The sequence below is a fragment of the Talpa occidentalis genome, unplaced genomic scaffold (genome assembly GCF_014898055.3).
Source record: "Talpa occidentalis isolate TD23 unplaced genomic scaffold, MPIMG_talOcc4v2.1 talOcc4.2, whole genome shotgun sequence".
Taxonomy (NCBI): Eukaryota; Metazoa; Chordata; class Mammalia; order Eulipotyphla; family Talpidae; genus Talpa; species Talpa occidentalis.
The window spans coordinates 52,027,966-52,099,201 of NW_023602073.1; the positions used below are offsets into that span (position 1 = coordinate 52,027,966).

At 46.1% G+C, this 71,236-nt stretch overlaps 1 protein-coding gene across 1 annotated transcript; it reads left to right on the forward strand.

Annotated features, from left to right (window-relative positions):
• Positions 1–8,144: 8,144 nt before the first annotated feature.
• LOC119251378 (butyrophilin-like protein 1) lies at positions 8,145–49,708 on the forward strand. Its single transcript, XM_037518689.2, has 7 exons — positions 8,145–8,508; positions 11,315–11,596; positions 11,717–11,917; positions 48,693–48,742; positions 48,788–48,974; positions 49,099–49,299; positions 49,674–49,708. Exons 1-7 carry the CDS (start codon positions 8,145–8,147, stop codon positions 49,706–49,708), a joined length of 1,320 nt encoding a protein of 439 aa, XP_037374586.2.
• The last annotated feature ends 21,528 nt before the right edge of the window (positions 49,709–71,236 follow it).

A 71,236-nucleotide genomic window follows, 5' to 3' on the forward strand; every position in this document is an offset into this window, starting at 1 on the left:
AGAATTGCACTAAACATTTAAACATTTTCTGTTTAAAAAAATGTATGGCAGGGCCTCTCTAGTGGCACAAGGGGTTAAGTCTCAGTACTATCAAGTTATCAGCAGCCACTGCAGTACTATCCCCAGCCAGAGAGCACCCACATGGTGCAGTAGACCTCTCCTGTCTTGCCCTCTGCTCCCCTCAGCAGTGTATTTCGGTTAGTCTGCTTGTCCTGCTCCCCACTCCGTCTCTGGTGAATCCTCTCACCCTTTGTACCTCTGGCCTGTACCCCAGTTCTGGTATGCATAAATAAATAAAATATATCTTTAAAAAAATGTACGGCAGATTTTAATTTATGCCTTTGAAAATTTTGGTAATATGTGCCTTTCCCCCCAAGACTTCTCTGGGTTATTATTCTTGATTTATGTTCCTGGGCTGTGTTTATTTATTTGTTTGTTTGGTATTTTTTATTTATTTATACTATCACTGGGTACAGTCAGAAGCACAGGAGGGTGAAAGAATTCACCAGAGCCAGAGCAGGGAGCAGAGCAGGCAGAAGGACAGAGGTGCACTGCTGAGGGGAGCAACGGGCAGCAGGAGAGATCTGGGCCTCATATGGGACCCTCCTCCGGTGGCTGGGGAGCAGCCAGGGATCGAACTGGCACTGCAGAGGCTGTAGGCAGCTTTGTAATCAGCACTCAACCGCTGCGCCACCGGGGAGGCCTGGGCTGTGTTTAAAGGCAGAGAGGTGAAATTACTTCTCCTCTCCTGTGGGCATAATCTCTCTACCTGCAGGGTTGGGGGAGGAGCCCAGGCCCTTCCAGCCTCTTGTGTTCTTTTCTTCTGGTCTTGTCTCAGTGTCATCATCTTTATCCCCCCATGGGGCTGCCTCACCCAGAGCCCCCAGAAGCACCTTGACAACCTCCCCTGGAGGCACAAGTGGGTCCTGCTCCAGCTGGCTCTCATCTCCCCTCTGCAGTTGTGGACTCTGCCCCCAAGTGCACATCTCGGGGCCAGAGGAAGCATGGGTGGTGTGCATGGCCTTGGACTGGTTTCCAGAGCCCCGGGTGCAGTGGAGGGACCCCCATAGGGAGCAGTTCCTGGAGTTCTCCAAGGTCTAGGCCCAGGATACTGAAGGGCTGTTCAGCGTGGAGGCTGCTCTGGTGATGAGAGACAGCTCTGTGGGGAGTGTGACCTGCTCCATCCTCAACCTGGTCCTGGGCCAGGAGAAGGCCATGGCCATTGTCATCCCAGGTAAGCTCTGCTCCCCACTCCCACCCCCTGCAGGGTCAGAGGGAGGGCCCAGCACACCTGGGGATGCTAGGCTGTGCTGTCCTGGGCTGTGTCGTGTTGGGGTCTGTGTGGTGTTTCTGTCTGCAGAGCCCTTCTTCCCTCGGCCCTCTCCCTGGAAGTCGGCTTTCCTGGTGAGCCTGCCCTTGCTGCTGCTCCTGCTTCTTGGGGCTGCCTGCTACACCCGGAGAGAACATTCCAGAAAAATGCAGGAGCTGTGGGAACAGAGCAATCTGTGCTGGGCTAAGGAGGAGGAGAGATAGACAAAGGAGGAAGCCCTAAAGGACACAGGTAAGGCAGCATAGGGGCTAGGCTGGTGAGTGTGGCAGTGGGTGCTGAGAGGGACAAGCTGAGCACAGAACCAGAGCCCACGGCTACTTTGTAGTGAGATCAGAGCAGGTCGCTGAGGAAACCAGAGAGGACAGCGGAGGTTGGAGGCTGAGATGGAACTTCTGGGACACAGAGAGGTTAATTTTTTGGGTTCTCTAGGCAGTGCCGCAGGCTGCGCTACACATGCTGTCTCTTGACAGGGTCCGGGCATTGGGGTAGACTCCGGAGAAGAGGGGAGTTCCTGTGCTCCCCAGAAGAGGGAGGTTGTACTTCCCAGAAGAGGGGAGTTTTTGGCACTTCCCAAGAAGATCTGAACTAGAGAGTCTTCATGGCAACGCCTACTAATGCTCTCCTCTTTGTTTTTGGTTAATACAAACATAAATTAGTTATAAATTGGCCTGTGAAAACCTAATTCGGACCCAGGTGACAATTGGCTTATTGTTCTTATGCATGAACTATCACAAAAGAAGTAAAAATTGTTAAAGATATATAGTTAGGATAGAAATGTCCTGGCCCTGAGAACTATGGAGAACAAGCTGCCCTGAACCAGCTGTGCTTGGAAACCATAGCCTAACCTGGGGGGTACCTGTTTGTGGCAACAGTACATCTCCTGGTGTATGCGAAAGGCCAACAGTTCGCAGGTTGTGTGGAGGTTAGGTATTTCTAGTTAAAAGTTAGATTTCTGTAGAACTAGACAGTATTGATGAGTTACTTTAGATCACTTTGAAGTAATTGATAATAGGCTAGATGAATTGAGTGCTAGGGAATGGGTTGTTTTTAGTAATATAGCATAACAATGGACTTTCATGTCCATTCCAAAATCAGGAAGGCTTGACAGGATGATTGATTGTTACTGAACATTGTACTGTCTTAGACAATTGATTATGTTAGAAAAAGAGTTGTACCTAGGAGAGTAATTGTCCCTGTTAATTTTCTTAATCAGATTAAGGAAGTGTCCTTTTGTAGGATGAGATCAAGAGGGTCTTTGTATGTTCATGAGAAAATATGTATTGATTGTCTCTGTTCTGATTTGATGCTTATGCTGATGTAATCTCACCGCTCACCTTAAGGTATAAATAAAGACCTGATGAGACCCTCAGTAGGAGATACTTGCACAAAAGAAGGTATCTGTGTCTACCTCACCCCTACCTCGCTCCACTTCCCCTCAGCCCTCCGAAAAATTTCACCGACGCCATACTCTCTGAGATCCCTGACACGACTTCTAGCTGGAGCTGGTCTCCAGTAAGGCAGGTAGATTTCTTCCTAGGGAAAGTGTTTATGCTTTTCTTTCTTTCTTTTTTTTTTTTTTTCACTCTTTCAGATGAACACCAGGCAATTCTAGGTGAGCTCTGCTCTCCCTCATAGGAGACATTCTGCTTCTTAGCTCACCTCTGTCCTGTGTTGACTTTCAGACCAGAGGAAGGCAACTTACCTGGCTGGTGAGTGATGCTCCAGGTGTCTGGGGTCCCTGTATCCACTGTGCCCAGGGGTCCCTCCTATTGGCTGCCTAAGCACAGACATGTGGACCCTTCCCTGGGGTGGAAGTGGGAGCTGATGGGAGCAGCATCCTGCTCCATGGGCTCTCCCAGATCTGGGTGCTCCTTCCCACCCATTGTTTGAGGTACTGGGTAGACTGGTGACTCCTGGAGTCTCCTGCTTCTTGAGTCTCATCCAGCGCTGACCTTCCCATCAGGGTGCTGGCTTCCCAACCTTTAATACATCTATTTCTTGGTCAGCTACTGGAAGCAACAGCCATTATCCCTGGGATTTTATAGATGAGTTCAGGACTGTGTCCTCATCCTGTTCCCTCTCCCCATAACCCCACCCAATTGGGAGTCTGTTCTCTCTGTTCTAAAGATGCTGATCAGAACATTCAGGATGGGGTGACCCTGTATGGGAGTGGATGGGGGGACTTTCCATCTAGAGAGTTTTTTTAAAAAGGTTTATTTATTTTTGCAGACAAGAACTGGGGTACAGGCCGGAAGTGGGGGGGTGATGAGAGGAGTCAACAGAGACAGAGTGGGAGCAGAACAGGCAGATGGACTGAAAACACTGCTGAGGGGAGCAGCGGGCGAGACAGGAGAGGTCTGCTGCACCATACGGATGCTCCCTGAAAGGGGATAGAACTTGTGCTGCAGTGGCTGTGGATAGCTTCATAGTGCTGTGCTGTGCTTAACCCCTTGTGCCACCAGGGAGGCCCCTTCCAGAGAGTTTTTATCTCTAGAAATACTACATCTGAGAAGGATGGGCCAATTCTACTCTGAACTGGTGTGATGTCCATATGATGTCCTGCACCACCAGGGAGGCTAGAACTTACATTTTCTAGCAACATTCTTGAGGCAACCATCTAATGAGTTTGCCTCTGATATGAACCCTTCCCCAGTGCACCTCCAGTCTCCCCCACCCCCAGCAGGGTCTGCGCTGGGTCCTGCAAGGAAGGTTGGTGATGCTGGTGGAGGAAGATCTGAGCCTCGTGAGCCTGAGTCACACACCCTTTTCCTGACCAGGGGGTTTGTACATGTCCCAGCCACAGACCCTGAGACACAGAGAGGGGGTCATGGGGGACCTAGGGACCAGGTGTGGGAGGCTCCTCCTGAGACTCATATTGATTCTCCCGGGGACTTATTTGTATACAGTGAGGATCATATAGTCTTTTTTTTTTTTTTAAGATTTTTTTATTTATTTATACAAGCACTGGGTACAGTCAGAAGCACGGGAGGGTGAGAGAATTCACCAGAGCCAGAGTGGGGAACAGAGCAGGCAGAAGGACCGAAGTACACTGCTGAGGGGAGCAGCGGGCGGCAGGAGAGGTCTGCGTGCCATGCGGGACCCTCCTCTGTTGGCCGGGGAGCAGCCAGGGATCGAACTGGCACTGCAGAGGTGGCAGGCAGCTTTGTAACCCAGCGCTCAACTGCTGCGCCACGGGGGAGGCCCCGGGTGATTGTGTTTTTAAGAGAAAATTAGGAGGATCCCAGGGATCCCAGCCCTGGTCAGACATCCCTCAATGAGTGCAGAATTCTGCCTGTCTACTCTCTTGGGAACCACCTTCCCTGAGCCATGAGGCCCCTTGGCACCCAGCAGGGCTCCCGAGCAGCTAACAGCAGGTGCTAACTCTGTAAGAAGATTTGGGGAAGCACTGAAACTTCTTAAGTTCGAAAGGACGCCCTGGAAGCCCCACCATTTCAAAATAGGTATGTCAGTTTTGAAGACATGTTTCTTTTAAGAACACAAAGTGGGTAGCAGCAGATTGTAAGGAGGGGTTGAGAAGGAAATGGGGCTTGGGTGGGATGGGAGGTGGCACAGGAAATGGTGCAGCTCTAAGAGGACCCAGCACAACCTCACTGAAGCTTGTGCTTCACTTATTTTAATAATGTGTCTGTAACATCCTGGGGCAGGACCCTGTTCTAGAATTTTAGGTAGTGACTTCCAATATAATTCATGTAATTCTCATTCCAACCTTTCTTGGGAGATGCTGATACTATTCCCATTTTCCTGTGGGGAAAGTGAGGCAGGAAGGTTAAGAGACTTGATGAAGATGGTCACACAGAGAGTGGCTGAGTCTAGAGTCAGCCCCAGAATCTGCCCTCCCAGGACCATGACCTACCTCCCCCCAACTCCAGCAGTATGTGATTTGAGGGTGTTTTCTCTGACCAGGTCTCATCTTCTCTTCTCTGCTGTTCTGTCTCACTGGGTCCCTCACGATGAGGCAGAAATCCCAACAGAGTCAAAGAAAAGAGGAAGAGGCCCTCAGTGGGGATCTGACATGGCTACTGCTGTGTTTGGGGCAGGACCTTGTCTTTGGCCCTGGCAGGTCAGGGCTGGGAGGGACTGACCTTCAGGTGAGCTGGAAAAGCAGACAGAAAAGGACAGGGGCCTGTGGGGGAACCCTTACCCCTTGGGGACAATGTCGTGTGTCCTGAGGCTTCTCAGGGACACCTGCTCACACTGAGGGGGACAGGACCACAAGCAGGCACAGGCCTGTCCTTCATGGGGCCAGGGTTTGGGTGTGATGATGGGGAGGGAGGGGAGTTTGCACCCCGGGCCCTGGTGCTGGGAGTGGAGGGGCCTGGTGCTCTGAGCAGAGCAAGTCTGGGGTTTGGGTTCCACACTGTATGAAGGGAAGGGATGATGTTTTTCTCCAATAAGCCTCATGGTCTCTAGCAGCACAGAGGCTCAGAGGCCCCAAGAGGAGCCATGTCTGTCCTCCTTGATCTCTGGGACTAAGGAGTCACTAGGAAGTGTCCTGCTCCTCCTAGTGGGGGTCCCTGGGCCCTGCTCCACACTGAGCCCAGACCTCCTGGCTGCCCTGCTCCTCTGTGTGGCCTCCTGGCTGCCTCCTGCCCTGACTCTCCCCAGCCCTAAGGAGATGTCACCCTGCTCCTGCCCCAGCTCTGTGCTCTGCCTCCTCCGCTCCATGCTGCTCCTCCTCCAGCTGCCTCCTGGGGGGGTCCCAAGGTGAGTGTGTCCCTCCCTGTCCTGAGTCTCCCTCAAGTGGGTGGGGCCCAGGGGCTCTGGGAGCTCCTTCTTCAGGAATTGTGTTTGCTCATTTGTCTTAGCATAATGTCTTCAAGTTCCATCCATGTTGTTTGAAATGGCATGATTTTACTTTTAAAAAAAAAAAATCTGTGGGTCATCCTGGTGGTGCAAGGGGTTAAGTCTCAGCATTATCAAGCTATCACCAGCCACTGCAGCAGGAGTTTGATCCCTGGCCTTGGAGCTGATCCACATCTCGTAGCAGACTCTCCTGTCTTGCCAGCTGCTCCCCTCAGCAATCTGTTTCTGTCAGGTTGCCTATTCTGCTCCCCACTCTGTCTCTGGTGAATCCCCTCAGCCCTTGCACCTCTGGCTTACACCCCAGCTCTTGTATGTATACACAAATTAAAATAAATCTTTTTAAAAAAATCTGAATACTATTTCATGATGTGTATGTGCATGTATATATGTAATACTACTCTTTCTTTGAATGAATCTCTGTTCCTGTCTCTCTTCAAATTGTGGAATATCCATTATGCTTATGTTGCCTTTCCTCATAGATTGGTTAGTTCTTCCAGTTTTTCTTCATTTTTCTCTTTTTTCTTCTATTTTGGTCCATTGTTCATTATTACCATCAGGTCACAGAATTGATTTTCCATTTGGTCAATTCTGCTCCAATAGCTTCTCCAGGAGAAGCCCCCATCTTTTTACAGTCCCCATCTCTGTGGTTTTAATTTAAGGCTTCTATTTATATTTTCTTTTCACTCATTTTATTTTCCAGGTCATTCATTTATTATTCTGAATTTTGTCTATTTGATTCACTTTTCAGTGTTTTCTCCATTTCTTTGACTTTTTTATTATGGCAATTTGAACTCTACTTGATAGTAAGATACAATCTGCCATATCTTTGTAGTTGCGTATTGAGGAGTTGGTCTCGTCTTATGATTTCATATTCCCTTGAGATCTCAAGATTCTGGGACTTATTTTGCTGCTTTGAATTTCCTATTTTTGAAAAAAAAAAAAACAAAACATCCGTAGTGGTCACTTAGAGAGTTGAACTACTTTTAACTTTCCATCAGGTGACCCTGTTCTGTGTTTAGATTTGTAACTTATGTAGGGCTAGAGACCTGATCCTTGAGATGCTCAGTCAGAGACTGTGGGGCCTGCAGTCATCTAGCCTCTGGTGTGGGTGCTCTGGCTGGGGCATGTGAGCTCATGTTGTGACACCCTGACACCCACTTCTCTCAATTTTGTCCTGAGACTCTGCCCTATGCACACTGTCCCTGAGCTTCAGGAGGGTGGGACCAGTACTGAGGGGGAGTGTGGATGCATCCAGCACTGTCTCCTTTTTCCCCACTGGGGACCTTGTTAACTGGGAGCTCCTAGTCAGAGCTGTGAGCCCCTCACTGTTAGCTCTTCCTGCCCAGGGTCACGTGCCTGGTTGAGTGACCACCACAGTGTGTGCTGCAGCCTCCCCCACCCTGATCACAGCCTCCAGGTGTCTTCTCTGCCTAACTCTTGTTCAGTGAAGCATGACTCTCCTCTGTGTCCCTTTTGGCGCTATCTGCCTGGTGACTGCTGTACGAGAGTGTCCAGTTTTGTCCCAAGCCTTGTGTTCTCTGGGTGTCCTGTCCACTCATTCACATTGATTATCTTTTGTGCAATGAAACGGATTTCCTCAGACACCTTCTTAGTCCCCCAAGAACTCTTTTGAAATGGACGTTCTTGGGTACATCCCAATCTGCTGCATCAGGCCTGGGGTAGGGTCCCTGCATTTTGCAATTACAAGCCCTCCTGGAAATTGTGATGCTGAAGTTGAGAACCATGGAGTTAGAGTTTTTTATGGAAGGTCCTGCTATCAGGTACACCAGTGAATGAGGGAGCATCTTTGACATTATTTCTGGACCACAGCTCATGGTTGGAAGATCGTTCCAAGATTCAGAATTGTCACTGTTAATCCTTCATGTCAGCTGTCTGCTCATCAGACACCTTTTCTCAGCCTGCCTGAGCCTTCCCCAGTAATGGTGTGTATTCCCTGATATGACTGTGTCTCTCACCCTTTCTAACTCCCATGTCTGTGTTCACAGAGAGGTTCCGTGTGCTTGGCACCCCAGACCCCATAGTGGCTGAGCTGGGCAAGGACGCCACACTGCCCTGCTCCCTGGACCCAGTCATGAGTGCAGAGAACATGGAGTTGAGGTGGTTCCGGTCATATTTCTGGGAGTCAGTGTTCACCTATGAAGACCAACAGAAGCGAGATGAGGAGCTGATGGCCCAGTACACAGGGTGGACCTCGCTGGTGGGGACATTCCTCAGCAAGGGGGTGGCCGCTGTGCGCATCCACAGGGTCCGGGCTTCTGACAACGGGCTGTACACCTGCTTCTTCAGCAACGGAGTCTTCCATGGGCAAGCCAGCTTGCAGCTGCAGGTGGCAGGTTGGTGACATGTTAAATATCTCAGAGTCCTGGAGTGCTGGAATTGGGGAGAAAATAAGGACAATGGTATTTAGTTTTTCATTTCATTTATGAGTAAGAAAAGGCTTATTAATTTGTGTTTTATGAAATGTAAATATACAGGGTACCTACCACACGTCTGGCTCTGTTCCAAACACTTGGATACAAAAGGCAATCTAATAAAGGTCTTCACTCTGTGAGTTTATATTTGTAGTGGGAGAGAGAGTAATCATAATGAATAATGAGGGAATAAATGACATTTTGAAGTGAGAAGGGATGAGGACAGGAAGCTAAATGGAGCAGGGAGATGGGTAAGCTGGGGTTGAGGGGAGGTTACAGTAATAAATAGTAGCTCAGGCTGGTGCGAGGGGAGCAAAGACTCCAGGGAAGTGGGAATACAGCTGAGTAGATATCTGATGTGTGGGTGTTTCTCCCCAGTTTTATTGACAGACAATTACTATGTATCATATGTAATGTGAGGCATACAGCATAATGACTAATTTATATATAGAGTCAATTGATGGCCACAATAGGTTAAATCACATCTGTCCGCTATCATAGGTTTAATAAAAAGAAAGAAAAAGAAGCAAAAAAGGGAAAACTTCCTCATTAAGAAAAAAATTCTTTGGAGTTTGTTCTTTAACAACTTCCCTACACATCACACAGCAATGTTGGCTACAGGCATGTTGTGCATTACATGGAAGAGAATTTCTATGTGGCAGCACAGCCTGTGTGAATGACCTGGGGGAGCATGTGTTTGGTGTGTGATCTGCTCACACGGAGTCCTCATGGCTGGTGGGAGAGAGTGAGGAACAGGGTGTTGTGAGGTGACAAGACTCTCATAAAAAGATGGTGTAAGTACATGGTGGAGAGATTGAGGGTGGCTGATGAATGCTCCCAAAGGTAATCATAAAAACCTCCATATGATGTAGATATTTGAGCTGGGATGTCATTTTATCTAACAGGTTCTATGAAGCCCCTCAGACCAGATGCAGAAAGGACGATGGAGTCCACAGAGCCTAGTGATTGTGGACAACAGCTGTTAGATTGGGTGTTGGGCCTTGAGGGCACAGGTTTAAAAGTGTGAGCACTGCAGAGAGAAGAGGCTGGGGTGGAGTCACAGATGAGGAGTCCTGGTGCAAATATTGTGGTGTTTGTATGTGGGACTGTTGGAGATTTTCAGCACAGCATTGCTTAGCATGATGGCTCTGGCAGCAGCGGGGAGGACAAGGGCAAGGACAGTATCTGGAGTTGTGGCTGCAGTTACGGGGTGGAGAGGGGGGCTGTTTCACACAGTGGTGGTGGGTGCATGGGAGGTGCCATCAGTGAGGTTTAGAAATAAACTTTTGAATGAGGAGAGTAATCCAATTGAATGAGGAGAATTGGGTCACAGAATTTAAAGTGGAAGAAAGGATTGCAGAGGCTTCCCAGGCTTTGTAGATTGTTCTTGTTATTTAATATCAGGAACATTGATAATGTGTATCAGTTGCCTGTCACCATAGTGCTGCTGTGTAACAAAGAACCACAGAAAAAATCTCTCAGTGGCCTGTAGTAATGGACTTGTATTCACATGGGCTGGTTAGGACTTCAGCTAACCTGATTGGACTTAACTACTCTCCACTGAACTTCCTCCTACATTTTTTGGTCAGATGAAAATGTCACCATGTGGACCTTGTCTGGCTTGTTACATGAGTGGTCAAGGGTTCTGGCTGAGGGAGGCCAGCTTCAGGGGAAAGGCTGGTGACAGGCCCTGCTCCCCCTGTGCTATGATGTCCTTCTATGGAGGTGGCAGAGGGAAGACCCATGGAGCCAGCACTTGAAACCTCTGCTGAGTCACATGAGTTGATCCTCTCATTAGACACATGAAGTCACATGACTGATCCCAGAGTCAGAGTGTGATTAAAATATACATGGCAGCGTGTTAGCCATTAAGAACATTTTTATTACTAATTTACCTCAGATGAGACAACAGCATGAGTTCAGATATAGAATTTAGGGTGTGAAGAACATGTGAGAAATCCTGGCAGATGTAACCCACAGGGATGGGGTTATCAGGGAGCAAGGGTGGAGGCTGGTGAGGTGATATCTGAAAGTGATGTATGAGGAAACACAGAAGCTGAGGGAGAAGAAGCCCTGGGAGAGGGTGTGAGATAAGACAGGGCTTTAAGGACTGGACCCTGGGACTGTGCTGCCTTCAAGGAGCAGGTTCAGGGAGAAAAGTCAGGAAAGGGGCTCAGCAGTGACCCAAGTTACACCACAACAAGCCACCCTCAGAGGGAAGTGACCAATTCAAGATGGAGGTGGTTTCAAGACAAGGTCAGGTGAGTCCTGACTGAAGGGAGACTGGGTGAGAGGACCTCGGAGACTGGGGTTGACAAATGGGAAACTTTTATTGAATCACCCAGAACAGAATGGACTAGAAGGAGAAGCTGCACTATGGAGGCTGAGATGTTGGTGAGAAATGAGAAAATACAGCTGTTTATGGATTATAAGGTGTACTCTTCTAACAAGAAAAGAATTCTACAAAGATTTGAACATGTTTATATAAATATAAAAATAATAGGTAGAAAGGGAGAGATGAATATGTCAGGTCATCTTCTTGCTCCCCCAAGGGTGGTCTCCCCCAGAATGCACCCCAGGAGCAGGAGCAGCAGAAAGGGCAAGATTGCCAGGAAAGCGGGCTTCCTGGCAATGCACCTTGACAGCCCACAGAATGCACCTTGACAGCTGCCCCTGGAGGTGTGCACAGGGGGGCCCTGCCCCACCTGGCTCTCATCTCCCTCTGCAGGTATGGGCTCTGTCCCCCAAGTGCACATCTCAGGGCCAGAGGAGGACAGGGTGTGTGTGGTGTGCACAGTCTCGGGCTGGTTCCCAGAGCCCCATGTGCAGTGGAGACACCCCCGTGGGGAGCAGTTCCTGGAGTTCTCCAAGGTCTACACCCAGGACACTGAGTGGCTGTTCAGTGTGGAGGCTGCTCTGGTGGTGAGAGACAGCTCTGCGGGGAGCGTGACCTGCTCCATCCTCAACCCTGTCCTGGGCCAGGAGAAGGCCATGGCCAATGTTATCCCAGGTCAGCACTGCTCCCCATGCCCTGCAGGGCCAGAGGGAGGGGCCGGCACCCCCAGGGGTGCTGGGCTGGGCTGTCCTGGGCTGTGTCGTGATGGGGTCTGTGTGGTGTTTCTGTCTGCAGAGTCCTTCTTTCCTGGGGCCTCTCCCTGGAAGCCAGCTTTCCTTGTGAGCCTGCCCTTGCTGCTGCTCCTGCTCCTGGGGGCTGCCTGCTGCACCCAGAAAGAATATTCCACACTGATGCAGGAGCTGCAGGAACAGAGGAATCTATATCAGGCTAAGGAGGAGGACCTACAGACAAAGGAGGGGTCCCTGAAAGACACAGGTAAGGCAGGACAGGGGCCAAGCTGGTGAGTGTGGCAATGGATGCTGAGAGGGACAAGCTGACACCAGAGCCAGAGCCCAGGGTCCCTCTGCAGGGAGATCAGAGCAGGTGCTGAGTCCCAGAGGGGACAGTAGAGTTGGAGGCTCATGTTGGTTTGAAGATGTAACTACCAGGACAGAGAGATATTCATTTTTGTGTTTTCTCTAGGCACGAATTTTGTTCTTAGCGACACTTTATGCTTATATTTTTAATTCTCTTTCAGATGAACTCCAGGCCATTCTAGGTAAGCTCTGTTCTCCCTCCTGAACTCTCTGTGTCCCCTTCATGGGAAACATTCTAGTTCTTAGCTCACCTGTGTCCTGTGTGGTCTTTCAGACCAGAGGAAGGCAGCTTACCTGGCTGGTGAGTGATGCTCCACGAGTCCTGTGTCCCTGTCCCCTGTGCCCAAGGGTCCCTCCCCTTGGTTGTCTCAGCACAGACATGTGGACCCTTCCCTGAGGTGGGAGTGGGAGCTAGTGGGAGGCAGGAACCTGCTCCATGGGCTCTCCAGATCTGGGTGCTGTTTTCCCCCCATTCTTGGGATCCTGGTGGGTGGTGACCCTTAGAGTCTCGTCCAACCTGGGCTCATTCCAGCCCTGACTTTCCCACCATGGTGCTGACTTTCTCATCCTCAATGCATCTCATTCTTGGTCAGCACCTAGAAGTAAAGAAGCTGCTTTGGGATTTTATAAGTAAATGGACTCTTGAAGTTTAGGAGTGTGACATCCTCCTGCCCTTTTTCCCCAAACAACACCAAGGAATAGTCTGTTCTCTCTGCTCCTGAAGATGCTGATCAGCAGTGCTGGGAGAGGATGGGGTGACCTTGCATGGGAGGGATTACGGGAATTTCCTTCTCCCAGAGAGTGTTTATCACTAGAAATACTGCATTGGAGGAAGATGGGCCATTTCTACTCTGGAGCTGGTGTGATGTCCATGTTGTGTTTTTATTTCATCTTCCCATTAATTTCCAAGGAAATACTGAATGTAATAATTATGGAATAATATGTACGTTAAAAAATATCTTCCCATCTACTGTTTTTGATCCTGTGTAGCAACAGTGAGTAGCAGGTAAAGCAGGAGCTTTGAAGGCTGTGGGGCCCAGAGCTGCTCAGTGACTTGCCAAAGCCCCACAGCAGCAGCAGGCAGGGCTGGGTCAGTCTGTCCTGCAGGCTCCTGACCCAAGCCAGGGATTTCCCACCACTCCCTGCTGTCTGCACAGGGCAGGAGGTCATGACCTCTCAGCCTCTCCCTTCCACCCCCAGTGAGTCTCACCTGCAGAACAGGGGGAGACCAGGGCCCCTGGATCACAAGAGCAGCCAGCTTTGCTGAGGTCTCACCTGTGTGTTCCCTTTCAGCCTGGAGGAAGGCCCAGCTGTATGCAGGTGAGTGGCCCTGAGGGGCCTGGGTCACCCTCCCAGCCTCCCCTCTGCCCCTTCTCTATCATGGACCCCCACCATTAAGGACCTGGGGTCCCTGGTCTTCCCTCACTCTGTAGCCTCCATCTGAGAACTGCAGGGCCCCTCTTGTGAGCACAGACCTGCCTCCACCTGCCCTGTCCTCCCTGCAAGTCATGTGGGGTCTCTGACCCCTAACCACTTGGTCCTTTCTTATGGGTGAGAACAGTGGGGATCAGTGTGAGGAAAGGCTGCAGCTGGGCAAGTGTGTGGGTTAGGATTTTATGATCTCTCGAAAATTCCAGACATCCTACTTCCTGCTTCAGAGTCAGGTCTTGCTAAGGGGTCCTGGGTTATGGATCCTTCTGGATCCCAAATCCCAGTCCTATTTTGGATCTAGTTTTTTTTTCCTGTTTCCTGTTGATTCTCTGTCTTCTCATGCCTGCCCTGATTCAGGGCCAAGCTGGATTTTTCTACTAATCCCTTGTGGGTGGTGAGGAATCAGTTGTTTAGAGCAGGTGTTTTGAGTCTGGGCCAGAGCTTCTGGGGTGTTTATGACTCTTAGGCAGGGTCCTGTGAAATGTCTGAAATAACATGTAAAATCCTGTGTGTGTGTATGTGTGAATGTGTTGTGTGTCTATGTGTGTGTGCATATTTTTTTGTGTCTTTGTAACAAGATTAACAATGTATGATTTTTTGCCATTGTCTTTTTAAGGAGAATTTTGTCTGACAGTCTCATGGTCTCTGTTAGGTAGGGTTGTTTTTTTTTTTTTTTTTTTTTCTTTTTAAGAGGTAACTATATAGACTGGAAAAGAACAAACATAAAATGGTTATAATCCATTTCCAATGAACAGGAGGGAAATTTGAAAGAAAAGTCTGGATGGAGATAGAGAAGGGAAGGAAGGAGAGGGGTGTGTGGGAGAAGAGCCTTCTAGAGGTTTTGGGCACAGTCACTAGTTTGAATCTGTGCTGTGCAGACACTGTGCAAGGCTTGGGAATGAAACACAGTGGGTCTTTGGAAGTACTTCAGATAAAGTCACACTTTAAAAACCATTATTGAGGCAATCATTTAATTGCGGTTTCTCTCACATGACACCCCCACCCTGTGTCCCCAGGGCAGGGTCTGCACAGGGTCCTGCAGGCACAGTCAGGGATGCTGGTGAAGTGATATCTGAGGCTCCTGAGCCTGAGTCAGATGCCCTTTCCCTGCTCAGGGTCTTGTTTCTGGTCCTGGACACAGAGCCTGAGTCACAGAGAGGGGGATTGTGGGGGAGGGGCATGGCCCAGGAGTGTAAGGACCCTCCTGAGAGTCTCCTTGGTTCTCCTGGAGACGCATTTCCACACAGTGAGGATCATAGATTTGTCTTTACTATCACTCCAGCCTCTGCTGAGTTCATGTCTCATACATTTTAACATAAACTTCCCTTTGGCATGCAAAAAGAATGATGTGTTTGAATGAAACACCATGAACACAGTAGAATCAGCATTTTGATACTGACAGAGTCACAGATGGATACATGTGTGATCTCATATTATTTGTAAAATTTAACAAATTTTTTTTACTTAAAGTTTTGCTACAGGGCCTCCCCGGTGGCGCAGCGGTTGAGTGCTGGGTTGCGAAGCTGCCCGCGGCCTCTGCGGCGCCGGTTCAATCCCTGGCTGCTCCCCGGCCACCAGAGGAGGGTCCCACATGGCGCGCAGACCTCTCCTGCCTCCCGCTGCTCCCCTCAGCAGTGCACTTTGGTCCTTCTGCCTGCTCTGCTCCCCGCTCTGGCTCTGGTGAATTCTCTCACCCTCCCGCGCTTCTGACTGTACCCAGTGCATGTATAAACAAAACAAACAAACAAACCAGCAAACAAATAAATAAAGCATGCCTCTATTAAAAAAAAATAATAAAATAAAATAAAGTTTTGCTACAAAAATTAACTGACTAGTGCAGTGCAGTGCACATACAGTCCTGGGCGCGCTGTGTCTCACATTAAATGCCACTTTGATTTTCTCTTTTTGTTCCTGCTGCTCCTGTTCTCCTCCACGCCCTCTTTTTCATTGTTGTATGAAGAAGTGTGGTGCAGAGCATTAGAGCTGGATGTCAACTCATGTCTCAGCAAAAACAAGTAAATTTAAAATCTCCATTTTTTACAAAGAGGTCACATATATGCCACCCAATCATTGCGTGTGATCTTGTTTCTTTTTTTTTTTTAAGATTTATTTATTTATTTATACATACAAGAGGTGGGTACAGGCCAGAGATGGGGGGGTTGAGAGGTCTCACCAGAGACAGAGTGGAGAATAGAACAAGGCAATTTGACTGAAATACACTGCTGAGGGGAGCAGTGGGCGAGACAGGAGAGTTCTGCTGTGCCATGTGGGTAGCTTCCTGGCCGGGGATTGAACTCGTGCTGTAGAGGCTGTGGATTGCTTTATAGTGCGGTGCTTAACCCCTTGTGCCACCAGGAGGCCCTGATCTTGTTTCTTATCCAATCTTTTTCTTAGAATCCTTTTCTCAGAAAAGGATCAGAAACGACCAGACAAGTCTGGGAGGAAAAGAGCAAAATCAAAATCAAGGTAAAAGCTGCCATTGTTACCTCCCCATGGGCCTCTCACCCACATCTGTGTCACCCAGCCCACGACCAAAAGGCAAGCGCAGTTTCTTCATGTGTCTCTATGCTCCATGTGCCTCCTCCAGGTCTCCTTCTGGCTCTCCATCCTGCTTCCTTCCTTTGCAGTTTCCTCTGCAGCTGCTTCTCCCTGCTCAAGTCCACCCTCCCTGGGGTGGGACAGGAAACCTGGAACCTCCTTTTTTCCTGGGGACCACCCTATTACACTCTGAGTAAGCTTGTGCGGGTGTGGCTGGTGTCACACATTTATACACTGTGTGCACAAGAAGATGTTGTTCCTTATTCCTATAAATGTGGATCCTGAGTTCTCTCCCCCACTCTCTCCACAAACAGTTGGGAAACTCAGGCCTCAGAGTCTTGCTGTATCTGACCTGAGTGTTGAGGAATGACCTGCTTCCTCCTTCCCAGGCAGGTATGGGGTGGGAGATGACATGGCCTTGGGACACTAGGGGGTGAAGGGGCCTGTGCTCCCCTTTCAGTCATTTCAGGGGCTCCCATGTGGCCACCGGTCTATGATCCTGTGTGGCACATGCTGAGGGGGACAGGGCACATCCCATCTGGTCATTAGAGCTTGTGGGTGACCCTATCTCTACAGCAGTCAGGGTCTGGGTCTGTCTCTGGTCAGCAAATTGATAAACCTTCTGGGTCCCTCCTCCTGTCCCACGTCCTTGTCCACCTCTCCTTACCCATCGTTCCCTCACTCCCTGCTCTACAGGCCCCTCTCTCTCCCTCTATCTCCCCCCAGAGCAGGTGACACTCATGGGACTTCATCCCATGGGGTCCTGGTACTCCCTACAGACCCTCCCCTGCCAGGGCCTGCTCAGGCTGCCTGGGCCCCCACATGGGGCATCAGAGCTCCAGCTGCTGCTGACACGTCCCCACACCCTGAGCAGCTTCACCCACACAGTTTATCATCTCACATGCCTGCAGGGCAGACATCTGTGACCTCCTCCTGGGACTAACACCAGGGCCTGACAACTCCTTCCTTCCAGGAGCCCCTTCCTCTCCCAGGATCTAGGGCCCCATGCATTGACTGGGGACCCCCATCCTCTGTCTACACAGCCTGCCATGGAGCCTCTTCATGGCCCTGCTGCCGTCACCATGTAACTATCTCTGAGCACAGGTGCGGGGTCACGGCTGTTAAGGCTTTTGTGATTGGTTTCCCCTGATGATCCACAGTAACATCTGTTTCCAGATCCCATCTCTGTCTCACCTGCAGGATTCTCTTTCCTCTGTCAAGTACACATGTTTAGAGGTTCAAGGGAAGAGGACATGGACACCTTTGAAGTCATTATTCTGCTTATACAGAGAGGTTTTTCTTTGAAGCTTCCATCTTTCTGGACTCCTCTTTTTTTTTTTTAATTATAAATTTTATTTTTATATTCCCCATACAATTGCAGCCCCCTTATTTTGACCCCAACCCCTCCCCTCCCCGCCCCCCACCCCCCATAGAGTGTCTCTGGTTCATAGTTTTTTGTTGATTTTGATTTTTAATTTCTTATAGTTATACATTTTCCTGGTGCCTTATTTATTTTATTTTATTTTTATTTTATTTTATTTTTTTATGCCCACTATGAAACTAGGAAAGTTCAATAGAATGCTTAATTGTTCCTGATTTTTTTATTATAATAAATTTTATTTTTATATTCCCCATACAATTGCAACCCCCTTATTTTTTTTTTTTTTAAGATTTATTTATTTATGTGTTTGTTTGTTTATACATACAAGCACAGGGTACAGTCAGAAGCTCGAGAGTGTGAGAGAATTCACCAGAGCCAGAGCAGGGAACGGAGCAGGCAGAAGGACCGAAGTACACTGCTGAGGGGAGCAGCAGGAGAGGACTGTGCGCCATGCGGGACCCTCCTCAGGTGACCAGGGAGCAGTGGGGGATTGAACCGGCGCCACATAGTCTGCGGGCAGCTTCGCAACCCAGCACTTAACCACTGCACCACTGGGGAGGCCCACAACCCCCTTATTTTGACCCCAATCCCTCCCCTCCCGCCCTCTACCCCTCATAGAGTGTCTCTGGTTCATAGTTGTTTGTTGATTTTGATTTTCACTTTCTTATAGTTAGTCATTTTCCTGGTCCCTTATTTAAGTTTTCTAGATTCCTGCTATGAGTGAAACCATCCGGTATTTTTCTTTTTCTTTCTGGCTTATTTCGCTGAGCATGATCCCTTCCAGCACCATCCATGTTGCTGCAAATTGCATGTGTTTATCTTTTTTGAATGCTGAGTAATATTCCATGCTATATATGTACCACATCTTCTTGATCCAGTCATCTGTTTGTCTGGGAAGGTCCTTATTCTTTCTTCATAGAGGAAGGAGAGCTTTGCGGGATAGAGTATTCTTGGTTGGCATCTGTTTTCTTGGAGTCTGTTGACTATGTCCCTCCACTCTCTCCTTGCCCGTAGTGTTTCTTCAGAGAAGTCTGATGTCAGCCTGATTGGTTGTCCTTTGTATGTTATCTGTTTCTTCCCTCTTGTCAGCTTCATTATTTTTTCCTTGTCCTGGATTCTTGGGAGATTTACTATTATGTGTCTTCCTGTATTTTTCCTTTCGTCATGGAAGTTTGGTGTTCTTCTTGCTTCTTGTATATCAATTTTCAGCTCCTTCTTCACGTTTGGGAAGTTCTCTTCAATTATCTCCTGGAATATTTTCTCTGTTCCTACATCTCTCTCCTCTCCTTCTGGGATTCCTATAACTCTTTTATTTCCTTTCCTCATGGAGTCAGATAGTTCCCGAAGTCTTTCTTTGGTCTTTTTCCTTCGTACTTCTCTTTCCTTTTCTGTTTTGGTTCTTTTTATTTCTGTGTCTTCAAGAGTACTTATTCGTTCTTCCATTTCATCTATTCTGCTTTCATTGCTTTCCCCAGCATTCTTTAGCTCTTCTGTTAATCCTTTGATCTCCTGCATTTCCTTCATTTCCCTCTTTAGGGACTCAATTTCATTCTTCTGATCGTTGATTATTTTTCCCTTATCATTGTTTTCCTTTATGAGTTCTGTCAGTTATTTAATCATGGCAATTTTAAATTCTCTTTCTGGAAGTTTCAGAAGTTCTTCCAAGTTACTGTTGTTGCATTCTGGGGGGTGGTTTTCTTTTTGTGTTGTGCTTTTTTCCTGAGGAGTTCCTAGGTTGCGTGTGGTTCTTCTACTCCTTACAGTTTTCTAATTTGCTGTATGCATTGGGACACTGTGTTGCTGGGACTGACTGGCATCTCGGGTGAACTTCTCCGCTCCCTTCTGGCTCCTCTGGGAGCCATCTGTTGGTTTCAAGCAGTCTTTAGTGAAGGGAGGTCCCTATTCTAAAATGCCGATGAGGGGACACACTCCCCTGCACGCCTGGTCAGCCCTGGCGGTGGGTTCCCGCACCCCCTCTGGGCTTGGACTGCAGGCCAGAAGGGGCTTGGTGTGGGCAAACTTCCCCGCTCACCTCTGGCTCCTGAGGGAGCCTTCTGTTGGTTTCAGGCAGTCTTTACTGAAGAAATGTCCCTGTTCTAAAATGGTGATGCGGGATGCACTCCCTGCGTGCCGGGTCTGCCCCGGCGGTGGGTCCCTGCTCCCCCTTTGGGCTTGGACTGCAGGCCAGAAGGGGCCTGGCGTGGGCTAACTTCCCAACTGGCTCCTCCGGGAGCCTTCTGCTGGTTTCATGCAGTCTTTACTGAAGAACGGTCCCTGTTCTATGGGGTGTTGGTGATTTTTTTCTGGTAGCTAGGTGGCGCCAGAGATCTCTCCTAGTGTCCTTGGGGAGCTGTTTTTTTCACCCAGTGGGACAGGGAACAGAGTGGGAGTGGTGGGGAAAGCCTCAACGGCTTTGGGGTGCTATGTCTGCCTTGTGCCCCACTGTCGTGGGGATTCTGGACTCCTCTTGAAGGAAACAGTTGTGTCAATCCAATATGTTTGTGTTCTTCTCGGTCTACAGGGATGTTTTTGTTTCCACCACACATGAAACTGTGGATAGTTGTCACTATTGTTTCATCTTCTTAGCTTGTGTCCGTGTTCCCTACTCTATATGTCTCTATCCTCCTAGATACCTCTTCACCCCCTCCTGAGTGGGCAGGGTTTTCTGCTGAGTGTCCTGAGTCTCCTCACTCATGACACAGTCACCCCCACGTGCAGCTCGGTCACGTTGTGTCCTTCTTTCTTTCTCTCTGTTTGTCTCTCTCCCCTTGTTTGACAAACAGATTTATTCACAATCAGAGGGGAAAGCTCTGCCCACCAGCCACCACATCGCCAGGCTTCCACAGGCCTTTGCTGCCCCAGGAGGCAGGAGCATCAGGCCGCGCACAGGCCCGGGCTGGTTGTAGCTCTAAGACCCGTGGCTTAGAGAGAAGCAGCACGTCCGGGTCTGTTAGTTCTTCACAAGCACACGCAGTCCTGGGCATTTCATCTACATAGAACCTGTTCAAGGAAACCTGGTTTCCAGGATGCGTGTATGGCCAGTGGCTGAAAAGTATAATTTGATGGTTGTATCTGGGTAAAGACCTTTCTTTTCAGTGGGTGATGTCTTTAATCATGGGAAATTTGCAGCTTAACAACTGTGTGTGTGTGTGCGCGCGCGCACGCGTGTGTATGAATCTGCAAGTTAAATGCATCGACTAAATGTTTGCAAATATTTTCCCCTGTGAACTCTGTATCACTGTCTTGTAGAAAACTAGGTGCAGACGGTGATGTGTCAGTATCTAGAGTCCCTCACGTGACATGTGCTGTCTCTTGCAGATTGGCGGAAGGAGCAGTTCTGGGCCTGTGAGTGACTCTGTTCTCTCTGGAGCTGCTCAGCTTCTGGCCTTTTCTTCTGTTTTCTGTATGGGCATAGACTCTGCACCCTGCATGGGGGTGGGGTTGTTGAAGCTGTGATGTCACACAGCTGGGCTGGGGGGGTGAGTGCTCATGGGTTTGAAGGGGCTCCTTAGTCCTTGGGATCCAGGCGGGTCCCCAGGGTTCCTGTGACATATTTGACCCCCAATAATCTTGTGGCTCTTTCTCTTGCTTGGGGGCTGTGGGCTGGGTTCACTGTTGCGAGCCAGCCGCAGCAGTCTGGGTGTCAGGGGTTCCTGAAGGATGGGAAGGCATCAGCGCTTTTGTAGAGAAAAGGGTAAGGGAAGGGGAAGGGGAATGAGGAGATGCAGACACTTGATCAGGGTGCTGACATCATCCTACTGAGGGTCTCAGCAGTCCTTAATTTATGCTAAGCAAATCGTGAGTGCACAAGCATAAGGTAGGAAGATAATAATCATCACATGTTCTTTTTCACTAGCAGCCAAGGGTCTGTTTGCCTTTCAGCAGAGGTGTAACATTTATTATTCTTTGTCTTAAAGAAGGCACAGTTGCTAAACAAATGTTTTCAAAATAGTTATTTACTTTAAACAGTCTAACAGTTATTTTATTACTAGCAAAAAGCCTATGTGTCTGCAACTAACATTTCTAAGTTTGCCATGGTGAAAGATTAACTATGGGCTGGAGGAAAACAAATGGCAGGAAATTACCTGGGGAAGGGAGACAAAGAGATTATTTCTAACTAACTTATAAAGTTTAGACTAACATATAACTAATTGATTAAAGTAAAAAACAGAAGGCTTTTATATAGAAATCATCATCTATAGTATATTGTTTTAATATTGATTTGATATTAAGGAACCAAAGGCCTGGAGGGCGTTAATGCCAGGCAAGCCACACGGACTCTTCCCTAGCCCCCAACTCTCAATTAAGGGAGGAAGTCTCCTAATCTAAACAAAGAGTTTTCTACCTATTCACTCCTCTACTTATCTAGTCAGTCTAATTTCAGTATTTAACTATAAGATCAAAGGGCAATTTCTTCTTCCATAAGGTTGCTGGTTGTTGTTTTAAGGAACTACAAATATGTTATCAGGGGCAAAAGCAGGAGATGGTTATAGCCTTTGATCCTCAAAAAAATGGTCATTATGTGACATATCAGTAGTTGGAATTGTTAGGGGGAAAAGGATGTCCCAAAGCAAATTCCATATAGGCTTTGTGGACTCCACCCCCACCCCAGGTCAAAGCCAAAGACACTGGGAACTCCAAATCCCATCACCACCAAAGGGAAGGTGGCTGGGACCTGAGGGTGGGGTTAAGCAGCCAGGTGGATACAAAAGGCAGACACGTGGGCTTTGGGGGCTCTCCATTTTTGGGCTCTCAGCCAGCTCGCAGCGTCCGGCCAGCTCTGAGAGTGACTTTGGGTTTCCAGGTCTTCGGATCGGGTAGGACGCATTAAAGACTTTATTTCCCTATTTTCTCCCTGAGTTGTACATTTTCCTTATTTCTTTTTCTCTTGTAAACAAACCTTTTATTAACCCTTTTGCGTGTGTCTGCAGTAGAGTATTCATAAGTCCCTTTAAAGCGCGCGGGTGAGGACCCACAGCCAGGAACCCATTTAATATCGGGGTTGCTCTATAACGTAACATTGACCATTTCCGAGTGTGTTATTTTTGCTGCCTTGATTACTAGCTCAACCATTCATAAATTGCTGTTGACTTATTCTTGAATGCATACTCTAACAGCTATCATACCAATTGTCACATCCTAGGGAATTAGCCCTAAACAAACTGGAAGAATTTAGCAGGAGTCAACTATGGCATCTCCTGGTTTATCAGGAATCTTCTTATACTTGGATCATGGCTCGCCTCTGCCATCCAACTGTTATTTTTAACTTTAAAGTAAAGGAATTTCTTTTTCCAATTAGCTCTTGCCTCAAGAGACCACATCTCTGTATCAAGGACTTGGCCTATAGATGTTTACAACCTATTGTTTCCAGAAGTTATTTCACTGGTTAATGTAAAGCCAAATGTTGAATTGCTGCCTTTTTGGCAGAGGACTACTAATTTTATGAAAAATGTAATATTTGTATCATGCAGTGCCATTTGCCATCAATTTGGTTATTCAGTGATTGATCAGTATTTGCAGTTTTACTTTTAAATGTGTATTTTAGCAATGGTAGAAAATAGCTATAAACAAATGAGGAGAATTTTGGAGTCAGCTAATGAGATTCCTGATTTTTCAGAAATCAGCCCCATGCCCGGACTTTTGTCAGACGACATGAGTAGCATGGCTCCCCATAGTTCACCAGGCTCCCATTTCAGGGAACATATCCCTCTCCCCATAAAGCTAAATATCTGGGGTGAGGAGGTGTGTGCCCTTGTTATGTCAGGCTGGCATATGCGTTCTCTCTCTGCAGGGTCTGTCACTCTGGATCCAGGTTCTTGCCATCGCAGAATTGTCCTCTCTCATGACAGGAAGAGTCTGACCTGTCATCCCGATGGAATAAAAACAGGATGCAGTGTTTTGGGTCTTGAGGGCATCACATCAGGGTGCTGTTACTGGGAAGTGTGGTTTAAGGATGCAGACAGAAGTGCGTGGGCACGGGGGTCTGGAGGGAAGATGAGAAAACTATAAAAAATGCTCCATCCCCACAGGAAGGGAAATGGGCTATTGGCCGGTATGGTAACGTTTTCCAAGCCTTTACTGCCCCTGGTACTCTGCTACCCCTTAGGCAGGTTGCCCACAGGGTGGGGGTTTTCCTGGACTACGATCACGGGGACATCTCCTTCTATGAGGTGACTGATGGCTCCCACATCTTCTCCTTTCCTCCTGAGTCCTTCTCTGGGACTCTCCTTCCATACTTCATCTGTTATGCAGGAGATGTGTACATGACCCTCTGCCCCCTGGAGGCTGGGCCCCAGAAGCGCTCTGTTCCCATGAACCATCCTCCTTCTCTGGGGGAGCCTGTGAGCCCCCCAGAGTGGATTCCCTCAAGCTCTGGTGTGGATGGGGCTCCCCCAGGGCCTGAAGCCCCCCTCCTCCCCTGTACCCCTGAGACCATGTCCCCATGAGGCCCCTCCCTGCCCAGCCCTGCCCTGGGCTCTTCTTGGGGCTGCAGGTTCCCTGTGGACAAACCTGTGAGTGATTCCTGGATGCTGGAGTCTCATCCTGGGTGCAGATTCCAGGGCTGCTCTGGGAGCAGTATCCAGGGCTGTGGCTGAGAGAACAGTCAGCTCAGGCCTTGTATTGAGACATAACTTTGAACCCATTTGGGGTAGGGTGATATTTTCCATGGGAAATTGTTTGTCATTTGGTAAAGAAAATATTTACTAGGGATTTTATGCTGTTAGGACAAGAAAGGGGAATGAACTCTGAATGATTCTCCTAAATTAATTGCAGTTTACTTTATCCAGCTTGACTTTGTTTGGAGGAAACTAGAGCCTTTTGGAGAGTCCCCAGATCTAACTTTTAGGGGTCTGGACTATCTGACCAGGATAATCTGCCTCCAAAATATTTGGGGAAATGGCAGATAATGGACTTTTAGAGGAGCCTAATATTCTTTTATCTGCTTACTACTCTGGAATGGATGAAATACCCTTAATTTTATCAAAGCTGATGAATTTCTATGACCAGTGATAAACTTGTGGTGTGTTAATTTGGTGACCTCAGGAGAAGGATCTGGTTCCTCTTTTGTGTCAACACCATTTGGAAAGGAGAGAACAGCTCCCTGAATTAATATGAGAATGAAGAAGAGACTCTCAGACTTGGGGTGACTTGGGGAGCTGTGGCCTGAGCTGCAGGGACCCCTGTGCTGACTCAGCATGTCCTGAGGCAAAGGGTCACAGGAACCAAAGCTGCCAGAGGAAGCAGGATCCTGAGCCCCAGACCTGCAGGGAGGAAGGCGTGATGCTCCCCTAGGAGACCCTGATGTGGTTCTGGTGGGAGGAGAAAAAGGAGAAGGGGGAGTGGGGAGGAGTCAGACATCATAATGGTATGTGACTATCAAAAGACTGTAAAATTTTTAACAATTTCTCTTGTTGTGTGTGTTAATTTGTCTTTATTATCCATTGTCCTCATTTATCATCTTCCCTTGTGCTTTTAGACAAGTTGATGTAGTTTATGTGTATAATATATTTTTGGGTGAAAGAATAGATAAAAGTATTGTATGGGGAGCCATGCTACTCGTGCCATCTGACAAAGGTCCGGGCATGGGGCAGATTCCTGAAAAGTCAGGAATCTCTTTAGCTGACTCTTGCTAGATTCTCCTCATTTGTTTATGGCTAGTTTCTACCATTGCTAAAATATTTAAAAGTAAAACTGCAAATACCAATCAATTGCTAAATAATTTGATGACAAATGGCACTGCATGATACAAATATTACATTTTTTATAAAATTAGTAGTTCTATGCCAAAAGGCAGCAATTCAACATTTGGCCTTACATTAACTGTAAGGCCATAAAGTGAAAAAACTTCTGGAAACAAAAGACTGTAAACATCCCTCATCCAAGTCTTTTAGTATGGATATGTTGTCTTTTGAGGCATGGGCTAATTAGGAAAGGAAATTATTTTATTTAAAGATAAAAATAACAGTTGAGTGTCAGAGGTGAGCCAGGCTCCAAGCATAAGAAAACTCCTAATAAGCCAGAAGATGCCATAGTCGACTCCTGCTAAATTATTCCTGTTTATTTAGGCTAATTTCCATGGATGTAGCAATTGGTATGGTAGCTGTTAGAGAATACATTCAAGAATATGTCAACCACAATTTTGTGACTGGTTGAGCTAGCTATAACCATCTTTGGCCATGCCTCTGATAAAATATTTGTAATTCCTTATAACTACAAACAAAAATCAGCAATCTTACAGAGAAAGGAATTTTCCCTTCATCTTAAAGTTAGATAGGGAAACTAGGCTGACTAGATAAGTAAATAAGTAGAGAACTCTTTGTTTAGATTAGGAGAATTCCTCCCTTAATTGAGAGTTGGGGACTAAGGAAGAGACAGTGTGGCTTGACTGGCATTAAAGCCCTGCAGGCCCTTGGTTCCTTAATATCCAATCAATATTAAAATAATATACTATAGATAATGACTTCTATATAAAAGCCTTCTGTTTTTTGCTTTAAGCAGTTGGTTATATGTTAGTCTAAATTTATAGGTTAGTTAGGAGAAATCCCTTTGTCTCCCTTCCCCCGGGTAACTTCCTGCCCTTTGTTTCTCCTAGTCCTTAGTTAATCCTTTGCTGGGGACCAGCCTCCAGCAAAATGTCTTGTCAGGGGTTCCTGAAAGGATGAGATGGCCCAGGTGACCTGTAAGGGGCTGAAACTTAAGGGCTGAGGGGAAGGGGATGATGTAGTGAGGAGACACTGACACTGGATGAGGTGCAAGTATCTTCTGCGGAGAGACTCAGCAGGTCTTTATTCATTTTTAGTAAGCAGAAAAAAAAATACATTGTCATGTGTAAAGCAGAAACAATTAGTGTATTTTATTCCCATGGACTACTGGCTCCTACGGGTCCCAGCAAGACGGCAGCCTTCAAGGTTAATAGATAAAAAACCAAACCTAACACTAAAACTTATTATTTCAGCTAGACAACTACCTAAGACAGTGGACAGCCACCAGTACATCCCTATCAGCTAAAGCCTCAGCATCAAAAGACTATTCTATTCATATGGACTTCAGTCGGAGACCAGCTGCTACTCAGCTATCAGAACTTTTTCTGCCTACAAACTTCTTAACACAGTTAACTTCATTTAAAAACTTTCCTAAGAAACTTCTAAATAAAAAGGAAACTTCTAAAAAAAACAAAAGAAGGACTTACTATAATTGCTATGCTGGATTGCTTGTCAGATATGTACAATAAATTGTCTCCCATTGTCAAGTGGGCTGAATTGTGTAGTAACTAATTTCTAAACAAGTAATTTTCCGTGCCAATTGTTTGCAGTCTACTGATATATATAATTTATTGCCTAATTCACTTTTCTTATAATTTTTTTCTCTTTTTATGACCAAGAACAAAAAATAAAGGGATGTTAAATCTTCAGCCCCACGTAGTGAGGCACAAGGAATCTTCAGCCCCACTGTGTGATGCTCTTTACCTTAGGCCCCACAGTGTGAGGCCCTTTAGCTTCTCTGCTTGCCAGTGTCTTATCTGGCTGGGGCAACAAGGCCTCCTGCAGCAATCCTTCACTACAATAAACACAGAAATGTTAGTGCAGCTGCTTAAGCCTTTTGCTAGTAATAAAATGAATGGTTGTTTAAGGTCAATGACTATTCTGAGAAACTTTTGTTTAGCAAATGTGCCTCCTTTAAATAAAAAAATAATAAATGTCACAACTTCTGGGAAAGGGTAAATAAACCCTTCTGGTTCTGGGAAAAGATGTGATTGTTATCTTCCCGAATGCCTATGCTTATGCACTCTCCCAGTTTGCTTGAAATGTATAAATAAAGGGTTGCTGAGACTCTCAGCAGGAGGATGCCTGCACCCTGACTGATTGTCTGTGTCTCCTCACTCCTCCCCCCCCATCACCCCACAATTGCGTTGACGCAGTCCAATTCTTCAGGAAACCCTGACACCCAGGCTGCTGCTGCTGGCTCTCAGCACTATTGTGAGCAAGTTTGAGAAATATCTAATATGACATTTTAGATAGAAAATTTGGGGCTGTCTCTTCCCCCATTTTGGGGAAAGGTGAGCACTTCTTCACTTGTAAAGCAAGCTTTCTCTTGATATTTAAAGATAAGCCGTGTATATATTGTGAGTGTGGAGATGAGGAGTAGAATGCGTGGACTCTCCCATCACGCATTCACTGCTGTGGCTGTGAGAACGGTCAGGTCAGGCCTGTGCTGAGGCCGCAGATGGTAAAACTGATTGACTTGAACTTGTTTGTGGTAGGAAGAATGTTACCATGGGAGATTATTTTCCTTTTCATAAAGAAAATAGTTCAAGGGGTTTTCCTACTGTTTGTACAAGAAAGGGAATGAGCTATGAATTTGTGTCCTAAATTAACTGTATTTTATCCAACTTGAGCTTATGCTGAGGAATCCAGGTCCTGAAGAATACTTTATGGTAATTGTGAGTGACTGAACTTGAGAAATAAGTAATGCAGATACAACAATTTGTGCTGTCTTGTTCTGGAGACATGTAAAGAGATCTTTCTCTTGATAGTAAAAAACATACAACTGTGTTGTGTGGCTGTTCAAATGTGTGTGAATCGTGTGTGTGGAGCTGGGTAGTCACAGGTGTGGACTCTCCCATCACCCATGTATCACTTCCTGGTCCACATCCCCCACGTGCCCTCCTGTGTAACCTGGAGCTGGACCCCAGGAGCATGTCCCTTGGCCCCTGCACAGTGTCAGGATGAGCCCTGGAGGGAACACTCCAGTCACAGCCAAGGACACGTGTCTCTCCTGGTCGTGCTGCTTTTCTTCTGGATCCTAGATGGGATGTTTGTCATTTTTTAGGATTTACCCTTAGCTACTATGCATGAAATTTTTCCTTCTATTTTTCTGAAAAACTATTAAACAGATAAATAAGGTGTGTGTCATGTCTTTTGATCTAATTGGGCATTACAGATTTTGTAATTAGATTCAAACTATAACTATTTAGAAAATGTTTAAGGTTTGAGTTGGGATTTTATCATTAGTAAAGATTGTGCTGGTGTTAGGGGGAAAAAGGATGTCCCAAAGCAAATTCCATATAGGCTTTGTGGACTCCACCCCCACCCCAGGTCAAAGCCAAAGACACTGGGAACTCCAAATCCCATCACCACCAAAGGGAAGGTGGTGGGACCTGAGGGTGGGGTTAAGCAGCCAGGTGGATACAAAAGGCAGACACGTGGGCTTTGGGGGGCTCTCCATTTTGGGGCTCTCCGCCAGCTCGCAGCATCCGGTCAGCTCTGAGGGTGACTTTGGGTTTCCAGGTCGTCGGATCGGGTAGGACGCATTAAAGACTTTATTTCCCTATTTTCTCCCTGAGTTGTACATTTTCCTTATTTCTTTTTCTCTTGTAAATAAACCTTTTATTAACCCTTTTGCGTGTGTCTGCAGTAGAGTATTCATAAGTCCCTTTAAAGCGCGCGGGTGAGGACCCACAGCCAGGAACCCGTTTAATATCGGGGTTGCTCTATAACACTGGGAACCATGTTACTCATGTCCTCTGACAAGGTCCCGGCATGGGGCAGATTCCTGAAAAGTCAGGAATCTCCCTAGCTGACTCCTGCTAGATTCTCCTCATTTGTTTATGGCTAGTTTTTACCATTGTCAAAATACTCATTTAAAAGTAAAACTACAAATGCTTTGTCATCAGTTACTGAATAATCAATTTGATGGCAAATGGCACTGCATAATACAAATATTACATTTTTTATAAAATTAGTAATTCTCTAACAAAAAGGCAGTAATTCAACATTCAGCCTTACATTAACAAGTGAAAAAACTTCTGGGAACAAAAGGTTGTAAACATCCCTTGGCCAAGTCTTCAATATGGAGATGTGGTCTTTTGAGGCAAGGGCCTAATGGAAAAGGAAATTCTTTTACTTTAAAGTTAATAGCAGTTGGGTGGCAGACACCAGCCATGCCCCAAGTGTAAGAAAATTCCTAATAAGCCAGGAGGCGCCATAGCTGGCTCCTGCTAAATTCTTCCTGTTTGTTCAGGGCTGATTGCCCTGGAGGTGACAATTGGTATGGTGGCTGTTGGAGTATGCATTCAAGAATAAGTCAACAGGGCCTCCCCAGTGGTGCAGTGGTAGAGCTCTGGGTTGCCAAGCTGCTCGAAGGCTCTGCAGCGCTGGTTCGATCCCCGGCTGCTCCCCAGCCACTGGAGGAGGGTCCCACATGGCGCGCAGACCTCTCCTGCAGCCCGCTGCTCCCCTCAGCAGTGTACTTCAGTCCCTCTGCCTGCTCTGCTCCCTGCTCTGGCTCTGTTGAATTCTCTCACCCTTCCACACTTGTGACTGTACACAGTGCTTGTGTAAGTAAATAAAAATAAATCTTTAAAAAAAAGAAAAAAAAAGGGTCTCCCCTGGTGGCGCAGTGGTTGAGCGCTGGTCTGCAAAGCTGCCCACAGCCTCTGCAGTGCCGGTCACCAGCGAGGGTCCCACATGGCCGCAGACCTCTCCTGCTGCTCGCTGCTCCCCTCAGCAGTGTACTTCGGTCCTTCTCCCTGTTCTGCTCCCTGCTCTGGCTCTGGTGAATTCTCTCACCCTCCCGCGCTTCTGACTGTACCCACTGCTTGTATAAATAAATAAATAAATAAATAAATAAATAAATAAATCTTAAAAAAAAAAAAGAATAAGTCAACAACAATTTTGTGACTCGTTGAGCTAATAACCATGGCAGCACAAATAATGCACTAGTTAATAGTCAATGTTACAACTATTGATATGTCACGTATTAACCCTTCTGAAAACCAAAACTATAACCATCTCCAGCCCTGCCTGTGATGAAATATTTGTATTTCCTTAAAACTGTGGAACCAAGCTTAGTCAAGGTTTCACCATTTTGTATATCCTCCACCTTAATATGTTAGTACTTGTACAGCCACATTCCGGAGATAGTTTCAATAGTCACAACCCTCACTCCACTTGGTGACAAAAAAGCAGACCACCCCAGCCACCAATGAGGGCAGTCCTGTCCATAAATGGGACAGCATCACTAACCATCCAATCAGTTTGAAACTGTAACCGCGCGCGCCAAAATGCCTTTGTAGTAGCCAATGAGTAATTGCCAGCTTCTTTCAAAATTCACGCCGCTCGTGACCCTATAATAACCCCTGCTTCCTCTGTTCGGGGCTCTCGCTATCTGCCACTGCATTGGTAGGTGCCGTAGGCCTGAACTCGAGCCCATAATAAACTCCCTTTTGCATTTGCATCAACTGTCTCTGGATTCTTGGAGGCTATGCTCGCTGAGTCTGCTGATCTTGGGCACAACAAAAATAACGATCAACAATCTTACAGAAAAAGGAATTTTCCTTGATCTTAAAGTTAGATATGGAAACTAGGCTGACAAGATAAGTATAGGACTAATAAGTAGAAAAACTCTTCTGTTAGATTAGGATAATTCCTCCCTTTATTGAGAGCTGGGGGCTAGGAAAGAGTCAGTACGACTTGTCTGGCATTGAGGCAGTCCGGGCCCTTGGTTCCTTAATATTGAATCAATATTAAAACAATATACTATTAGATGATGATTTTTATATAAAAGCCTTCTGTTTTTTGCTTTAATCATATGGTTATATGTTAGTTCGAAAAAATCCCTTTGTCTCCCTTCCCCCAGGTAACTTCCTGTCTTTTGTTTCCCCTAGCACTTAATTGCTCACTATGGTAAACAGAAATGTTGGTTTCAGTCATATAAGTTTTTTGCTAGTAATAAAATGACTGTTTGGTTGTTTAAGGTAAATGACTACTCTAAGAACACTTTTGTTTAGCAACTGTACCTTCTTTAAAACAAAGAATAATAAATGTCAACCTCTGCAGGAGAGCAAATAGACCCTTGGCTGCTCTTGAGAAAGATGTGATGATTGTTATCTTCCTGCCTTAATGCATATGCTTATACACCCTCACAGTTTGCTTGAAATGTATAAATAAAGAGCTGCTGAGACCCTCAGCAGGATGATGTCTGCACCCTGATCAGGTGTCTGTGTCTCCTCAATTTCCCCTCCCCCTCATTCTCCACAATTGCACCCAAGCCATCCCATCCTTCAGGAACCCCTGACACCCAGGCTGCTGTGGCTGACTTGCAACACTCAGCGAAATAAGCAAGAAAGAAAAAGAAAAATACCGCATGGTCTCACTCATAGCAGGAATTTAGGAAACCTAAATAAAGGACCAGGGAAAAGACTAAGTATAATAAAGTAAAAATCAAAATTAACAAGCAACTATAAACCAGAGACACACTATGGAGGAGGGGGTAAGGAGGGGAGGGATTAGGGTCAATATAAGAGGGGTGGGAATTGTATGGGGAATATAATCAAGATGAAAATGCATACATTGTGCAAAAATTAAAAATAATGTTAAAATATATAAAATAAAATGAAATTAAAAAAAAAAAAGAAAACTAGGCGCAGGCCCTGATGTGTGAGTATCTAGAGTCCCTCACGTGACATGTGTGTCTTTTTCAGATTGGCGGAAGGAGCTGTTCCAGGCCTGTGAGTGACTCTGGTCTCTCTGGGGCTGCTCAGCTTCTGGCTTTTCCTTCTGTTCTCTGTGTGGGCACAGACTCTGCACCCTCTGTTGGGGTGGGGTGGGTGCAGATGTGACGTCACACAGCTGGGCTGGGGATGACCGGTCATGGGTATTGAAGGGGTTCCTTAGTCCTTAGAGTCCTGGTGGGTAACTGTTTTAAGCAGCTCCTATGTAAAACAGGTTGCCTAGCTGTGGGTCCTCACCTGCATGCTTATTAATACTCCACTGCAGGCACACACAAAAGGTTAATAAAAGGTTATTTACAAGGGAAGGGGAAATGAGGAAATGTACAACTGAGGGAGAAAATAGGAAAATAATGTCTTAAATGCATCCTACCCATTCCACAGATCTGGAATCCCAGTTGGGACTCTGAGAGCTGGTTGAGGGTCACCGAGCCATGAAGCCAGGAGGTGAGTGAGCGAGAGAGCCCCCCAAGGCCCACGTGTCTGGTTTTATAACAAACCTGGCTGCTTAACTCCACCCTCAGGTCCCAGCCACCTTCCCTTTGGTGGTGATGGGATTTGTCTTTCCCAATGTCCTGATGGCTTTGGTCTGGAGTGGGGGTGGAATCCACAAAGCCTGCATGGAATTATCTCAGGACATCCTTTCCCCCCTAACATCCCCAGGGGTCCTATGACATATGTGGCCCCCAATAATCTTGTGGCTCCTTTTCTTTCTTGGGGGCTGTAGGCTGGGGTCACCAGGCTCTCATTTAAGGGAACATATCCCTCTCCCCATAAAGCTGAGTACAAGTATCTGGGGTGAGGAGGTGTGTGCCCTCATTATGTTGTTAGGAGTTGTCGCCTCAACTCCGTCCGGGGTTCCCAAACACCACACGGAGCCAGAGTTGCAATGGCAAAAAGGCTTTATTGCTAGCTTAAGCTAGGGCCCAACTCTGCCTGGTGTACTGACCTAACAGTCCCATCAGGTTGAGAGAAGGGCCCCCTTGCAGGGCATGAGGCTTTCTTTATACCATATTGTTGGGAAGTGGGGTTTTCCATTCTTAGCACCGAGTCTATTCTGATTGATTGATCTGTTATCGGTGGTCTGAGTTTTGTTAAGTTCAGTTTTGCCCGTTTTCTGTGGTCTCTGCACAGAAACTGTTATAGAACAACCCCTATATTAAACGTGATAATGACCCATTATCACTCTGGATAGAATCCGGCAACCCAAAGCGACGAATTATCTCCTTTAGCAGCTGTTTTGCAACCTCGGAAGCTTTTTCCGTCTTTGTGGGAAATGCTTCCACCCATCCCGAGAACGTATCCACAAAAACCAACAGGTATTTGAAGTTGCCTGTTGTTCTAGGCATTTGTGTAAAGTCCACCTGCCAGTCCTCAAAAGGGCACTTGCCTCGATATTGAACCCCAACGGCTTTGGGGTGGGAATCAGTCTTGGGGTTATTCCTGGCACATAGTTGACAACCTCGGGTGATCCGTTGTGCTATTCTATGCAAATATGGTCCCTTCAAATATGGGCGCACAGTTTCTAATAAGGCATCTCTCCCATAGTGGGATCCTTCATGAAGATGTTTTAGCACCGGATATACCAGGGCCTCCGGGAGGAGTATCATCCCATGGGAGTTTACTCTACAAGTAGAGCTGGGGTCAAACTCAGTAAATCCCCATGCACGAGCTCTCTCCTCATCCCGCTTGGTGTATTCAGGAGCATACTGAGTCAGGTCCACAAGAGGGATGAGTGCACCCTGGAGGGCAGAACGGGCAGCGGCCTTAGCTGCCCGATCAGCTGTCCTGTTGCCCTTTGCCAAGTCAGACCCACCCTTTTGGTGGCCAGGACAGTGCATCACAGCGACAGCTGATGGTAAAGCTACTGCCTTTAACAAGGCCAGGATTTCTAATGGGTGTTTGACATCCTTGTTGCTAGCCGTAAGAAGTCCCCGCTCCTTCCAAATGGCCCCATGCATGTGGAGAATCATAAAAGAGTATTTTGAGTCGGTAAATATATTGACTCTTTTACCTTTTGAGAGTTCCAAGGCACGGGTCAGGGCTATTAATTCGGCTTTCTGTGCTGATGTACCTGCCGGAAGGGCCTTGGCTTCCACGGTGTTCTGGAGCGTCACCACTGCATATCCAGCACATCGACGGCCTTGATCCATAAAGCTGCTGCCATCTGTAAATAGCTCCCACTCTGGATCCGGCAGAGGCTGGTCCGTTAGATCTGGTCGGCTGGCATACACTGTGTCTATGGTTTCTAAACAGTTATGGATTAAAGTGTCATCCTCAAGTCCGTCTGCATTGCTTGGAAGCAGTGTGGCAGGATTCAGGGAATTAGAAACCTGCAGTTTCACATTAGGATTGTCCAACAGAGCTGCTTGATATTTTCCCATTCGCCCAGCGGTTAACCAAAGTCCACCCTTCTGCTCCAGCAACGTCAAGACCTGATGTGGCACACACACAGTGATGGGCTGACCCAATGTAAACTTCTCTGCCTCATGTAGGAGGTCACAAGTGGCAGCCACAGCACGCAAGCATGAAGGCCATCCCTTAGTGGTGTGGTCCAACTGTTTGGACAGATATGCAACGGGCTGCATTTCTGGTCCCAACAATTGGATCAGCACTCCTAGGGCAACCCCCTGTCTCTCATGTACATAAAGTCTGAATGGCTTCCTAAGATCCGGAAGTCCTAATGCTGGTGCTGAAATCAACTTTACTTTTATTTCATCAAAAGCCTTTTGACATTCCGGAGTCCAAGACAAAGGTTCAGAGTCCAGGCCTTTGAGAGCATCATATAAAGGTTTTGCTGTCAGTCCAAAATTAGGAATCCAAATCCTACAAAACCCAGCCATATCCAAAAATCCGCGCAACTGTCGCCGGTTACTGGGGATTCTAAGGGCTGAAATTACCTGTTTTCTTTCCGTCATCAGGCTCCGTCTGCCTTTCTTGATTTCAAACCCCAAATACGTCACAGTTTGTTTGCATATCTGTGCCTTGTTAGGTGACACCTTGTAGCCACATTTTGCCAGGTGGTTCAGTACCACTATGGTATTTTCCAGACAAGATTCTTAGTCTAGACTTGCAATCAATAAATCATCTACATATTGCAATAAGACACCCTGGTTTAGTTGAACCTTCCTGAGATCCCTGGCCAGTATTTCCCCAAAAATAGTTGGGGAGTTCTTAAATCCCTGTGGAAGCACAGTCCAGCAATACTGGAGAGTGCTCTTGGACTTAGGGTCCTGCCACTCAAAGGCAAAAAGCAGTTGATCCTGGACGTCAATTGGAATACAGAAAAAGGCATCCTTCAGGTCTAATACTGAAAACCACCCATAGTCACCAGGTATGGCAGTTAATAGGGTGTACGGATTAGGCACAGTGGGATGTAAATCCTGAACAATATCATTAATGGCCCTTAAATCTTGGACAACATGATACTCATCTGTATGGGTTTCTTCACTGGCAGAATTGGAGTATTTTACGGTGAGCGACAGGGCCGAATGAGTCCAGATTGAAGGAACCTTTTCAATACTGGCTCAATTCCTCTCAAGGCCTCCTCCCTTAAGGGGTATTGTTTCCTTCTCGGGGTTTTGCTCCCCTCTATCACTTCTATCTTTACAGGCTCCGCATTTTTCGCACGTCCTGGGGTTCCATCAGCCCATACCCCTTTACTTACTCTTTCAACAATTTCTGGAGGTAAAATTTCACTTTTTGGTGGAGCATCTTGAGTAAGCAACATCTGGAATCGCAGAGCATGCTCTGGAGGAACCTGTAGGTGAAGCCTCTGATTTTTGGGTGAGAATATAATTCGTGCATTGAGCTTACTTAAAAGGTCACGACCAAGGAGAGGGATTGGACACTCTTCCATGTACAGGAAGCTGTGCTGGAACTGTGTGGTGCCTAGCCGGCACTCCAAAGGTTGCAGGAAGGGTGTCTGTTGTGACTTCCCTGTAACCCCAATGACTGCTGCAGTCTTTTTGCTCATTTTAGTTAATTTTGAATTCAAAACTGAGTATGTTGCTCCAGTGTCCACCAAGAAATCAATCAGGCGATCCCCCACAGCGAGGGTTACCCGGGGCTCCGAGGGGGTTATTTTGATGGGTTTAAGATCTAGTGGAACCCCTGGGCACCCCTATTCTTCATCTGAACCTTCTCCATGAACTATCATTTGTCTTCTTTCCTCCACACTTGGCTCCCGATTCCTTCTACTCTGTCTATATTCCCTCCTATCTTCACCTGAGACCCTACTCTGTGCTATCACTGGTCTCCTGTCCTCTGTGCTGGGCTCTCGATTCCTTCCCCGTCCGTATTCCCTATCATCATCTGAGCCTCTACACTGTGCTAACATTTGTCTTCTTTCCTCTCTCCTTGGTTCCTGGTTCTGTGTACTCCTCCTATATTCCCTCCTGTAACCCCTGCGTGAATCATCCTGTCGTGGTGTCCTCGGTCTTCTATCCTGCCTTCTGGAATTACTGCGTCTGCCTCTGTCCTGTAACCTGGGACAACTGTCCTTCCAATGTCCCTCTTCCCTACAGAAAGCACACTGATCTCTTCCTAGGGGTTCACGTCTCTGTCCATTACTGTTTTCCCGAAACCCTGGCCTGTGCTCTCTTTGTACAAAAACAGTCGCAGGTTTCGGTCTCCTGTCCTCTGTCCTGTTCTCTCTATTATTATAAACCTTAAATGCTAAGTCAACTACCTGGGACGGACTCATCTCTGTGACGCCGTCTATCTTTGCTAACTTTCTCCTTATGTCTGGAGCACTATTTGTGATGAACGCCACAGTGAGCACACGAGCATTTTCTGGGGCATCTGGATTTAAATCCGTGTGGTCTGAATACGTCTGAATAATCCTCTCAAGGAATTCAGATGGATCCTCATGAGCCCCTTGTGTAAGTTCCAATATTTTGTTAAAATTTTTTTGTTTGGGGATTCCCTGCTCCAGTCCTGCCAATAAACATTTTTTATAGAGATCCAACTTCGCCAGTCCTCCATTGTTGGGGTCCCATTGAGGATCTACCTCTGGGACAGCAATCTCTGGCTTCGGGTTTTGGCTATCCTGTTGGTGGAGACGTGCAGCCTCTTCCCTGGCTTTCCTCACTACTATCCTCCGCTCATCTAGACCTAGTAAAACATGTAACATCATCTGTATATCTGCCCAGTTAGGGCGGTGGGAGAGAAAAATGGAGGCAAACAAGTTCGCCATCCTCTTAGGAGCCTGCCGGTATGAGGGAACAGAGTTCCTCCAAGCTAGGAGGTCCCCAGTGCTAAAAGGATGGTGGGACCAAAAGTACCCAACAGGTTTCCCGTCTTCATTCACGCCACCTATCGCCAGCTGGCGAAGAGGAAACTGTCCTGCTACAGAGCGGTAGTTACTGCCAAAATGGGTGCCACTCCTAGTGTGGGGAGGAGACGCCATGATAACTACCTCCCTGGAGGGCAATGGAGGCTGTGAAGCCTCAGGAATCTGTGCGGGAGGGGCATCAGGAGGGGCCTGGTCACGTGGTGAAGGCCCTTGTCCTGAAGCCTCAGGAATCTGTGAGGGAGGGGCCACTTCACGTGGAGAAGGCCTTTCTCCCGAGGAGTTTAAGGTATTTAGCATATGAATCTCTTCCTCTTCTTCTAAGTCTGCCCTTCTGCAGTCCTCATGGGAAGGAGAACATTTATCTCTTCTCTGCACCATTATTCTAGCCTTTTTCTGCATCATATCCCATTCATGGAGGGCGGCCTGTATCTGGTCCTGCACACTTTTAAAGGCGGACTCAAAAACGTTACGATTTTCGTCCCTCACACTGCCAAAAGCTGAATCAAAACACTGATTTTGTCGCTGCACTTGATCCTGCATGCTTTGAAAAGCTGACTCAAAAGTCTGATTTTGTCGTTGCAAAGCTGACTCAAAAGTCTGATTTTGTCGTTGCACTTGATCCTGCATGCTTTGAAAAGCTGACTCAAAAGTCTGATTTTGTCGTTGCACTTGATGCTGCACGCTTTGAAAAGCTGAGTCAAAAGCCTGATTTTGTTGTTTCATCGCTAAGTTAAGAGCTTGAATCTGTTGCAGCAGATTCTCAGTATGTGAAGTACAACCACTACTTCTCATAGAAACAAGACTGTAGCACATGGCGCCTATGCACATTACCAAAAAAACACCTAGAAGCACAGACTGCAAAGGGATGGCTTGTAAACCATTCACATATGTATACAGAATTAAAATCACGTGCCATAAGCTAGGTCTAATCCAATTATTTACACTTATCAAACTGGTGGTAATATTTAATGGAAAAAGGTTACTTAAATTCAAAGCCGGAAAAAAAACTGAAAGAACTCAAGTTAGGGATTAAACTGCTGAAGTTCATGGTTGAGGCTGCGTTTGGGTCAAAACCACACCCACAACGGCCGTATGTGCAGGGGGAAAAAAAAAAAAAACTTTTCAAGACGTGAAACAAAGAGTTTCACTGCGAGTCCTGCAGACCTAATGCGCTTTTATGGTGACCAACGCAAGAAAAATTACTTTGGGCTGGTCAACCACGGGTGAAAACTTGCAAATCACGTTGGGCGCCAAGCTGTTATAGAGCAACCCCGATATTAAACGGGTTCCTGGCTGTGGGTCCTCACCCACGCGCTTTAAAGGGACTTATGAATACTCTACTGCAGACACACGCAAAAGGGTTAATAAAAGGTTTATTTACAAGAGAAAAAGAAATAAGGAAAATGTACAACTCAGGGAGAAAATAGGGAAATAAAGTCTTTAAAGCGTGCTACCCGATCCGACGACCTGGAAACCCAAAGTCACCCTCAGAGCTGACCGGACGCTGCGAGCTGGCGGAGAGCCCCAAAATGGAGAGCCCCCCAAAGCCCACGTGTCTGCCTTTTGTATCCACCTGGCTGCTTAACCCCACCCTCAGGTCCCAGCCACCTTCCCTTTGGTGGTGATGGGATTTGGAGTTCCCAGTGTCTTTGGCTTTGACCTGGGGTGGGGGTGGAGTCCACAAAGCCTATATGGAATTTGCTTTGGGACATCCTTTTTCCCCCTAACAAAACGATACACAGCTATGCCCTCCCTAAAATAGCTTGCTGTGTCTTCCCTAAAATGGCTGCTGCCTTGTTCATCCTACAATCCCCTCTTTTTCCTGTGCCTGCAAGGAGAGGGTAATCTTATCCTCATAGTTGGTCTTCTTGTTCACAGAGTCCATATTGGTTGTGCAGGACCAGCATCTGTACTGTATTAAGCCTATCGTGGATAAAAGCAAGCAAGTGTGAGTATACAAGGGCCAAATGTGAGCATTAGCATGAGCAACACTAGGGGCCCGGCAAGGGCTGTTAACAGGGTTGTCAGCCAAGGGGTGGTATTGAATCAGGATTCAAACCACCCTTCACGAGCCTCAAGTTCTTTTTTTCCGTTTTGCCAGGCCCTCTCTTACTTTGGCCAGGGATTCCTTAATGACACCTGAATGATTAACATAGAAACAGCACTCTTCCCCTAAGGCCGCACTGATCCCTCCCTGCTGTAGGTGGATAAGGTCCAGCCCCTGTTGGTTTTGTACCACAACCTCAGCCAGAGAGGAGAGAGAGAGTCTTGTAAATGTGAGATAGAAGTTTCTATTTTTTCTATGCCCTCATCTATGGCCTCCCGTAAACTGGAGTATTGCTGGCTGTGGGAAATTAAGGCCACAGCACCTGTGCCAGCTCCTACTAGACTGGCACCTACGAGTATGCTCAGAGTGATGGCAGTTATTGGTTCCCTCCTTAGGCATTTGGACATCTTAATGTCTTCCAGAGAATCAAGAAGTACATTATAGGAATGGTACATTAACTTAGGGACCAGATGCATCAAGATGCAGAAGCCTTGGGTCTGGTTCAGGACTGAACCATGGGCGCAGGGGGTCAGGCCATATGAGCGTGCCCACCAGGCATCTGAGGGAGGGAGTAGATACAATCCAAACGGGACAGAACCTATGGTGTGGTTGCACAGCTGCTGGTGAGACTGAGGAACATTACCAATACAGAGTACTTGCACAGACATCTGTTATAAGGTTAGTTTGGACTTTTGCTGCCACCTGCAATCTTGGGACCAGTTTGAGAGGGTATAGTTTCCAGGGATAGCAATCCCTTCATAATAGGGGGGAGATGTATCATAACACCGCCAGCATGAGATTGTCGCCTCTGGCCTGGTGGCATTGAGAACCTGATATGCATGCTCCAGCATGTCTAGGAGTGTGTCAGCTTCGGACCAGGGAGTGTCAGATAGTCTTTTGAAATGATTATTCTGACCCTTGTTGACCCTGGTTGTTGGGAAGTGTGTAGTAGTAGTGTTATAGGGCAGGGAGAGGGGCAGCCCAAACCCCGCAACCAGCTTGCTCTAAATAGGTTCTGCCATCCGCCGCATCAACACAAAACATATAAGACTTTAATGGGAAGGAACCTTAATAAAACTAGGAAACAATACAGAAAAGGCAAAGAATCTAGTTTCTAAATCAAGCACCCAAAGTTACCCGTCCCCTCATGGGTAAAAGTCCATCCATATGGGATTGGCCCAGAGCAAGCCCCCAAAGCCTGCCATAAGTCTAAAGCATCTTCCAGTGGGGATCCACAGAAAAGGGTCAGAAACACCCAGACAAGCCCGGAAGGAAAAGAGCAAAATCAAAATCAAGATAAAAGCTGTCATTGTCACCTCCCCACGGGTCTCACCCACATCTGTGTCATCCAGTCCACGACCAAAATACAAGTGCAGGGCCTCCCCGGTGGCGCAACGGTTGAGCGCTGGGTTGCGATGCTGCCCGCAGCCTCTGCGGAGCCGGTTCAATCCCCGGCTGCTCCCCGGCACCGGAGGAGGGTCCCACATGGCACGCAGACCTCTCCTGCCGCCCGCTGCTCCCCTCAGCAGTGTACTTCGGTCCTTCTGCCTGCTCTGCTCCCCGCTCTGGCTCTGGTGAATTCTCTCACCCTCCCACGCTTCTGACTGTACCCAGTGCTTGTATAAATAAATAAAAAAATAAAAACAAACAAATAAGTGAAATAAATCTTTAAAAAAAAAAATACAAGTGCAGTTTCTTCACATGTCCCTAGGCTCCATGCGCCTCCTCCAGGTCTCCTGCTGGCTCCATCCTGCTTCCTTCCTTCCTCAGTCTCCTCTGCAGCCTCTTCACTTTCTGCTCAGCTCCACCCTCCATTTGGGTGGGGCAGGGAGCCTCCCCCTTTCCTGGGGACCACCCTTTACACTAGGGGCCCTGGTTGTTGGGGAGTGGGTAGTAGCCATTCTTGTCTTTTCCCCCCTGTGCCCAAGTGCATTATTAGGTCCTATGGACAGAGGGTCCTGATGGGGATAAATGTGCAGCCTTAAGGTGAGCAGGGTCTAAGTCCCCAGGTCATCCCGCTAGTCCACTGAGAGAGCAGCTCGGGGTTTTTGCCTTCCTGAGTAAATTTCAGAATGGCTGGGGTGCACAGGTTTGGGGAGCCGTGCTACTCATGTCGTCCGACAAAGGTCCGGGCATGGGGCAGATTCCTGAAAAGTCAGGTATCTCGTTAGCTGACTCCTGCTAGGTTCTCCTCATTTGTTTGTGGCTAGTTTCTACCATTGCAAATATACGTATCTAAAAGTAATACTGCAAACACGGATCAATTACTGAATAACCAATTTGATGACAGATGGCACTGCATGATACAAATATTACTTTTTTTATAAAATTAGTAGTCCTATGCTAAAAGGCAGCAATTCAACATTTGGCCTTACATTAACAAGTGAAAAAACTTCTGGGAACAAAAGGCTGTAAACATCCCTCCCTGGGCTGAGTCCTTTAGTATGGAGATGTGGCCCTTAAGGCAAAGGCTAGTTGGAGAAGGAAATTCTTTTACCTTAAGGTTAGTAATAACAGTTAAGTGTCAGAGGTGAGCCAGGCTCCTAGTGTGAGAAAACTCCTGATAAGCCAGGAGGTGCCATAGTCTACTCCTGTTAAATTATTCTTGTTTATCTAGGGCTAATTCCCAAGGATGTAGCAATTAGTATGGTAGCTGTTAGAGTAAACATTTAAGAATAAATCAACAACAGTTTTGTGACTGATTGAGCCAGCCATAGCCATCTTTGACCATGCCGCTGATGAAATATTTGTAATTCCTTGTAACTACAAACAAGGATCAGCAATTTTACAGAGAAAGGAATTTTCCCTCATAAAGTTAGTTATGGAAACTAGGCTGACTAGATAAGTAGAAGAGTAATAGGTAGAAAATCTTTGTTTAGATTAGGAGAATTTCTCCCTTAATTGAGAGCTAGGGGCTAGGGAAGAGTCAGTGCGGCCTGCCTGGCATTAACGCCCTCCAGGCCCTTGGTTCCTTAATATTAAATCAATATTAAAACAATATATTATAGATAATAACCTCTATACAATAGCCTTCTGTTTTTACTTTAACCAACTAGTGATACAGTTAACAAGTTTGTCTTTCCCCCATTTTTTGCAATTCCCCTTATCTAGCATTAACAGGATTGATGACTTGTCTTTCCCATTTGTTGCAGCTTCCCCTCCCCTTGGGAAGAAAAACAAGCTGGCGCCCACCGGTTTCCCTGTAGACACTTCCCCCTCGCCCTAAGGAAAACAAGTTGGCGATCACCATCTCTGTTCCTTGACACCTTCCCCTTCCCTTAAGACGAATGAGCTGACACCCATCCATCTCCCTGTTGAGCTGGCGCCCACTTGTCTCTGTGCGGACCCCTTCCCCCTCCCCTTCGCGGACCCCTACCCATCTCCCCCTGTATAAATACCCCTGCCCACTGCCAAAGAGCAGGACGGTGGTTTTTCGGACATGAGTCTGCCTCCCTCCTCATTTGTCGACAAATAAAACCGCTTTCCTTTTCCTCAAACTTAGTTTCCTTTTATTGGCTGAGGGAAACTGAGGCCGGCGTTCGGTAACACTAGTTATATGTTAGTCTAAGCTTTATAAGATAGTTAGGAAAAATCCCTTTGACTCCCTTCCCCCCAGGTAACTTCCTGTCCTTTTGTTTATCCTAGCCTCTAGTTAATCCCTTCACCTTAGTAAACACAGAAATGTTGGTGCAGTCGCTTAAGCCATTTGCTAGTTGTTTAAGGTAAAATGACTACTCTTGTTATAGAGCAACCCCAATATAAAACGGGTTGCCTGGCTGTGGGTCCTCACCCGCGCACTTAAAAGGGACTTATTAATACTCCACTACAGGCACACACAAAAGGTTAATAAAAGGTTTATTTACAAGGGAAAAGGAAATAAGGAAAATGTACAACTCAGTGAGAAAATAGGGAAATAAAATCTTTAATGTGTCCTACCCGATCAACTGAACTGGAAACCCAAAGGCACTCTCAGAGCTGGCTGGAAGCTGCGAGCTGGCTGAGAGCCAAAATGGGGGACCCCTCCAAAGCCCACATGTCTGGTTTTTATACCACACCTGGCTACTTAACCCCACCCTCAGGTCCCACCACCTTCCCTTTGGTGGTGATGGGATTTGGGGTGGGGGGTGGAGTCCACAAAGCCTGTATAGAAATAGCTTTAGGACATCCTTTTCCCCCTAACACTCTGAGAAACTTCTTTCTAGCAAATGTGCCTCCTTTAAATCAAATAATAAATGTCACAGCTTCGGCGACACTTTTGTTTAGCAAATGTCCCTCCTTTAAATCAAAGAATAATAAATGTCACAGCCTCTGCGAAAGGGTAAATCAACCCTGTTGTTCTGGAAAAGATGTGATTGTTATCTCCCCAAAATGTATATGCTATGCACTCTCCCAGTTTGCTTGAAATGTATGAATAAAGAGCTGCTGAGACTCTCAGCTGGACAATGTCTGCACCCTGACCGAGTGTCTGCGTCTCCTCACTCCTTCCCCCTTTTCCTCTCGACTTCACCGACGCCATCCCATCCTTCAAGGAACCCTGACACCCAAGCTGCTGTGGTGGGCTCACAGCACACAGGGGTAGGAATTTTCTCCAATCCTTTCCTTTTGGCAGGTGACAGAACCCCCACATGCCAGAATTCTGTGAAGAAGCAGGATCTGTGCCCTTGCTAACCTGTATATAATCCCCCCGCCCCCGCAACTGACGGTGCCGTCCAGTAAATATGTGCGGTGGAAACACAAATCCAGGATGCACAAAAATAGTCACTCCTCCCCGCTCAGGTTTCGGCATTGACCCGTCCCTTATATCCGGGGCAGAGGGAGAAGGGACTAGTTCTAATTTTGTATCGCCCGGAGCCTGTGTTGCAGGAAGGATGATTTTCTATGATACTTTCATCCCATTCTCCGTCGGCCAAGGTACAGATGTCAAAAGGTATGTCAGGATACCAAGTCCCTAGAGGAGCAAGTTTCGTGAGTCAGGCCGCCGTCCGTCCCGTGACGGCATTGCTAAGGACCCACGTAAAGTTCTGGGGTCTGTGTGGGTTGGCATGAACAGGAGAGACAAGGGGAACACAGAACACATACAGTCAGATGTAGCCACAAGCGCAGGAACATCCTGGTGACTGATCACCGTGATGGAGAAGGTCCGTCCTAGCTAACCGCAGGAGACGGGTCCGGTAGTTGGCGGAATTTGACGCGTAGTGGGTTGGAAGGGTCTACCTTTGTTGTAGAGCAACCCCGATACAAAACGGGGTGCCTGACTGTGGGTCCTCACCCACGCGCTTAAAAGGACTTATCAATGCTCTACTGCAGGCACACGCGAAAGGTTAATAAAGGTTTATTTACAAGGGAAGGGCAAATGAGGAAATGTACAGCTCAGGGAAAAAAGTAGGAGATAAAGTTTTAAGTGAGTCCTACCCGATCCACTGATCAGGAATCCCAAAATGGCGCTCTGAGAGCTGGCTGCAAGCCAGGAGCCGTGAAGCCAGGAGGCGAGCGATTGCAAGCCAGAGGGACCCCAAGGCCCACGTGTTTGGTTTTTATATCCAACCTGGCTGCCCAACTCCACCCTCAGGTCCCAGCCACCCTCCCTTTGGTGGTGATGGGATTTGTCTTTCCCAATGTCTTGATGGCTTTAGTCTGGAGTGGGGGTGGGGTCCACAAAGCCTGTATGGGATTAGCTCAGGACATCCTTTCCCCCTAACACCTTGACCTCCCTCTGTTCCGGGCTGTGTTGATTCACCTCTGCCCCTGTCACTGCCTGAGCGTGGGTGTAATGAATCCAAGCCGAGATCCCATCAACCTTCAAGGCAAGAGGGGTGGTAAAGATTACTAAGTAAGGTCCCTTCCATCGCTCTTCCAAGGTTTTGGGCGCGTGTCTGCATATCCACACCCAATTCCCCGGCTGGAATTGGTGGCCCGATGGTCCATTCAGGTCAGCCCCTGTCGGGCCATACAAGGCCCGTAGTTTGGGCCAGGTTTCTGCCCAGACACGCTGCAAAGCTAGTAACTGCAGCGTAAGCGGCCCTTCTATGTCAGGGCCCTGATTCCAATCCTGGCACCACGGGTGGGGGGGGTGAGGCGGGGAGTCCATACATAATTTCAAAATGTGTCAGTCCTGTGTCAGGCCTGGCTGCCTCCTGCCCTGTCTCTCCCCAGCCCTGAGGAGATGGCGCCCTGCTCCTGCCCCAGGTCTGTGCTCTGCCTCCTCCCCTCCCTGCTGCTCTTCCTCCAGCTGCCACCCGGGGGTCCTCAAGTGAGTGTGTCCCTCCCTGTCCTGTGTCTCCCTCGGGTGGGTGGGCCCCATGGGCTCTGGGAGCTCCTCCTTCAGGAATTGCCTTTGTTCATTGGTCTTAGCATAATGTCTTCAAGTTCCATCCATGTTGTTTTAAATGGCATGATTTTATTTATTTAAAAAAAAAATCTCTGGGCCTCCTTGGTGGTGCAAGGGGTTAAGTCTCAGCATCAACAAGCTGTCACCAGCCACTGCAGCAGGAGTTTCATCGCTGGCTAGGGAGCTGATCCACATCTTGTAGCAGACATCTCCTGTCTTGCCAGCTGCTCCCCTCAGCAGTCTATTTCTGTCAGTCTGCCTGTTCTGCTCCCCACTCTGTCTCTGGTGACTCCTCTCAACACCCCTTCCCCACACCTCTGGCTTACATATCAGCTCCTGTATGCTTACATAAACAAAAATAAATCTTAAAAAAATCTGAGTACTATTTCATTATGTGTATTTATATATGTAATGTTACTCTGTTTCTTTGAATGAACTCTGTACACCCTTCTCTCTTCAAATTGTGGAGTATCCATTATGCTTATATTGCTTTTCCTCATAGATTGGTTAGTTCTTCCAGTGTTTCTTCATTTTTCTCTTTTTTCTTCTATTTCAGTCCATTGGTCGTTATTATTGTCAGGTCACTGATTTGATCTTCCATTTGGTCTATTCTGCTCCAATAGCTTCTCCTGGAGTGAGTAGCTTCTCTGCTAATCTTTTAGAGCCCCCATTTCTGTGATGTTAATCAAAGGCCTCAATTTCTATATCCTTTTCACTCATTTTATTTTCCAACTCATTCATTTATTGTTCTGAATTTTATTTTTCTCTTTGATTCACTTTTCTGTGTTTTCTCCATTTCTTTGACTTTCTTTATTAAGGTAACTTGAACTCTACTTAATAGTAAGATACGATCTTCCATATCTTTGTAGTTGCATATTGAAGAGTTGGTCCTGTCTTGTGATTTCATATTCCTTGAGATCTCAAGTTTCTGGGGCTTATTTTGCTGCTTTAATTTTTCTATTTGGGGGCCTCCCTGGTGGCACAGGGGATTAAGTACAGCACTGTGAAGCTGTCTGCAGACTCTGCAGCATGAGTTCGATCCCCAGCCTGCCAGGGAGCAAACCACATGGCACAGCAGACATCTCCTGGCTTGCCCTCTGTTCCCTTCAGCAGTGTACTTCAGTCTATCTGCCTGTTCTGTTCCCCACTCTGTCTCTGGTGAATTCTCTCACCCCCCACCCCCCGACATCTCTGGCCTGTATCCCAGTTCTTATATGCATAAATAAATAAATCTTTATAAAAAATTCCTATTTTTGAAAAAATGCATCTGTTGTTGTGGTAACCTACAGTGTTGAACTACTTCTAACTTTTCCTCAGTGACCCTGTTGTGTTGTTAGATTTATAACTTATATAGAAGTAGAGACCTGATCCTTGAGATGCTGAGTCAGAGACTGTGGGGCCAGCAGTCATCCAGCCTCTGGGGTGGGTGCTCTGGCTGGGGTATGTGAGCTCATGTTTGTGGCCCCCCTGACACCTGCCTCTCTCAGTTCAGCCCTGAGACTCTGCCCTGTGCACACTGTCCTGAGCTTCAGGAGGGTGGGGCCAGTCCTGAGGTGGAGTGGCTGCATCCAACTCTGTGCCTTGTTTCCTCACTGGGGACCTTGTTAGCTGGGAGCTCCCAGTCAGAGCTGTGAGGCCCTCACTGTCAGCTCTCCCTGCCCAGGGTCACATGCCTGGTTGAGTGACCACCACAGTGTGTGCTGCAGCCTCCCCCACCTGACCACAGCCTCCAAGTGTCTTCTCTGCCCAACTCTTGGTCAGTGAATTGTGACTCTCCTCTGTGTCCCTTTTGGCACTGTCTGCCTGGTGACTGCTGTATGAGAGTGTCCAGTTTTGTCCCAAGCCTGGTGTTCTCTGGGTACTCTGTCCACTCATTCACATTGATGATCCTCTGTGCATGAAACAAATTTCCTCAAATACCTTCTTAGTCACCAAAGAACTCTTGAAATGCATGTTCTTGGATTCATCCTAATTGGCTGCATCAGGCCTAGGGTAGGGTCCCTTTACAGTTACAAGCACTCCTGGAGATTGTGATGCTGAAGTGGAGTTAGAGTTATTCATGGAAGGTCCTGCTATCAGGGACACCAGTGAAGGAGGGAGCATCTTTGACATTATTTCTGAACCACAGGTGTGGTTAGGAGAACTTCCCAGATTCAGAACTGTCACTGCTAATCCTTCATATCAGCTGTCTGCTCATTTGACACCTTCCATCAGCCTGCCTGGGCCTCCCCCAGTGATGTTCCCTGATATGACTGTGTCTCTCACCCTTTCTAACTCCCACGTCTGTGTTCACAGAGAGGTTCTGTGTGCTTAGCCCCCCAGAAGCCATATTGGCAGAGCTGGGCAAGAACGCTACACTGCCCTGCTCCCTGGACCCAGTCATAAGTGCAGAGAACATGCAGTTGAGGTGGTTCCGGTCCAATAGCATGGAGTCAGTGTTCACCAACAAAGACAGAAAGGAACGACATGAGGAGCTAATGGCCCAGTAGGCAGGGCGGACCTCGATGGTGGGGAAATTTCTCCATGAGGGGAAGGCTGCTGTGCGCATCCACAGGGTCTTATCTCACACCCACTCCCAGGGCTTCTTCTCCCTCAGCTTCTGTGTCTCCTCATACATCACTTCCAGATATCACCTGCCTTCAAGGAGAAGGTGTAGGGAGAAAAGTCAAGAAAGGGGCTCAGCAGGGGACTCAAGTCACAACAAGCCACCCTCAGAGGGAAGTGACCAGTCCAAGATGGAGGTGGTTTCAAGATCAGATCAGGAGTGTCCTGACTGAAGGGAGACTGGGTGAGATGACCTTAAAAATTGGGGTTGACAAATGGGAGACTTTGTTGAATCACAGAGAACAGAATGGACTAGAAGGAGAAGCTGCCGGATGGAGGCTGAGTTGTTGTTGAGAAATGAGAAAATACAGCTGTTTATGGATTATAAGGTGTGCTCTTGTAACAAGAAAATAATTCTATATAGATTTGAACATGTTTATATCATTATAAAAATAATGGGTAGAAAGGTAGAGATGAACATGTCAGGTCATCATCTTGGTCTAGGTCTCTCCCAAACTCCTCAGAGTGCACCTTGACAGCCTCCGCTGGAGGTGTGCACAGGTGGGCCTGCCCCCCTTGGCTCTCATCTTCCCTCCGCAGGTGTGGGCTCTGCCCCCCAGGTGCACATCAAGGGGCCAGAGGAGGATGGGGTGTGCGTGGTGTGCACGACTTTGGGCTGGTTCCCTGAGCCCTAGGTACAGTGGAGACACCCCCGTGGGGAACAGTTCCTGGAGTTCTCCAAGGTCCAGGCCCAGGACACTGAGGGGCTGTTCAGTGTGGAGTCTGCTCTGGTGGTGAGAGACAGCTCTGTGGCGAACGTGACCTGCTCCATCCTCAACCCCATCGTGGGCCAGGAGAAGGCCACGGCCATTGTCATCCCAGGTCAGTGCATCTCCATCCCCCCTCATTCCTGGGAAGGGCAGGGAGCTGGCACCCCCCAGGGGTACTGGGCTGGGTTGTCCTAGGCTGTGTCCTGATGGAGTCTCTGTGGGGTCTCTGTCTGCAGAGCCCTTCTTCCCCAGGGCCTCTCCCTGGAAGCTAGCTTTCCTGGTGAGCCTGTCCTTCCTGCTTCTCCTGCTCATGGGGGCTGCCTGCTACACCTGGAGAGAATATTCCACACAGATGCAGGAGCTGCAGGAACACAGGAGACTGTGCCGGGCTAAGGAGGAGGACAGACAGACTAAGGAGGATGCCCTGAAAGACACAGGTAAGGCAGGACAGGGGCCAGGCTGGTGAGTGTGGTGGTGGGTGCTGAGAGGGACAAGCTGACACCAGAGCCAGAGCCAGCGTCCCTCTACAGGGAGATCAGAGCAGGTGCTGAGTCCCAGAGGGGACAGTGGAGCTTGGAGTCTCATGTTGGTCTGAAGGTAGAACTTTTAGGACACAGAGAGTTTCATTTTTGTGTCTTCTCCAGGCACGAATTTTGTTCTTTATGACACTTTATGCTTATATTTTTAATTCTCTTTCAGATGAACTCCAGGCAATTCTAGGTAAGCTCTGTTCTCCCTCTTGAACTCTCCATGCCCCCTTCATAGAGACATTCTGGTTCTTATCTCACCTGAGTCCCATGTTGCCTTTCAGACCAGAGGAAGGCAGCTTACCTGGCTGGTGAGTGATGCTCCAGGGATCCTAGGTCCCTGTGCCCTGGGCTCAGGGTCCCTCCCCTTGGCTGTCTAAGCACAGACATGTGGACCCTTCCCTGGGGTGGAAGTGGGAGCTGGTAAGAGGCAGGACCCTGCCCCATGGGCTCTCCAGATCTAGTGCTGTTTCCCCCATTCTTGGGATTGAGGTGGGTGGTGATACTTGGAGTCTCCTGCGTCCTTGTCTCATTCCAGCCCTGACTTTCCCACCATAGTGCTGGCTTTCTAGTCCTCAATGCATCTTGTTCATGGTCAGCATCTGGAAGCAAAGCAGCTGCTCTGGGTTTTATAAGTAAATGGACTCTTGAAGTTTAAGAATGTGACCTCCTCCTGCCCTTTCTCCCCAAACAAAACACGAAAAGTCTGTTCTCTCTACTCCTGAAGTTGCTGATCAGTAGTGCAGGGTGGCCCTGTGTGGGAGGGAGTGGGGTACTTTTCATCTCCCAGAGAGTTTATATCATTAGCAATACTGCACTGGAGGAAGATGGGCCATTTCTACTCTGGAGCTGGTGTGATGTCCATGTTGTGTTTTTATTTTATCTTCCCATTAATTTCCAAGGAGATACTGAATGTAATAATTATGGAATAATATGTATGTTAAAAAATATCTTCCCATATACTGTTTTTGATCCTGTGTAGCAACACTGAGTAACAGGTGAAGCAAAAGCTTTGAAGTCTTTGAAGCCCAGAGCCACTCAGTGACTTGCCCAAAACCTCACAGCAGCAGCAGGCAGGGCTGAGTCAGTATGTCCTGCAGGCTCCTGACCTGAGCCAGGGTTTTCCCACCACCCCTGCTGTCTGCACAGCTCAGGAGGTCGTGACCTTTCCAGGTCTCCCTTATACCCCCTAGAGAGTCTCACCTGCAGAACAGGAGATGGTCAGTCCCGTGGATCACAAGAGCAGCTGGTTGTGCTCACCTGTGTGTTTCCTTTCAGCCTGGAGGAAGGCCCAGCTGTATGCAGGTGAGTCGCCCTGAGGGTCCTGGGACCCCATTCCAGCCTCCCTTTTGCCCCTTTTCTATCAGAGACCCCCACCAGAAAGGGTCTGGTGTCCCCGGTCACCTCTCACTCTGGAACCTCCATCTGAGAACTGCAGTGCCCCCAACCCTTGTTAGCACATACCTGCCTCCACCTGCCCTGTCCTCCCTGTTGGTCATGTGGGGTCAGGACACCCTTTGACCCCTTGTCACCTGGTCCTTTCTTGTGGGTGAGGACAGTGGGGGTCAGTGTGAGGAGAGGCTGCAGCAGGGACAAGTGTGTGGTTCAGCATTTGCTGATCTCTCAAAAATTCCAGACTCCAATTGTTAGGGGGAAAAGGATGTCCTAAAGCAAATTCCATACAGGCTTTGTGGACTACACCCCCCTCACACTATTTCTGAGTCAGGTCTTGCTAAGGGGTCCTGGGTTATGGATCCTTCTGGATCCCAAGTCCCAGTCCTATTTTGGATCTAGTTTTTGTTTCCTGTTTCCTCTTGATTCTCTGTCTTCTCATGCATGCTCTGATTCATGTCTAAGCTGCATTTTTCCTCTTATCCCTTGTGGTTGCTGAGGAATCAGTTGTTTAGAGCTGGTGTCTGAGTCTGCGTCAGAGCTTCTGGCGTGTTTATGACTCTTGGGCCAGGGCCTGTGAAAGGTCTGAAATTTCATGTAAAATCCAGTGTGTGTGTGTGTGTGTGTGTGTGTGCGCGCGCGCATGCGTGTATGTGTTTGTGTGTATTTTTTGTGTCTTTATAACAAGATAAACAATGTATGATGTTTCAAAACCATCATCTTTTTAAGGAGAATTTTGTCTGACATTCTCATGGTTGCTATTAAGTAGGTTTTTTTTCCTTTCCTTTTTAAATTTATTTTATATATTTTTTACATCATTTTTCATTTTTGCACAATGTATGCATTTTCATCTTGGGTAAAGACCCCACACAATTCCCACTCCACTTATTCCCTTGTTTTGACCCGAATCCTTCCCCCACTGTAGTGTGTAGGGTTATTTTAAGAGATAACTATGTAGACTGGACAAGAACAAACCTGCTGCGAGCCAGCCAAGGCAGCCTGGGTGTCAGGGGTTCCTGAAGGATGGGATGGCATCAGCACAATTGTGGGGTGATGGGGAGGGAGAAGGAGTGAGGAGATGCAAACACTTGATCAGGGTCCAGACATCATCCTACAGAGGGTCTCAGCACTGTGAGAGTGCATAAGCATATGCATTAAGGCAGGAAGATAACAATCATCACATCTTTCTCAAGAACAGCCAAGGGTCTTTTTGCCCTCCTGCAGAGGTCCTGACATTTATTTTTTGATTTAAAGAAGGCACAGTTGCTAAACAAAAGTGTTCTTAGAGTAGTCATTTACCTTAATCAGTCATTTTATTACTAGCAAAAAGCTTATGTGGCTGCAACTAACATTTCTATGTTTGCCATAGTGAAGGATTAACTAAGGGCTAGGGGAAACAAAGGGCAGGAAGTTACCTGGGGGAAGGGAGACAAAGGGATTTTTTCTAACTAACCTATAAAGTTTAGACTAACATATAACCAAATGATTAAAGCAAAAAACAGAAGGCTATTTTTATATATAGAAGTTATCATCTATAGTATATTGTTTTAATATTGATTGGATATTAAGGAACCAAGGACCTGGAGGGTGTTAATGCCAGGCAAGCCACACTGACTCTTCCCTAGCCCCCAGCTCTCAATTAAGGGAGGAATTCTCCTAATCTAACAAAAGAGTTTTCTACCTATTACTCCTCTACTTATCTCGTCAGCCTAGTTTCTGTATCTAACTTTAAGATCAAGGGAAAATTCTTTTTTCTGTAAGATTGCTGATTGTTGTTTTAAGGAACTACAAATATTTCATCCAAGGCAGGGCCCCGAGATGGTTATAGCTTTTGGTTCTTAAAATGGTTAATACCTGACATAACAGTAGTTATAGCATTGACTATTTGCAAGAGAATGATTTGTGCTGCATGGTTATTAGCTCAACCAGTCATAAAATTGTTGTTGACTTATTCTTGAATGCATACTCTAACAGCTACCATACCATTGTCACATCCAGGGGAGTCAGCCCTAAACAAACAGGAAGAATTTAGCAGAAGCCAGCTATGGAGCCGCCTGTCTGATTAGAAATTTTCTTACTCTTGAAGTGTGGCTTGCTTCTGCCACCCAACTGCTCTTTTTAACTTTGAATAGAATTTCCTTCTCCAATTATCCTTTGCCTCAAAAGCCCACATCTCCATATTAAAGACTTGGCCAATGGATGTTTATAGCCTTTGTTCCCAGCAGTTTTTTCATTTGTTAATGTAAGGCCAATGTTGAATTACTGCCTTTTGGCAGAGAACTACTAATTTTATAAAAAAATGTAATATTTGTATCACCCAGAGCTATTTGCCATCAAATTGGTTATTCAGTAATTGATCAAACAGCATTTGCAGTTTTACTTTTAAATGCATATTTTAACAATGGTAGAAACTAGCCATAAACAAATGAGGAGAATCTTGCAGGAGTCAGCTAATGAGATTCCTGACTTTTCAGGAATCTGCCCCAAGCCCAGACTTGTGTCAGAGGACATGAGTAGCATGGCTCCCAGCATTAACCTAAAATGGTTATAATCAATTTCCAAAGATAGGGGAGAAATTTGAAAGAAAAGTCTGGATGGAGATAGAGAGGGGAAGGAAGGAGAGGGGTGTGTGGGAGAAGAGCCTTCTAGAGGTTTTGGGCACAGTCACCAGTTTGAATCTGTGCTGTGCAGACACTGTGCAAGGCTTGGGAATGAAACACAGTGGGCCCTTTGAAGTACTTCACATAATCTTACACTTTAAAAACCATTATTGAGGCGACCATTCTAATTGTGTTGCCTCTCACATGGGCTCCCCAGTAATCCCAGGGTAGGGTCTGCACCGGGTCCTGCATGGAAGGTCAGAGATGCTGGTGAAGGGAGATCTGAGCCTCTTGAGGCTGAGTCACACGCCCTTTCCCTGCTCAGGGCTTTCTTTATGGTCCTGGACACAGACCTTGAGCCAAGAGAGGGGGGTTGTAGCGGAGGGGTCTTGGGATGAGGAGTGTGAGGACCCTCGTGAGAGTCTCCCTGATTCTCCTGGGACTCACTTCCACACAGTGAGTGTTATAGGACAGCCCCAATATTGAACAGGTTGCCTGGCTGTGGGTCCTCACCCGTGCGCTTAAAAGGGACTTATTAATACTCCTGATGCCAGCGTGTGTAACAACTGCTGCCGCTTTACCACGAGTTCCTGTCTCGCGAAACCGTAGAAAGGTATTCACAGACTTTTTGGAGTAAGTAAGCAGAGAGAGACAAATCTTGTCTTTGAAAGAAGAGTTTTATTTAGGAAGAAAAGAGACAAAGAAGAAAGACTCCCAGGTATAAGGAACCTGGGAGGGGCCGAGATGAGCCAGTATGGGATATTACTTTAGGAATATATACTTTCTCTCTCTCATTATGCTAAAATTTCAGTCTCTCTTCCTGATTGGCTAGCTCCCAGGGGATACTAAGCAAGAAATTTCACATTCCTTATCTAACAGTATTTTCTTTCCCCATTTGTTATGCTTATCGCTTTACCTTTATGGTCTAGCCCTCCCAGGTGAGCATCTTTACACTTTATCTTATCATCTGAAGAAAACCAGGACCATCCTTAACAAGATTATCTCTGGTGCTAGGATGTTTGTTTTTCCCAGTGGAATTGGTTACATTTCCTTGGTTGTCCTTATTTCTGAAGCCTCCCTAAATTCTTCAGAGGTCCCCTCTTGCACTGTCCCTAAAACTGCCTAATAACCCTAGCTTGCCCTGTCTCAACGAGATACCCAGCACAGCACCAGACAAGTGACACTCAGAACAGCAGCTGCAGTGGCAGAATCACCCAACCAATAGCCAAACATGGAAATTGCTGAAGATCAAAAAATGCTGAAATGCTGAATCCTGAACACTAAATGCTGGGGGCTGCTTCTGCAGTCCCTTATATTTCTTATCAGAGTCTCCACCCCCACTGATATTTTATTTGCATTTTCCCTGGGGTTATCCATCTTCAACACCCCCCACACTCCTCCCCCATCCAAGGGGCACCACCTGTAACAGTATTTGGCTTCACACAACAGTTACAGTTGTATTTTAATACAATTCATTTTATATTTGCCACAGTTTTGAGGCTACCCTACCTATTTCCTAAAACTGAAACCAGTGTGCACTGTTAATTTAGCCCTTGAACCACCACAAAGGCATAGAAAGAAACTTGTAGACTTTTTAGATAAATAAGCAGAGAGAAGCAAACTATATTCAAGAAAGTAAAGAAAAGTTTATTTAGAGGAAAAGTGCCGGGGGCCAGCCTCTGGCAAAATGTCGTGTCAGGAGTTTCTGAAAGGATGAGATGGCCTAGATGACCTGTAAGGGGCTGAAACTTAAGGGCTGAGGGGGCGGGGATGAGGTAGTGAGGAGACACTGACACTTGGTGAGGTGCTAGTATTGTTGTAGAGCAACCCCGATACAAAACGGGGTGCCCGACTGTGGGTCCTCACCCGCGCGCTTAAAAGGACTTATCAATGCTCTACAGCAGGCACACATGAAAGGTTAATAAAAGGTTTATTTACAAGGGAAGGGGAAATGAGGAAATGTACAGCTCTGGGAGAAAAGTGGGAGACAAAGTTTTAAATGCGTCCTACCCAATCCGCCGATCAGGAATCCCAAAATGGCGATCTCAGAGTTGGCCGCCAGCCAGGAGCAGTGAAGCCAGGAGGTGAGCGATTGCGAGCCAGAGGGACCCCAAGACCCACGTGTTTGGTTTTTATATCCAATCTGGCTGCCCAACTCCACCCTCAGGTCCCAGCCACCCTCCCTTGGTGGTGATGGGATTTGTCTTTCCCAATGTCCTGATGGCTTTAGTCTGGAGTGGGGGTGGAGTCCACAAAGCCTGTATGGGATTAACTCAGGACATCCTTTCCCCCTAACAATTCCCCCCTTTCACTTTTTGCCACCATTTCCATGGTGGTGAAGATCAAATATATGGATGCTAGGATACAGTCTCAGATGAAAATTTTCCAGGGTTCCAGTCTAAAAGAAAACGAATCCCTCCAGGTAGTGTCCATTGTGGAAAGCAAAAGTCCTCCATTCCTGGAAAAACAGTTCATCAGTCCCAGCCAAAAGAAAAGCATCTGGAGGCATTAGCCGGAACAAGACAGCAGATATGTCAAAATCACAGGAAAAAAAAATCTTAAAATGGTTCAACTTATGTAAAAACAAATTCTCTCAACCTTGATCCCAAATGTTTTTAACAGCATAGCAAAAGTTTGCAAACTAAATCTACTTTTAAACCATATTGCCTATTTTGCATAAAATCACAGGGCAGAATAACTAAGCAGCAATTTTTAGCTGGCTTCGTTGGAATACTCCATATAGGGTTTAGAGCGAACTGTTGACATCCGGTCCGTGTAGGCTTCTGGAACAAGTTGGTCTCATCAGACTCCACCTGGGCTTTCCTCTTCTCGAGGGTACCAGGGCTTTTTCGTTGGCTGGGCTGTCCAGTCTGGCCAATGGAGGCAAGCTTCCTCACCTCCTTTGGAGGTCTCTGGAACCCTACGAACAAAGCAAACAGGTTCTCCTCTTCTTGGTTCAGCTCTGTTTCTACTTTCTGGAAGAACTCCACCCAAAGCCAGACAATGAAACTTATGTCCAATTTTTTCAGTTTAAGCAAACAAAATCCTTATGGAAGTTATGCAGAAACAGACTTTAAGATAAGTAGTAAAAGATTACTACCACTATTTTTTATGCTGTGTTGGTATCAAGGGAGAGAAAATGCAAACACAAGTTAGCTTTGTTGGAAAAAAAATTACAACCTTGCTGCAGATCCTGGTCACCAAAACAAGAAAACTTTGTGGATTTAGAACAAAATGCAAAAAATTCATCAGTATTATGTCAAGGAAAACTTAGTAAATATGAGGTGTATTTCCAAGTCTATTCAGTCCTTAGTAGAAAAGTTTTACTCTCAACAGTTCCATCAATAGGAATCAGTTGAGACCTTTTCTTCCTATATTTCCAGAAACAATTCCTGTAGATATTAAACAATTGAAGTACACAATATTACAAGGTGACAATCATCATTGACAATTTACATCCATATTAGGTCAAGGTGTTATTACCCGTTTTCCCAAGTGACAATGCTTCCCTTCTAGTTTTACTCTACTAGGTAAGCCAAATAGAACAAATTCATCTAATGCCTTTCCCAGGAGGAAAGGGAGAAACTTTGTGGAGTGTCTCAGGAGCTCTACTGAGGTTCCACAAAATTTCCTTGCATCGGCCAAATGACAGGCTACCAAATTTGTACTTGAATTTAGAGTTCTGGGAAGCTTTGCCATAAATATCAGAAAAATAACAGAAACAATAATGTTCAATCTCTATGAAGGCACCGGCTTAGTTCAGTAGCACAATGTTGACAATCAAACCATAACCTTTGGTTTTTCTCATAACTGGAGACTCTTTTTTTTTTTTTTTTTTCCAATATCTTTGGGCACCATGTGTACCAATTTGTCAACCACTGGAGGTCAAAACAAGGACACAAGGAAAGGACATATAGACATACAACGTATAGACACAAAGAGCTCTTTAGTTACCGTGTATCATGCGTGGATATCTCATACAACTGCTGTTTCACTCATAGGCCAAAGGAACAACAACAAAAAAAAACAAGCAGAGAAAAAAATCTCAAAGTTAAAAACAAAAGTTAAAAAGAAATACCAAAATCAAGATTGAATGCCGTTCTGTGTAAAAAAAAAATACTGGCAGCATATGCATGATCCTAGATGTTATTTTGCGTCTCCTAAACTTTGAAAGGAAGAAGATTGGTTAGAGCATGTTAGTTTTCTCAGGGTTTCTTCAGAAAAAGTGAGTCCTTGGGTATTCTGCAACAATAACTGGAAAAGAAGTAGTAATATTCAAGTTTTTGTCTGTTTCTTAAACAAATATCTCAAGTCCTCAAGGGGTTCACAAGACCAATGGGACTTCGTCTCTGGGTCAGTTCCTCCTGGGCTTTCTTTAGATCTAGTGGAGCCCCCGGGCACCCCTATTCTGCATCTGAACCTTCTCCATGAACTATCATTTGTCTTCTTTCCTCTGCACTTGGCTCTAGATTCCTTCTACTCTGTCTATATTCCCTCCTATCTTCACCTGAGGCTCTACCCTGTGCTGTCATTGGTCTCCTTTCCTCTGTGCTGGGCACTTGATTCCTTCTCTGTCTGTATTCCCTGTCATCATCTGAGCTTCCACTCTGTGCTAACATTTGTCTTCTTCCCTCTCTCCTTGGTTCCTGGTTCTGTGTGCTCCTTCTATATTCCCTCCTGTAACCCCTACGTGAATCATCATATCTTGGGGTTCTCTGTCTTCTATCCTGCCTTCTATAATTATTGCGTCTGCCGCTTCCCTGTAACCTGGGACAACTGTACTTCCAATGTCCCTCTTCCCTACAGAAAGCACACTGATCTCTTCCTAGGGGTTCACGTCTCTGTCCATTACTGTTTCCCTGAAACCCTGTTCTGTGCTCTCTTTGTACGAAAACAGTCGCAGATTTCGGTCTCCTGTCCTCTCTATTATTATAACCCTGAATGCCATGTCCACTACCTGGGACGGACTCATCTCAGTGACGCCATCCACCTTAGCTAACTTTTTCTTTATGTCTGGGGCACTATGGGTAATGAAAGCCATAGTGATCAGACAAGCATTTTCTGGGGCATCTGGGTTTATATCTGTGTGGTTAGTGTACGTTTGAATAATTCTCTCAAGGAACTCTGACAGATCCTCATTAGGTACTTGTTCGAGTTGTAATATTTTGTTAAAGTTTTTTTGTTTGGGGATCCCCTGTTTCAGTCCTACCAATAAACATTTTTTGTACAGCTCCAACATTGCCATTCCTCCATTGTTAGGGTCCCATCCAGGATCTCTCTCTGGGACAACAACCTCTGGCTCTGGGGACTGCCTATCCTGTTGGTGGAGATGGTCAGCCTCCTCCCTGGCTTTCCTGAATACCATCCTCTGCTCATCCAGCGTTAATAAAGTATGCAGCATGGACTGTATATCTGCCCAGTTAGAGTGGTGGGAGACAAAGATAGAGGCAAACAAGTTTGCCATCCTCTTGGGAGCCTGCCGGTACGAGGGAACAGAGCTCCTCCAATTTAGGAGGTCCGCAGTACTGAACGGATGGTGCGACCAAAAGTACCCAGCAGGTCTCCCATGTTCATTTAAGCCACCCATTGGCATCTGGTGAAGGGGAAACTGTCCTGCCTCAGGGTGATCCTTCTTGCCAAAGTGGGTGCCCAGTTTAGTGTGGGGAGGAGACGCCATTTTAGTGTCCTCCCCAGAGGGCAGTGGAGGCTGTGCAGCCTCAGGAGTCTGCACGGGAGGGGCCTTGTCACGTGGAAGAGGATTTTGTCCTGCTGTATTTATAGTATTTAAAATATGATGCTCCTCCTCTTCTAACTCTGCTAGCTGGCAGTCCTCATGGAAAGGGGAAGGTTTATCCTTTCTCTGTGCCATAAGCCGAGCCTCCGCCATATCCAATTTATGGAGGGCGGCCTCTATCCTGTCCTGCATACTTTTAAAGGCTTGATCTTGTATGCTTTTATAAACTGACTCAAAGATGTTATGGTTCTCATCCCTCATGCACTTAATAGTTAAATCAAAGGCCTGATTTTGTTGTTGTATGGCCACGTTAAAGCCTGAATTTGTTATTGCATGGTTAAGTTAAGAGCCTGAATGTGTTGTTACACATTCTCAGTATGTGAAGTAGAACATCTACCTCTCACAGAAACAAGAATGTAGCAAATTGCGCTTACACATATTACCAAAAAACCACCCAGAAGCACGGACTGTAAAGGGATGGCTTGTAAACCACTCATGTATATATACAATAGTAAAATCACGTGCCATACACCAGGCTTCATCAAATTATTTATATTAATGAAACTGGTGGTGATATTTAATGGAAGAAGGCTACTTAAATTCAAGGCCAGAAGGAAACTGAAAGAACTCAGGCTAGGGATGAAATTGTATAGGCTCATGGTTGAGGCCATATTTGAGTCAGAAATGCACCCACTAGGGCTATACGCACAGGGATAAAAAACAGACGTTTCAGGACTTGAGACAAATATACTGCGAGTTGTGCAGAACTAGTGCACTTATGGTTACCAACGCAAGGAATGTTACTTTGGGCTGGTCAACCGCGGGTGTAACTTGGAAACCACGCTGGGCGCCAAACTGTTGTAGAACAACCCCGATACAAAACGGGGTGCCCGACTGTGGGTCCTCACCCGCGCGCTTAAAAGGACTTATCAATGCTCTACAGCAGGCACACATGAAAGGTTAATAAAAGGTTTATTTACAAGGGAAGGGGAAATGAGGAAATGTACAGCTCTGGGAGAAAAGTGGGAGACAAAGTTTTAAATGCGTCCTACCAGTCCGCCGATCAGGAATCCCAAAATGGCGCTCTCAGAGTTGGCAGCCAGCCAGGAGCGGTGAAGCCAGGAGGCGAGCGATCGCGAGCCAGAGGGACCCAAGACCCACGTGTTTGGTTTTTATATCCAACCTGGCTGCCCAACTCACCCTCAGGTCCCAGCCACCCTCTCTTTGGTGGTGATGGGATTTGTCTTTCCCAATGTCCTGATGGCTTTAGTCTGGAGTGGGGGTGGAGTCCACAAAGCCTGTATGGGATTAACTCAGGACATCACTTCCCCCTAACAGTATCTTCTGCGGAGAGACTCAGCAGGTCTTTATTTATTCATGTTTAGCAAGCGGAAAAAAAATACATTATATGTGTAAAGCAGAAACAATTAGTGTATTTTATTCCCATGGACTAATGGCTCCTATGGGTCTCAGCTAGATGGTAGCCTTCAAGGTTAATAGATAAAAAACCAAACCTAACACTAAAACTTTTTATTTCAGCTAGACAATTACCTAAGACAGTGGATAGCCGCCAGTACATCCCTATCAGCTAAAGCCTCAGCATCAAAAGACTATTCTATTCATATGGCATTCAGGCATAGACCAGCTGCTACTCAGCTATCAGAACTATTTCTACCTACAAACTTCTTAACACAGTTAACTTCATTTAAAAAACTTTTCTAAGAAACTTCTAAATAAAAAGGAACTTCTACAAAAGCAAAAGAAGGACTTACTATAATAGTTGTGCTGGTTTGCTTGTAAGATATTTACAATAAATCGTCTCCCATTGTCAAGTGGGCCAAATTGTGTAGTAAACTAATTTCTAAACAGGTAATTTTCCGTGCCAATTGCTTGCAGTCTGCTGATACATATAATTTATTGCCTAATGTACTTTTCTGATAATTTTTTCTCCTTTTATGACCAAGAACAAAAATTGAAGGAATGTTAGATCTTCAACCCCACGGTGTGAGGCACAAGGAATCTTCAGCCCCATGGTGTGAGGCCCTTTAGCTTCCCTGCTTGCCAGTGTCTTATCTGGCTGGGGCAACAAGGCCCCTGCAGCAAAAAAAGGACAAAAGCAAAGACTCCAAGGCAGTGATGCCAATGAGGGGCAAAATGTGCCTTTATAGGCTGGTGTCTAAAGAATATTTACACTTTTTTTTTCTCTATTCTAAAATCTCATCATCCTACTTTGTGATTGGCTCTCTCTCCTAGTGGCCATACTCCGCTAGCTAGGCAGATGTGCCCATTTTCCCAGCTCTTATCTTAGAATATCTCTGTTTACCTCCCATGTCCAAGGTCTTTTAAAATTTACTGTACCAATTAGCCTTAAATTTTAACCTTAAAATTTACTCTCCTCAGCTGTCTTCCTGAATTTCTCTGTCCTTATCTCAGAAGCCTCTTTAACTCTCCTGTAGTCCCTACCTGCACTGTCCCTGAAGCTGCCTAATTAACCCTAACTTGCCTTGGGATGCAAAACGACTTCAAAAACACTGAAAACAAAGTTTAGAGGCATCATATGTGTATTAGAGAGGAAAGTAAATTATTTATCCATCAGCATTAGGATAATTTATATTTGAGCAAGAAAGAACAGTGAACAGTGTTCACAAAGCAGCAGGAACAGGCCCCGAGGGGCTGGAGAGGCAGGGAGGGGGGTGAGTGTCCTTCCTGCAGGGTGTCCAGTGTCCCCCAGTGCTGTCTAGGGACACATGCCCTGTGCTCTGTCCCTCCTCTTTTCCCCTCCCCACATAGGCCCAAGGGTGGCATTCAAGAGGGGGAGGTGAGGTTTCTAGGTGTGTCCCCCTGGGGCAGTTCTGGGTTCAAGGTCCCTTCCTGCTCCCTCCCCCAGGGGTGTGGAGCTGGGGGCTGGGAACTGGACTGGTAACTGGGATGGGGGTGGGGCACATCCTGCAGCTGCAGCCCCTCCCCCAGGAAGGTCCTGTATTATGTCACTAAACAGAGGGCAGGACTCAGCTCCTTCATCTCTGTCTGCAGGTATGAGAATCAGGGGCCACACACGCAGCTGTTGAGCCCTGGGTTGCAAAGCTGCCCACTGCCTCTGCAGTGCCAGTTCGATCCCTGGCTGCTCCCCGGCCACCAGAGGAGGGTCCCACATGGCACACAGACCTCTCCTGCCACCCGCTGCTCCCTCAGCAGTGTACTTTGGTCCTTCTGCCTGCTCTTCTCCCCGCTCTGGCTCTGGTGAATTCTCTCACCCTCCCACACTTCTGACTGTACCCAGTGCTTGTATTAATAAATAAATAAATAAATAAATAATAAATAAATAAAATAAATCTTAAAAAAAAAAAAAAGAATCAGGGGCCACAGACACCACCTGTGCAGCCCAGCTTCTAGCGCTTAGTAGGTGTTCACTAGAGTTTGGTTTTCTTCCCTCTGTGTCTTCATCAAGTCTCTTAGGCCTAAGAAGTGTCCCTGTTGTACACAGGTTGGTGGTGGCAGAGGGGTAAATTTGGAGGAGAACATTATTCCTTGCTTCTTTAGCTGTTTTCAGATTAAGATGGATGTTCCAATTTGACTTCTAAATTGATATGATGAGAATTGAAACTTTAAGGATGACAAAGTGGGGCATGTTCAGGTACCTCTACAATATTGGGTTTTCCCAGAACTTTAATATCCCAACAAGATTCCCAGCATAAACCAAGGATTTCTGTGCATCAGGGTCAGTCAGTCTTGCTCCATGAACACAGACACAGCAGACACCTCAGGACAGGGAGAATGAGCTCTGGCAGATTAGTCCTGCTGGAGTCAGGCTGTGACCCTGTGAGGAGTCAGGTCCCTGGTGTGTAGAAGGTGATGTGAGGATGACAACCTGGCAGGAGTGCGGTGAGGGCCACACTCTCCAGAGTCACTACCCAGTGATCTTGATCCCTGGGTGCTGCACAGGGGCATCTTGGCAGCTTGCTTGCATGTCCTGTTGCGTATTCTGCTGTCTACATGAGTTGAAACCTGGCCTCTTGTCTAACTGCCACATGTTCTAGGTCCACAGTGGCAGGAAGATGCTACCTTGGGAGCGTTTGTATTTAAGACTTTAAGACATTGGACACAGCTTTGGGTGAGGTAAAGAGCCATTTTTGGCCTCAGTGACTCTTTTTTTCTCCCTGGTTTGTTAAATAAATTCCATTATTGTTCTTCAAATCTGAGTAGTATAGCATTGTGCACATGGGTGAAGAATTCAGTGACTGGTAAAGTATTTGGGCAGTATCCTTGGCAGTTTTAGTGCAGCTTGCTGCCCTGTATCACTGTTTTTGCTATTAAGGTAATGTAGACTGAATAAAATGTGTTTGGAAACATTCCTTCTTCCTCAATTTTTCAGAAGACTTTGGGAAGTATGGGTATTATTACATCTTTGAAGGTTTGGTAGAACTCGCCAGTGAAAATATCTGGTCCTGTCCTTTGTATTTTGGGTAAATTTGAGGTGAGACCTGAAAGGTGAGGGGTTTGGGGAGCAGATGCAGCTGGAGCATCAGTGACTGCGAGGAAGCCTGAAGGTGGGAGAGCTCCCTGAATTGGAGGAGTCACCTGAGCCAGGAGGGGTTCCCTGTGAGAGCAAAGGGAGGGGGTTAAAGAGGGAGGGGGGAGGTCAGAGGGTTCCCTTGAAGGATGAGGCAGGGAGTTGGCATAAACTGACTTGAGGGGGTTGTGACCTTGGAAAAAATGAACTGGAGGTGAGCTGTAGGTGGACAGGCAGATTGTTGAGGTCAGTACTTAGGCCAGGTAGTATGGGGGTGGTTTAGGATAGGTGCTGTCTCTGGACACGAAAGAGAAAATCTTGAAATTTTGATGGGTTGAAAATTGTCTGGGTGGGGAGTGGATTGTGAAGATGACCCTGCAGATTGTGGTAGAAACAACTGGGTGGACAAAGGTGCCCTCTACTGAGAAGGGGAACCCCAGAAAGTAAGCAGAGAGAAAACAAAGCAGGTATGCTTTCCACTTTCCTGGGACACACCTTCTCTTAGCCATGAAACCCTTTGGCATCCTGCATGGCTCATGAACAGCTAACTGCCACTTTACTGAACTGATTGATGAGTTGAATTAGTTTTTCTGTAGATTTTTTGGGGTTCTCTACGTATATTATCATATCATCTGCAAATAGTGATAGTTTGACTTCTTCTTTTCCTATTTGGATTCCTTGGATGTCTTTCTCTTGTCTTATTGCTCTGGCTAGGACTTCCAGTATTATATTGAAAAGCAGTGGTGAGAGTGGACATCCTTGTCTTGTTCCAGATCTTAATGGAATTGCTTTCAGCTTTTCACTATTGAGAATGACACTGGCTGTTGGCTTGTCATAGATGGCCTTTATGATGTTGAGGTATGTTCCTTGTATCCCAAGAATTTCAAGGGCTTTTATCATGAATGGGTGTTGGACTTTGTCGAAAGCTTTCTCAGCATCTATTGATATTATCATATGGTTTTTATATTTCTTTTTGTTGATGTGTTGGATAACGTTGATTGATTTGCAGATGTTAAACCATCCTTGTGTCCCTGGAATGAATCCTACTTGGTCGTGGTGAATTATCTTATGGATACATTGTTGGATTCTGATAGCTAAAATTTTATTGAGGATTTTTGCATCAGTGTTCATTAGGGAGATTGGCCTGTAGTTTTCCTTTTTTGTCTTGTCCTTGTTCGGTTTTGGTATTAGAGTAATGTTGGCTTCATAGAACGTGTTTGGTATTGTCCCTTCCTTCTCAATTTTTTGGAAGAGTTTGTGAAGGATAGGCACTAATTCATCTCTGAATGTTTGGTAGAATTCATTTGTAAATCCATCAGGTCCTGGGCTTTTGTTTTTGGGGAGGTTTTTGATTACCATTTCAATTTTGCTGCTTGTAATTGGTCTGTTTAGGTGTTCTATTTCTTCTTTATCTAGCTTTGAGTGATTGTAGAGTTGTAGGAATTTGTCCATCTCCTCTAGATTGTTGAACTTGTTTCCGTATAACTGTTCATAGTAGTTACTGATTATTCTTTTGATTGCTGCTGTGTCTGTTGTGATTTCTCCTCTTTCATTTGTGATCCTGTTTATTTGTGCTTTCTCCCTTTTTTCCTTTGTGAGCCTGGCTAGGGGTTTGTCCATTTTATTGATTTTTTCAAAGAACCAGCTCTTGGTTTTGTAACAGGGTGGTCCCCAGGAAAGGGGGAGGTTCCCTGCCCCTCCCAAGGGAGGGTGGAGCTGAGCAGGAAGAGGAGAAGCTGCAGAAGAGACTAAGGAAGGAAGCAGGATGGAGCCAGGAGACCTGGAGGAGGCACATGGAGCCTAGAGACACGTAAGGAAACTGCGCTTGTCTTTTGGTCGTGGACTGGGTGACACAGATGTGGGTGAGACCTGTGGGGAGGTGACCATGGCAGCTTTTATCTTGATGTTGATTTTGCTCTTTTCCTTCCGGGCTTGTCCGGTTGTTTGTGACCCTTTTCTGTGGGTCCCCACTGGAAGATGCTTTAGACTTGTGGCAGGCTTTGGGGCCTTGCTCTGGGCCGACCCCATATGGATGGAGTTTTACCCACGAGGGGACGGGTAACTTTGGGTGCTTCATTTAGAAACTAGACTCTTGGCCTTACCTGTATTGTTTCCTAGTTTTATTAAAGTTCCTTCCCATTAAAGTCTCCTATGTTTTGTGTGGATGCGGCGGATGGCAGAACCCATTTAGAATAGGCAGGTTTGCGGGGCTTGGGCTGCCCCTCTCCCTGTCCTATAACAGATTTGGCGTCCAACGTGATTTAGGATAGAGCCATCCGTGGTTAGTCAGCCCCATGGGGAAATTGGGCTTCCCTGTGGCGCTGGCTACCATAAGCGCAAATGTGATTTTTGGTTTCTCTAGTGTGTTTGTTTCATATGTCGATTTGCTGTTGAAAACTGGCTTGGGCTTTGTGAAGATCTGTGTGTCTGTATGTAATTTGTTTGTAGTGACTTGCTAAGACATTTGATTTTGTGGAAATTGTTCTGTGCCAGTTTTACTCAAAAGATTAGGCAGTACGTTGGACCATGTGGCCAGATCAAAGATGGCGTCTGAGGCCACTTGGAACTTTTTTTTTTCTTTCTTTTTGTAATCTCTGCTGTCTCATTAGCATTTCTAAAGGCAATAATGGTTCTTCATTATATGTTGCTTTGTCTTTGACTACTTCCTGCCCTGTGTCTGACCGGTTTTGCAAGCCAACTGTGGAGTGGTGGTGTTTTAATTAGCAAATGTATGCCTGGGTGTTAAGGAAAGAGTAGCCTTAAGCAGTAACTGGTAATCCGCTGGTATCCTTGATGGGTTCTTGGAGATAACTTGAATTTTTGCAAAGTCTGGATCAGAAAAATTAACAAGATTTTGTCTGAGTCTGAAAGGATTTGCTGCTGTGAATTTTGTCTACACAATTGTTTTGGGCATGTTTGCCATTTTGAATCCTGGATTTGTTCAATTGCTGGTGTAAGACAAGATTCTAAGTTTCTGCTTCCTACTGAGGAAGGTCTGTTATGGAAAGCACTCTTTAGGGTGCATCATGTAACTGTACCAGGTTTTCATACCTGTGTTGTTGCTGTCCCTCCCTAGTGTGGGGGAGGTGTAATCTGTGCTTAAATGTTGAATCTGCTCTTTCAGCTTCTGTCCCAGAGTGGCTAACAGAAGTAAGGAGATGACTCCTTTTAATTGAAAGTTAATTACTGATATTTTGATTTTGCTTTTTCAGGTTCTATTCCAGGAAACCCAGGAGTGCCTGCTTGGTGGCTAACAAGAGATGACTCCTTTTGCTTAAAAGTTAACTGTTACTTTTATTCTTTCAGTTGCTGTACAGAATACCCCAGGATTGACTTCTAATAAAGTCTTCAACACTGAAAACCCTAAGGTGATAAACAAGGTCATGTAACTCTTGTGATTAATAAAACTTTTCCTTCCTATTTCCAAAGTCTTAGGTTTGCAGGATGACAACTGGAAGCAACACTCCCACATTTTTTTTGGACTTTGATATTTTTTTTCTGAGCCTATGGAGTAAAACTGCAGTTACATAACATATTCTACGTGGCATAACTAAAAAAAAAAACTGTCTTTGTCTATACGTTGTATGTCTGTATGTCCTTGTGTCTAACTGTCTTGACCTCCAGTGATCGACAAATTGGTATACATGGTGCCCATAGACGTTGAAAAAAAAAAAAGTCTCCAGTTATGATAAAACAAAAAGTTATGGTTTGATTGTCAACATTGTGCTACTGAACTAAGCCGGTGCCTTCATAGAGATTGAATATTGTTGTTTCTGCTAATTTTCTGATATTTATGGCAAAGCTTCCCAGAAATCTAAATTCAAGTACAAATTTGGTAGCCTGTCATTTGACTGATGCAAGGAAATTTTGTGGAACCTCAGTAGAGCTCCTGAGACACTCCACGAAGTTTCTCCCTTTCCTCCTGGGAAGGCATTAGATGAATTTGTTCTATTTGGCTTTTACCTAATGGAGTAAAACTGGAAGGGAAGCATTGTCACTTGGGAAAATGGTAAAACTTTGGTATGTACAAAATGTTAACAGTAGTTTTCTAAAATGTGTATGAAAAAACCTCTCAGTATCTGGTATGTATGTAAATTGTCAATGGTGATTGTCACCTTGTAATATTGTATAATTCAATTGTTTTCACATCTACAGAAATTGTTTCTGGAAATATAGGGAGAAAAGGTCTCAACAGATTCCTATTGATGGAACTGTTGAGAGTAAAAACTTTCCTACAAAGGACTAAATAGACTGGAAATACACCTGACATTTACAAGTTTTCTTTGACATAATACTGGTAATTTTTTTATGCATTTTGTCCTGAATCCACAAAGTTTTGTTTTGTTTTGAGTAACCAGGATCTGCAGCAATTTTTTTCCAGCAAAGCTAACTTGTCACATTTTCTCTCCCCTTGATACCAACACAGCATACAAATAGTGGTAGTAATTTTTGCTACTTATTTCAGAGTCTGTTTTTGCATAACTTCCATAGGGATTTTGTCTGTTTTAACGAAAATCGGACGCGAGTTTGATTGTGTGGCTTTGTGTGGAGTTCTTCCAGAAAGTTGAAACAGAGCTGAACCAAGAAGAGGAAACCTGTTTGCCTTGTTTGTAGGGTTCCAGAGACCTCCAAAGAAGGTGAGGAAGCTTGCCTCCATTGGCAGGACTGGACAACCCGGCCAACGAAAAGTCCCTGGTACCCTCGAGAAGAGGAAAGCCCAGGTGGAGTCTGATGAGACCAACTTCTTTCAGAAGCCTACACGGACCGGATGTCAACAGTTCGCTCTGAATCCTATATGGAGTATTCCAACGGAGCCAGCTAAAAATTGCTGCTTAGTTGTTCTGCCCTGTGATTTTATGCAAAAATAGGCAATATGGTTTAAAAGTAGATTTGGTTTGCAAACTTTTGCTATGCTGTTAAAGTTTGGGATCAAGGTTGAGAGAATTCGTTTTTACATCAGTTAAACCATTTTAACATTTTTTTCCCTGTGATTTTGATATATTTGCTATCTTGTTTTAGCCAATTCTCCAGATTTTTTTTTTTTGGCTTGGATAATGGACTATTTTTAAGTAATGAAACTGTCATACTGGACATTCATGGACAATGCTGCTGACTAATTGTTGCTTCTCTTACACACATTGGAACCCTAAAAAAGACTGTCTCCTAAGACTACACCCTGAGATCTGTGCCACCATAGATATGGTGGAATAAAAATTAAAAGGGGGATTGTAACAGGGTGGTCCCCAGGAAAGGGGGAGGTTCCCTGCCCCTCCCAAGGGAGGGTGGAGCTGAGCAGGAAGAGGAGAAGCTGCAGAAGAGACTAAGGAAGGAAGCAGGATGGAGCCAGGAGACCTGGAGGAGGCACATGGAGCCTAGAGACACGTAAGGAAACTGCGCTTGTCTTTTGGTCGTGGACTGGGTGACACAGATGTGGGTGAGACCTGTGGGGAGGTGACCATGGCAGCTTTTATCTTGATGTTGATTTTGCTCTTTTCCTTCCGGGCTTGTCCGGTTGTTTGTGACCCTTTTCTGTGGGTCCCCACTGGAAGATGCTTTAGACTTGTGGCAGGCTTTGGGGCCTTGCTCTGGGCCGACCCCATATGGATGGAGTTTTACCCACGAGGGGACGGGTAACTTTGGGTGCTTCATTTAGAAACTAGACTCTTGGCCTTACCTGTATTGTTTCCTAGTTTTATTAAAGTTCCTTCCCATTAAAGTCTCCTATGTTTTGTGTGGATGCGGCGGATGGCAGAACCCATTTAGAATAGGCAGGTTTGCGGGGTTTGGGCTGCCCCTCTCCCTGTCCTATAACAGTTTCATTGATCTTTTGGATTGTATTTTTAGTTTCAATTTCATTTATTTCTGCTTTGGTTTTTATTATTTCTTTTCTTCTACTGGTTTTGGGTGTTTTTTGTTGTTCTTTTTCTAGATCTTTGAGCTTCGAGATTAGGTTGTTTCTTTGATTTCTTTATTGTTTCTTGATGTGAGCTTCTATTGCTATATATTTTCCTCTTATTACTGCTTTTGCTGCATCCCATACATTTAGGATATTGGTGTCCTCCTTGTCATTCAATTCAAAGAATTTTTTAATTTCTTCTTTGATCTCCTCATTAGTCCAGTGGTCTTCCAGTAGTGTGGTTTTTAATCTCCATGAGGTAGGAAAGTTCCTTGCCTTCTTTTTATGGTTTATTTCTAGTTTGATGCCTTCATGGTCAGAAAAGATGGTTGGTATGATTTCAATCTTGGTGTATCTGTTGATGTTTGTCTTGTGCCCCAGTATGTGATCGATCCTGGAGAATGATCCGTGTGCGCTTGAGAAAAATGTGTACTCCGTTTTTTGGGGTTTAGTGTTCTATCGATGTCTGTTAAGCCCAAATGCTCTAGGTCCTTATTTAGAGCTTTAGTTTCTTTACTTATTTTTGTCTTGTTGATCTATCCATTGTTGATAGTGATGTGTTGAAGTCTCCCACTACGTATGTGTTTTCTCTGATGTCTGTTTTCAGAGAGGACAACAATTGTCTGATATATTTTGGTGCTCCTTCATTTGGTGAGTATATTTTAATGAGTGTTATTTCTTCTTGAAGTATTGTCCCTTGATCATAATGTAGTGACCATTGGGGTCTCTTTTTATTTTTTTGAGTTTGAAGTCTGTTTTATCTGATATAAGTATAGCTGTTCCTGCTTTCTTTTTTGGTCCATTTGCTTGTCGGATTGTTTTCCGTCCTTTGACTTTGAGCCTATTTTTATCTTTTGTAGCTAAATGTGTTTCCTGGAGACAGCAAAAGGTTGGGTTTTGTTTCTAATCCAGGCTGCAACTCTGTGTCTTTTTATTGAAGAGTTTAGTCCATTTACATTTAGAGTAAATATTGATATGTTAGCATCTGTATTTGTCATTGTGTTTGTCTTTCCTTTGATTTTATTTATTTATTCTTTTAATAACTTTTTTTTTTTTTGGTCTTCTTTCGTTGTTATTCATCCCTCTGAGGTTCTGGCTTTAGGATTCCTTGTAGTATTTTTTGGAGTGGGGGTTTAGTCATAATGAAATTCCAGAGTTTCTGTTTGTCTGGGAAGGTCCTTATTCTTTCTTCATAGAGGAAGGAGAGCTTTGCGGGATAGAGTATTCTTGGTTGGCATCTGTTTTCTTGGAGTCTGTTGACTATGTCCCTCCACTCTCTCCTTGCCCGTAGTGTTTCTTCGGAGAAGTCTGATGTCAGCCTGATTGGTGTTCCTTTGAATGTTAGCTGTTTCTTCCCTCTTGTCAGCTTCATTATTTTTTCCTTGTCCTGGATTCTTGGGAGCTTTACTATTATGTGTCTTGGTGTATTTTTCCTTTCGTCGTGGAAGTTTGGTGTTCTTCTTGCTTCTTGTATATCAATTTTCAGCTCCTTCTTCACATTTGGGAAGTTCTCTTCAATTATCTATTTGAATATTTTCTCTGTTCCTACTTCTCTCTCCTCTCCTTCTGGTATTCCTATAACTCTTATATTTCCTTTCCTCATGGAGTCAGATAGTTCCCGAAGTCTTTCTTCATTCTTTTTCCTTCGTACTTCTCTTTCCTTTTCTGTTTTGGTTCTTTTTATTTCTGTGTCTTCAAGAGTACTTATTCGTTCT

What these genes read in the sequence shown, in the direction of transcription:
- LOC119251378 (XM_037518689.2), top strand. Translation starts at nt 8,145, where the DNA reads ATGTCTGTGTTCACAGAGAGGTTCCGTGTGCTTGGCACCCCAGACCCC. An exon ending in CACGGCCATTGTCATCCCAG is followed by an intron (nt 48,975 to 49,098) that starts GTCAGTGCATCT and finishes CTCTGTCTGCAG; the next exon opens with AGCCCTTCTTCCCCAGGGCC. An exon ending in GGATGCCCTGAAAGACACAG is followed by an intron (nt 49,300 to 49,673) that starts GTAAGGCAGGAC and finishes GTTGCCTTTCAG; the next exon opens with ACCAGAGGAAGGCAGCTTAC.